The sequence below is a fragment of the Taudactylus pleione genome, unplaced genomic scaffold (genome assembly GCF_031769625.1).
Source record: "Taudactylus pleione unplaced genomic scaffold, aTauple2 ptg000971l, whole genome shotgun sequence".
Classification (NCBI taxonomy): domain Eukaryota; kingdom Metazoa; phylum Chordata; class Amphibia; order Anura; family Myobatrachidae; genus Taudactylus; species Taudactylus pleione.
In genome coordinates, this window is record NW_028285372.1 from 1,082,788 (window position 1) to 1,154,876 (window position 72,089).

Genomic DNA, 72,089 nt, shown 5'->3' on the forward strand with positions numbered 1-72,089 from the left:
GAACTGAAGACATTTGCAGTAGAGGCCTGGCAGAGCATCACCAGGGATGAAACCCAGCGTCTGGTGATGTCTATGCGTTCCAGACTTCAGGCTGTAATTGCCTGCAAAGGATTTGCAACAAAGTATTAAAAAGTGAAAGTTAGATTTAGGATTGTTTAGTTTGTCCCATTACTTTTGGCCCCTTAAAAAGTGGGAGGCACATATAGAAACCATTGTAATTCCTACACCGTTCACCTGATTTGGATGTAATTACCCTCAAATTAAATCTGAAAGTCTGCAGGTAAATCACATCTTGTTTGTTTCATTTCAAAGCCATTGTGGTGGTGACTAGAGGCCAAAATATGAAAATTCTGTAAATGTCCCAATATTTATGCACCTGACTGTAAATGATAATAATAATATATATACTGCTGTAATATTCACACACACATAGAACCAAAATCAATCTATCTTCAAGGGAAGTGTATTAATTGGACGAAACGCGTTGGGGACTCCTGGTTCCACCTTCCATGAACTTACCTTTTTTATACACTCAGATAAGCCATTTTTTTTTATTCCTCTATTTTTCTATTCCTGCATTTTTTATGCTGTTTTTTTAACATCTCTTGGTGGCATATTTTATATTATTTATTGTATGTATATTGCTCTATATGCCTAGGGTATTTCTGTGTTCTAGTTAAATTCCCCTTTCTATATTCTCACAGTTTATGTATTAAGTTACTTATACTTATATTGTTACTGCTACTGAACTGCACGTATATGCACGGTCTGCCCTTTATATTGTATTTTGCACACATGCCCAGGTTCTGGAATAGTATATCTCTATTATTGTTTGTATTTTTTGCAATATTGCACTTATTAGCACATTGAGAGCTTTATTTCAGTTTCGTTATTCACACATTTTTATCAACAAATCTCCATTGTTATCCTATTACTGATGAGCTGACACCCAAACCAATGTGGAGTGCTTTGTATTAAATATTAACTTACTATACACTTAGATACCTTAGTAGTACGGGTTGTTCCAACTTTGAAGAAAGGGTTCTCATTACTCTCTGGCGCTATAATCTCCTATATACTTTATATATATATATAGATAGAATGATTTTGGTTTTATGTGTTTGTGAATATTACAACAGTTTTCAAACTGGTTTACGCACCAATTGATATCCCACCCCCCCACCCCCCACTTCTGCTCCATCCGTCCCGGGGGGGGGGAGGGGGCCAGGTCTTTTTTTGCCAGTACCGGGTCCCCATAATTTCTGATGGCAACCCTGCCCGGCTTACATGTGACCCTCTCGCTGTGTGTGTGACCTAGCTTACATGTGAACCCCCTCGCTGTGTGTGTGTGACCTGGCTTACATGTGACCCCCTCGCTGTGTGTGTGTGACCTGGCTTACATGTGACCCCCTGCTGTATGTCTGTGTGACCTGGCTTACATGTGACCCCCCTGCTGTGTGTGTGTGAGAGACCTGGCTTACATGTGACCCCCCTCGCTGTGTGTGTGACCTAGCTTACATGTGACCCCCCTGCTGTGTGTGTGTGAGAGATCTGGCTTACATGTGACCCCCCTCGCTGTGTGTGTGACCTAGCTTACATGTGACCCCCCTGCTGTGTGTGTGTGAGAGACCTGGCTTACATGTGACCCCCCTCGCTGTGTGTGTGACCTAGCTTACATGTGACCCCCTGCTGTGTATGTGTGTGAGACCTGGCTTACATGTGACCCCCCTCGCTGTGTGTGTGTGAGACCTGGCTTATATGTGACCCCCCTCTCTGTGTGTGTGACCTGGCTTACATGTGACCCCCTCGCTGTGTGTGTGTGTGATCTGGCTTACATGTGTCCCCCTCGCTGTGTGTGTGACCTGGCTTACATGTAACCACCCCGCTGTGTGTGTGTGACCTGGCTTACATGTGACCCCCTCGCTGTGTCTGTGTGACCTGGCTTACATGTGACCCCCTGCTGTATGTGTGTGTGTGACCTGGCTTACATGTGACCCCCCCTCGCTGTGTGTGTTTGTGTGTGTGTGTGACCTGGCTTACATGTGACCCTCTTGCTGTGTGTGTGTGACCTGGCTTACATGTGACCCCCCTCGCTGTGTGTGTTTGTGTGTGTGACCTGGCTTACATGTGACCCCCTGCTGTGTGTGTGTGACCTGGCTTACATGTGACCCCCCTCGCTGTGTGTGTGTGTGTGACCTGGCTTACATGTGACCCCCTCGCTGTGTATGTGGCCTGGCTTACATGTGCCCCCCACACTGTGTGTGTGTGTGACCTGGCATACATGTGACCCCCTCGCTGTGTGTGTGTGTGTGTGACCTGGCTTACATGTGACCCCCCTCGCTGTGTGTGTGACCTGGCTTACATGTGACCCCCCTGCTGTATGTGTGTGTGTGACCTGGCTTACATGTGACCCCCCTCGCTGTGTGTGTGTGAGACCTGGCTTATATGTGACCCCCCTCTCTGTGTGTGTGACCTGGCTTACATGTGACCCCCTCGCTGTGTGTGTGTGTGATCTGGCTTACATGTGTCCCCCTCGCTGTGTGTGTGACCTGGCTTACATGTGACCCCCTCGCTGTGTGTGTGTGATCTGGCTTACATGTAACCACCCCGCTGTGTGTGTGTGACCTGGCTTACATGTGACCCCCCTCGCCCTGTGTTTGTGACCTGGCTTACATGTGACCCCCTCGCTGTGTCTGTGTGACCTGGCTTACATGTGACCCCCTGCTGTATGTGTGTGTGACCTGGCTTACATGTGACCCCCCCTCGCTGTGTGTGTTTGTGTGTGTGTGTGACCTGGCTTACATGTGACCCTCTTGCTGTGTGTGTGTGACCTGGCTTACATGTGACCCCCCTCGCTGTGTGTGTTTGTGTGTGTGACCTGGCTTACATGTGACCCCCTGCTGTGTGTGTGTGACCTGGCTTACATGTGACCCCCTCGCTGTGTATGTGGCCTGGCTTACATGTGCCCCCCACACTGTGTGTGTGTGTGACCTGGCATACATGTGACCCCCTCGCTGTGTGTGTGTGTGACCTGGCTTACATGTGACCCCCCTCGCTGTGTGTGTGACCTGGCTTACATGTGACCCCCCTGCTGTATGTGTGTGTGTGACCTGGCTTACATGTGACCCCCTCGCTGTGTGCGTGTGACCCGGCTGACATGTGACCCCCTCGCTGTATCTGTGTGACCTGGCTTACATGTGACCCCCTGCTGTATGTGTGTGTGTGACCTGGCTTACATGTAAGCCCCCCTCGCTGTGTGTGTTTGTGTGTGTGTGTGACCTGGATTACATGTGACCCCCTGCTGTATGTGTGTGTGTGACCTGGCTTACATGTGACCCCCTGCTGTATGTGTGTGTGTGACCTGGCTTACATGTGAGCCCCCCTCGCTGTGTGTGTGACCTGGCTTACATGTGACAGCTATATGAATATTTGTAGATACTTTTTTGGACATTAGTCTATTTTCAGAATAATGACACGTTTTTTTTTATCTGATTTTATTACATGTTTAAACAGTGGCTCCATCTTCCAGTTACTGACTCCCAGATGCAGTGCGCCCCTAGCTGCCATCTCAGTTATTGCACGATGATGTCTGGCAGCAGGTGATAACTTTTCTGTTGTGCTCATATTGGACTTTGGAAGCTTTAGCTTTAGCGGATTCAGCTTCACACTTCTCCTTTGTGGTGCAGGAGCGTCCCCAGACTGCAGGAGAGAGAGGGAGAGTCAGAGGGTGAGGACCCCGCAGGTGCAGGAGGGAGAGTCAGAGGGTGAGGACCCCGCAGGTGCAGGAGGGAGAGTCAGAGGGTGAGGACCCCGCAGGTGCAGGAGAGAGAAGGAGAGTCAGAGGGTGAGGACCCCGCAGGTGCAGGAGAGAGAGGAAGAGTCAGAGGGTGAGGACCCCGCAGGTGCAGGAGAGAGAGTCAGAGGGTGAGGACCCCGCAGACGCAGGAGAGAGAGGGAGAGTCAGAGGATGAGGACCCCGCAGGTGCAGGAGAGAGAGGGAGAGTCAGAGGGTGAGGACTCCGCAGGTGCAGGAGAGAGAGGGAGAGTCAGAGGGTGAGGACCCCGCAGGTGCAGGAGAGAGAGGGAGAGTCAGAGGGTGAGGACCCCGCAGGTGCAGGAGAGAGAGGGAGAGTCAGAGGGTGAGGACCCCGCAGGTGCAGGAGAGAGAGGGAGAGTCAGAGGGTGAGGACCCTGCAGGTGCAGGAGAGAGAGGGAGAGAGGGTGAGGACCCCGCAGGTGAAGAGGGGGGGGGAGGGAGAGTCAGAGGGTGAGGACCCCGCAGGTGCAGAGAGGGAGAGTCAGAGGGTGAGGACCCCGCAGGTGCAGGAGGGAGAGTCAGAGGGTGAGGACCCCGCAGGTGCAGGAGAGAGAAGGAGAGTCAGAGGGTGAGGACCCCGCAGGTGCAGGAGAGAGAGGAAGAGTCAGAGGGTGAGGACCCCGCAGGTGCAGGAGAGAGAGTCAGAGGGTGAGGACCCCGCAGACGCAGGAGAGAGAGGGAGAGTCAGAGGATGAGGACCCCGCAGGTGCAGGAGAGAGAGGGAGAGTCAGAGGGTGAGGACTCCGCAGGTGCAGGAGAGAGAGGGAGAGTCAGAGGGTGAGGACCCCGCAGGTGCAGGAGAGAGAGGGAGAGTCAGAGGGTGAGGACCCCGCAGGTGCAGGAGAGAGAGGGAGAGTCAGAGGGTGAGGACCCCGCAGGTGCAGGAGAGAGAGGGAGAGTCAGAGGGTGAGGACCCTGCAGGTGCAGGAGAGAGAGGGAGAGAGGGTGAGGACCCCGCAGGTGAAGAGGGGGGGGGAGGGAGAGTCAGAGGGTGAGGACCCCGCAGGTGCAGAGAGGGAGAGTCAGAGGGTGAGGACCCCGCAGGTGCAGGAGGGAGAGTCAGAGGGTGAGGACCCCGCAGGTGCAGGAGAGAGAAGGAGAGTCAGAGGGTGAGGACCCCGCAGGTGCAGGAGAGAGAGGAAGAGTCAGAGGGTGAGGACCCCGCAGGTGCAGGAGAGAGAGTCAGAGGGTGAGGACCCCGCAGACGCAGGAGAGAGAGGGAGAGTCAGAGGATGAGGACCCCGCAGGTGCAGGAGAGAGAGGGAGAGTCAGAGGGTGAGGACCCCGCAGGTGCAGGAGAGAGAGGGAGAGTCAGAGGGTGAGGACCCCGCAGGTGCAGGAGAGAGAGGGAGAGTCAGAGGGTGAGGACCCCGCAGGTGCAGGAGAGAGAGGGAGAGTCAGAGGGTGAGGACCCCGCAGGTGCAGGAGAGAGAGGGAGAGTCAGAGGGTGAGGACCCTGCAGGTGCAGGAGAGAGAGGGAGAGAGGGTGAGGACCCCGCAGGTGAAGAGGGGGGGGGAGGGAGAGTCAGAGGGTGAGGACCCCGCAGGTGCAGAGAGGGAGAGTCAGAGGGTGAGGACCCCGCAGGTGCAGGAGGGAGAGTCAGAGGGTGAGGACCCCGCAGGTGCAGGAGAGAGAAGGAGAGTCAGAGGGTGAGGACCCCGCAGGTGCAGGAGAGAGAGGAAGAGTCAGAGGGTGAGGACCCCGCAGGTGCAGGAGAGAGAGTCAGAGGGTGAGGACCCCGCAGACGCAGGAGAGAGAGGGAGAGTCAGAGGATGAGGACCCCGCAGGTGCAGGAGAGAGAGGGAGAGTCAGAGGGTGAGGACCCCGCAGGTGCAGGAGAGAGAGGGAGAGTCAGAGGGTGAGGACCCCGCAGGTGCAGGAGAGAGAGGGAGAGTCAGAGGGTGAGGACCCCGCAGGTGCAGGAGAGAGAGGGAGAGTCAGAGGGTGAGGACCCCGCAGGTGCAGGAGAGAGAGGGAGAGTCAGAGGGTGAGGACCCTGCAGGTGCAGGAGAGAGAGGGAGAGAGGGTGAGGACCCCGCAGGTGAAGAGGGGGGGGGAGGGAGAGTCAGAGGGTGAGGACCCCGCAGGTGCAGAGAGGGAGAGTCAGAGGGTGAGGACCCCGCAGGTGCAGGAGAGAGAGGGAGAGTCAGAGGGTGAGGACCCCGCAGGTGCAGAGAGGGAGAGTCAGAGGGTGAGGACCCCGCAGGTGCAGGAGAGAGAGAGGGAGAGTCAGAGGGTGAGGACCCCGCAGGTGCAGAGGGGGGGGGAGGGAGAGTCAGAGGGTGAGGATCCCGCAGGTGCAGAGAGGGAGAGTCAGAGGGTGACGACCCCGCAGGTGCAGGAGAGAGAGAGGGAGAGTCAGAGGGTGAGGACCCCGCAGGTGCAGAGGGGGGGGAGGCTTTTCTCAGTGCTTAGTGCAGCAATGCAGGAAGCTTTATGCTAAGATGTATGACATAGAGTTGCTGGAGAGGTGATGTAATAACTCATCCCTCCGCTCATCTCCAGTGCTGCTGTGATATGGAACTGGAGCAATTACGGGACTGCTGCATAACACATAGCGCCATCCTGAGGACAAACGCTGAAGAGCTCATCTTCTCATCACTTAGCAAGTGTCCCATAATGCTTCACAACTATCGCTGGCTGTGACAGCAACAATACTAACACACACCACCGCGCTGCTGGGGAAATCTCTGTGTCCCCCATGGTCAGCCATCTTAGTAATAAGTAGTAATAATAACCCTTTATCGGGGGAAAGGCAGGACAAAAGTTGATATTACCATTTGATACATGTACCCCTATATGTGGTACAAGAAGACAGGGGTACAATGTGGATACTCACCCATAATCTGATCGGGGGTGTCACCATCATATGTTGCGGTGTGAACTTTCAAGCAGGTGTCAAAGTTTGGGTCACAGACTGTCGCCTCCTTGAGTGTTCTACATTCAATTGGGTTACTGCAGACGTGGCATTTTATCCCTGTGGGTACAGGAGAGATAGGGGGTATATAACAGGAGAGATCGGGGGTATATATAACAGGAGAGATAGGGGGTATATATAACAGGAGAGATGGGGGGGTATATATAACAGGAGAGTTAGGGGGTATATAACAGGAGAGATAGGGGGTATATAACAGGAGAGATAGGGGGTATATAACAGGAGAGATATGGGGTATATAACAGGAGAGATATGGGGTATATAACAGGAGAGATAGGGGGTATATATAACAGGAGAGATAGGGGGTATATATAACAGGAGAGATGGGGGGGTATATATAACAGGAGAGTTAGGGGGTATATAACAGGAGAGATAGGGGGTATATAACAGGAGAGATAGGGGGTATATAACAGGAGAGATATGGGGTATATAACAGGAGAGATATGGGGTATATAACAGGAGAGATAGGGGGTATATAACAGGAGAGATATGGGGTATATAACAGGAGAGATAGGGGGGTATATAACAGGAGAGATAGGGGGGTATATAACAGGAGAGATAGGGGGGTATATAACAGGAGAGATAGGGGGGTATATAACAGGAGAGATATGGGGTATATAACAGGAGAGATAGAGGGTATATAACAGGAGAGATAGGGGGTATATATAACAGGAGAGATAGGGGGGTATATAACAGGAGAGATAGGGGGTATATATAACAGGAGAGATAGGGGGTATATAACAGGAGAGATGGGGTATATAACAGGAGAGATAGGGGGTATATAACAGGAGAGATAGGGGGGTATATATAACAGGAGAGATAGGGGGTATATAACAGGAGAGATAGGGGGGTATATATAACAGGAGAGATAGGGGGTATATATAACAGGAGAGATAGGGGGTATATATAACAGGAGAGTTAGGGGGTATATAACTGGAGAGATAGGGGGTATATAACAGGAGAGATATGGGGTATATAACAGGAGAGATAGGGGGGTATATAACAGGAGAGATAGGGGGTATATAACAGGAGAGATGGGGGGTATATATAACAGCAGAGATAGGGGGTATATAACAGGAGATATAGGGGGTATATAACAGGAGAGATGGGGTATATAACAGGAGAGATAGGGGGTATATAACAGGAGAGATAGGGGGTATATATAACAGGAGAGATAGGGGGGTATATATAACAGGAGAGATAGGGGTATATATAACAGGAGAGATAGGGGGTATATAACAGGAGAGATAGGGGGGTATATATAACAGGAGAGATAGGGGGTATACAACAGGAGAGATGGGGGTATATATAACAGGAGAGATAGGGGGTATATAACAGGAGAGATAGGGGGTATATAACAGGAGAGATAGGGGGTATATAACAGGAGAGATGGGGTATATAACAGGAGAGATAGGGGGTATATAACAGGAGAGATAGGGGGTATATATAACAGGAGAGATAGGGGGTATATATAACAGGAGATATAGAGGGTATATAACAGGAGAGATAGGGGGTATATATAACAGGAGATATAGAGGGTATATAACAGGAGATAATGTGATATATGTACAGAAAGTAGAGATGTAAGAAAGACTAGTACTACCTATACACTAATATACCATTCCCTAACTGGCCTCTGTGTATTCTGTCACTGGGACACATGATATAGATATAGGAAGGGGGTATATAACAGGAGAGATAGGGGGTATATATAACAGGAGAGATAGGGGGTATATATAACAGGAGAGATAGGGGGTATATATAACAGGAGAGGTAGGGGGTATATATAACAGGAGAGATAGAGGGTATATAAAACAGGAGAGATAGGGGGTATATAACAGGAGAGATAGGGGGTATATAACAGGAGAGATAGGGGGTATATATAACAGGAGAGATAGGGGGTATATAACAGGAGAGATAGGGGGTATATATAACAGGAGATATAGAGGGTATATAACAGGAGATAATGTGATATATGTACAGAAAGTAGAGATGTAAGAAAGACTAGTACTACCTATACACTAATATACCATTCCCTAACTGGCCTCTGTGTATTCTGTCACTGGGACACATGATATAGATATAGGAAGGGGGTATATAACAGGAGAGATAGGGGGTATATATAACAGGAGAGATAGGGGGTATATATAACAGGAGAGATAGGGGGTATATATAACAGGAGAGGTAGGGGGTATATATAACAGGAGAGATAGAGGGTATATAAAACAGGAGAGATAGGGGGTATATAACAGGAGAGATAGGGGGTATATAACAGGAGAGATAGGGGGTATATATAACAGGAGAGATAGGGGGTATATAACAGGAGAGATAGGGGGTATATATAACAGGAGATATAGAGGGTATATAACAGGAGATAATGTGATATATGTACAGAAAGTAGAGATGTAAGAAAGACTAGTACTACCTATACACTAATATACCATTCCCTAACTGGCCTCTGTGTATTCTGTCACTGGGACACATGATATAGATATAGGAAGGGGGTATATAACAGGAGAGATAGGGGGTATATATAACAGGAGAGATAGGGGGTATATATAACAGGAGAGATAGGGGGTATATATAACAGGAGAGGTAGGGGGTATATATAACAGGAGAGATAGAGGGTATATAAAACAGGAGAGATAGGGGGTATATAACAGGAGAGATAGGGGGTATATAACAGGAGAGATAGGGGGTATATATAACAGGAGAGATAGGGGGTATATAACAGGAGAGATAGGGGGTATATATAACAGGAGATATAGAGGGTATATAACAGGAGATAATGTGATATATGTACAGAAAGTAGAGATGTAAGAAAGACTAGTACTACCTATACACTAATATACCATTCCCTAACTGGCCTCTGTGTATTCTGTCACTGGGACACATGATATAGATACAGGATAATGATAGAGGGATGTCATCTAGTCTATCGCTTATTACTGATATAATCAATAGTTTCAACACTTTCTGCCTCAGATGTAGACATTATACTATAAGATGAATGAACAGCCTGATGGGGAACTCTATATGCCATGTGATGTCAATGCAATGCGTGCACACAGACACAGAATATGTACTCACAGAACACAGAATAGATACACACAGACACAGAATATGTATACACAGAACACAGAATAGATACACACAGACACAGAATATGTATACACAGACACAGAATAGATACACACAGACACAGAATATGTATACACAGAACACAGAATAGATACACACAGACACGGAATAGATACACACAGACACAGAATATGTATACACAGAACACAGAATAGATACACACAGACACAGAATATGTATACACAGAACACAGAATAGATACACACAGACACAGAATATGTATACACAGAACACAGAATAGATACACACAGACACAGAATATGTATACACAGAACACAGAATAGATACACACAGACACAGAATAGATACACACAGACACAGAATATGTACACACAGACACAGAATAGATACACACAGACACAGAATAGATACACACAGACACAGAATAGATACACACAGACACAGAATATGTACACACAGACACAGAATAGATACACACAGACACAGAATATGTACACACAGACACAGAATAGATACACACAGACACAGAATATGTATACACAGACACAGAATATGTACACACAGACACAGAATATGTACACACAGAACACAGAATAGATAAACACAGAACACAGAATATGTACTCACAGAACACAGAATAGATAAACACAGACACAGAATATGTACTCACAGAACACAGAATAGATAAACACAGACACAGAATATGTACTCACAGAACACAGAATAGATACACACAGACACAGAATATGTACACACAGACACAGAATATGTACACACAGACACAGAATAGATACACACAGACAGAATATGTACACACAGACACAGAATACGTACACACAGACACAGAATAGATACACACAGACACAGAATATGTACACACAGACACAGAATAGATAAACACAGACACAGAATATGTACTCACAGAACACAGAATAGATACACACAGACACAGAATATGTACACACAGACACAGAATATGTACACACAGACACAGAATAGATACACACAGACACAGAATATGTACACACAGACACAGAATATGTACACACAGACACAGAATAGATACACACAGACACAGAATATGTACACACAGAACACAGAATAGATAAACACAGAACACAGAATATGTACTCACAGAACACAGAATAGATAAACACAGACACAGAATATGTACTCACAGAACACAGAATAGATACACACAGACACAGAATATGTACTCACAGAACACAGAATAGATAAACACAGAACACAGAATATGTACTCACAGAACACAGAATAGATAAACACAGACACAGAATATGTACACACAGACACAGAATAGATACACACAGACACAGAATATGTACACACAGACACAGAATATGTACACACAGATACAGAATATGTACACACAGAACACAGAATAGATAAACACAGAACACAGAATATGTACTCACAGAACACAGAATAGATAAACACAGACACAGAATATGTACTCACAGAACACAGAATAGATACACACAGACACAGAATAGATACACACAGAACACAGAATAGATACACACAGACACAGAATAGATACACACAGACACAGAATATGTACACACAGACACAGAATATGTACTCACAGAACACAGAATAGATACACACAGACACAGAATAGATACACACAGACACAGAATATGTACACACAGACACAGAATAGATACACACAGACACAGAATAGATACACACAGACACAGAATAGATACACACAGACACAGAATATGTACACACAGACACAGAATATGTACACACAGAACACAGAATAGATACACACAGACACAGAATATGTACACACAGACACAGAGCCGAAACTAGGATATCTGTCACCCGGTGCAAGGTAGCAATTTTGCGCCACCTTCCTTCCCGTACCTGGATTTTGTCCTTGCTCCTCCATTAGGCAGTGCACTAGTCAGACGTCCCTGGTATAGTGACTTACATTATTCCACACACCATAATGCCCATTACACATTATGCCACACAATGTAATGCCTATTACCAAAGTGCCACTTACATATTTGCCCGACACCATTGTATGCCCCACAGGAAGGCTTCTAATTACTTTAAAATTACCTGCTCTTTGCCAGGGGGTTTCATGCTCGTTGCCAGGGGGTTACATGCTCATTGCCAGGGGGTTACATGCTCATTGCCAGGGGGTTTCACGGGAGAAGATGCAGCTTTCAGCATCTTCTCCCGGCACTTGCGCTGGCCTAACAGACACTAGAGGTCCAGTAAGGATCTCTAGCATCTGTCTAGCATTTTTGGATGGCCGTTTTTTGACTCTCCAGCCCCCAAGCCACCGTGCGTCATCCCTTTTCACCCACTGCATTCCGGCACCCGGTGCACATGCACCTCTAGCCCCCCCTAGTTGCGGCCCTGCACAGACACAGAATATGTACACACAGACACAGAATATGTACACACAGACACAGAATATGTACACACAGACACAGAATATGTACACACAGATGCAGAATATGTATACTCAGGACACAGAATATGTACACACAGAACACAGAATAGATACACACAGAACACAGAATATGTAGACACAGAACTCAGAATATGTATACTCAGAACACAGAATACGTATACACAGAACACAGAATAGATACACACAGACACAGAATATGTATACTCAGAACACAGAATATGTACTCACAGAACACAGAATAGATACACACAGACACAGAATATGTATACTCAGAACACAGAATATGTATACACAGAACACAGAATAGATACACACAGACACAGAATATGTATACTCAGAACACAGAATACGTATACACAGAACACAGAATAGATACACACAGACACAGAACAGGTACACATAGAACACAGAATAGGTACACACAACAGGTACACACAGACACAGAATACTTACACACAGAACACATAATAGGTACACACAACAGTTACACACAGACAAAGAATAGGTATACACAGAACACAGAATTGGTACACACTGAACACAGATTAGGTATACAAAGAACACAGAATAGGCACACACAAAAGGTACACAAAGAACAGGTACACACAGAACACCGAATAGGTATACTCCAAACACAGAATAGGTATACACAGAATATGTACACACAGAACACAGAACAGGTACACACAGAACACATAATAGGTACACACAGGACACAGAACAGATACACACAGGACACAGAATAGGTATACACAGACACAGAACAGGTACACACAGAACACAGAATAGGTACACAGAACAGGTACACACAGAACACAGAATAGGTATTCACAGAAAAGGTACACATAGACACAGAACAGGTACACACAGACACAGAACAGGTACACACATGACACAGAATAGGTATACACAGAACATAGAATTGGTACACACAACAGGTACACACAGACACAGAATAGCTATACACAAAACATAGAATTGGTACACACAGAACAGGTATACACAGAACAGGTACACAAAGATACAGAACAGGTACACACAGAACACAGATTAGGTATACAAAGAACACAGAATAGGCACACACAAAAGGTAAACAAAGAACAGGTACACACAGAACACAGAATTGGTATACTCAGAACAAAGAAAAGGTATGCACAGAATATGTACACACAACAGCTACACACAGACACAGAATATGTATACTCAGAACACAGAATATGTACACACAACACAGAATAGATACACACAGACACAGAATATGTATACTCAGAACACAGAATAGGTACACACAGAACACAGAATAGTTATACACAGAACACAGAATATGTATACTCAGAACACAGAATATGTACACAGAACACAGAATAGATAAACACAGACACAGAATATGTATACTCAGAACACAGAATATGTACTCACAGAACACAGAATAGGTATACTCAGGACACAGAATATGTATACTCAGAACACAGAATATGTAGACACAGAACACAGAATATGTATACTCAGAACACAGAATACGTATACACAGAACACAGAATAGATATACACAGACACAGAATATGTATACTCAGAACACAGAATACGTATACACAGAACACAGAATAGATACACACAGACACAGAATATGTATACTCAGAACACAGAATACGTATACACAGAACACAGAATAGATACACACAGACACAGAATATGTATACTCAGAACACAGAATACGTATACACAGAACACATAATAGATACACTCAGACACAGAACAGGTACACATAGAACACAGAATAGGTATACACAAAATAGGTACACACAGAACACAGAAAAGGTACACACAGACACAGAATACGTACACACAGAACACATAATAGGTACGCACAACAGTTACACACAGACAAAGAATAGGTATACACAGAACACATAATTGGTACACACAGAACACAGATTAGGTATACAAAGAACACAGAATAGGCACACACAAAAGGTACACAAAGAACAGGTACACACAGAACACCGAATAGGTATACTCTGAACACAGAATAGGTATACACAGAATATGTACACACAGAACACAGAATAGATATACACAGAACACAGAACAGGTACACACAGGACACAGAACAGATACACACAGGACACAGAATAGGTATACACAGACACAGAACAGGTACACACAGAACACAGAATAGGTACACAGAACAGGTACACACTGAAAACAGAATAGGTATACACAGAAAAGGTACACATAGACACAGAACAGGTACACACAGACACAGAATAGGTACATACAGACACAGAACAGGTATGCACAGAACACATAATAGGTACACTCAACAGTTACACACAGACACAGAATAGCTATACACAAAACATAGAATTGGTACACACAGAACAGGTATACACAGAACAGGTGCACAAAGATACAGAACAGGTACACACAGAACACAGATTAGGTATAAACAAAAGGTAAACAAAGAACAGGTACACACAGAACACAGAATTGGTATACTCAGAATATGTACACACAACAGGTACACACAGAGCAGGTATACACAGAACAAGTACACACAGATACAGAATAGGTATACTCAGAACACAGAATATGTAAACACAGAACACAAAATAGATATACACAGAATAGGTACACACAGACATAGAACAGGTACACACATGACACAGAATAGGTATACACAGAACACAGAATTGGTACACACAACAGGTACACACAGACACAGAATAGGTACACACAGACACAGAACAGGTACACACAGAACACAGAATAGGTACACAGAATAGGTACACACAGAACAGAATAGGAATACACATAAAAGGTACACATAGACACAGAACAGGTACACACATTTATTTATTTATTTATTAACAGTTTCCTATATAGCGCAGCATATTCCATTGCGCTTTACAATTGGAAACATTGATAGAACAAAACAGGGTAATAACAGACAGACATAGAGGTAAGAGGGCCCTGCTTGCAAGCTTACAATCTATAGGGAAACAGGCATTGATACACAAGGATAGGTGCTATATATATTGCAATTTGGTCTGGCCAGAATGCAGAGTTTCTTGGTGGCTGCATGATCCAGTCCCATAGGAATGTCGGCAAAATGTCAGGAGTATGTGAAAGAAAGACAATATGTGAGGTTATGTGTGGACTGTGAGAGGGGATGTGATAAGACATGGAAGCTATGAAGGTTATGTGGTCGGTTCTGGAATCTGATAAGCTTGTCTGAAGAGGTGAGTTTTCAGGGAACGCTTGAAGGATTGAAGAGTAGAGGTAAGTCTTATTGTGTGTGGTAAGGCATTCCATAGAGTGGGTGCAGCCCGAAGAAAGTCCTGTAACCGTAAATGGGAGCAAGTAATGCGTGGGGATGAGAGACGCAGTTCTTGTGCTGAGCGGAGAGGTCGGGTTGGGAGATATTTTGAGATGATTGAAGAGATGTATGTTGGTGTAATTCTGTTAATGGCCTTATGTGTAAGTAACAGTATTTTGTATTGAATACGGTAGAAAACTGGCAACCAATGGAGGGACTGACAGAGCGGGGCAGCAGACGATGAACATGACACAGAATAGGTATACACAGAACACAGAATTGGTACACACAACAGGTGCACACAGACACAGAATAGGTACACACAGACACAGAACAGGTACACACAAAACACATAATAGGTACACTCAACAGTTACACACAGACACAGAATAGCTATACACAAAACATAGAATTGGTACACACAGAATAGGAATACACAGAACAGGTACACACAGACACAGAACAGGTACACACAGACACAGAACAGGTACACACAGAACACAGATTAGGCATACAAAGAACACAGAATAGGCACACACAAAAGGTACACACAGAACAGGTACACACAGAACACAGAATAGGTTTACTCAGAACACAAAATAGGTATACACAGAATAGGTACACACAACAGGTACACACAGAACAGGTTTACACAGAACAGGTACACACAGACACAGAATAGGTATACTCAGAACACAGAATATGTACACACAGAACACAGAACAGGTACACACAGAACACATAATAGGTATACACAGGACAGGTATACACAGTACACAGAACAGGTACACACAGAACAGGTATACACAGACACAGGACAGGTACACACAGACACAGAATAGGTACACACAGACACAGAACAGGTATACACAGGACACAGAACAGGTACACACAGGACACAGAACAGGTACACACAGACACAGAACAGGTACACTCAGACACAGAACAGGTACACTCAGACACAGAACAGGTACACTCAGACACAGAATAGGTATACACAGACACAGAACAGGTACACACAGAACACAGAATAGGTATACACAGACACAGAACAGGTACACACAGGACAAAGGACAGGTACACTCAGACACAGAACAAGTACACACAGGACAAAGGACAGGTACACTCAGACACAGAACAGGTATACACAGACACAGAACAGGTACACACAGACACAGAACAGGTACACACAGGATACAGGACAGGTACACTCAGACACAGAACAGGTACACTCAGACACAGAACAGGTATACACAGACACAGAACAGGTACACACAGACACAGAACAGGTACACACAGACACAGAATAGGTACACACAGACACAGAATAGGTACACACAGACACAGGACAGGTACACACAGACACAGAACAGGTACACACAGAAACAGGACAGGTACACACAGACACAGAACAGGTATACACAGACACAGAATAGGTACACACAGACACAGAACACAGAACAGGTATACACAGACACAGAACAGGTATACACAGACTCAGGACAGGTACACAGACACAGAACAGGGATACAAAGACACAGAACAGGTATACACAGAACAGGTATACACAGACACAGAACAGGTATACACAGACACAGGACAGGTATACACAGACACAGGACAGGTAGACACAGAACAGGTATACACAGACACAGAACAGGTACACACAGAACACAGAACATGTAAACACGTACACACAGACAGAGAACACAGAACAGGTACACACAGACACAGAACAGGTACACACAGACACAGAACAGGTACACACAGACACAGAATAGGTATACACAGAACATGTTTACACAGACACAGAACAAGTACACAGACACAGAACAGGTATACACAGAACACAGAACAGGTAAACACATACACACAGACTCAGAACACAGAACAGGTACACACAGACACAGAACAGGTACACACAGACACAGGTATACACAAAACACAGAATAGGTACACACAGACAGGACAGGTACACAGACACAGAACAGGTATACACAGAACAAGTATACACAGACACAGAACAGGTATACACAGACACAGAACAAGTTCACAGACACAGAACAGGTACACACAGAACACAGAACAGGTAAACACATACACACAGACTCAGAACACAGAACAGGTACACACAGACACAGAACAGGTACACACAGACACAGAACAGGTACACACAGACACAGAACAGGTGTACACAAAACACAGAATAGGTATACACAAAACAGGAACACACAGACATAAAACAGGTACACTCAGACACAGAACAGGTATACACAGACACAACAGGTATACACAAATAACAGAATAGGTATACACAGACACAGAACAGGTATACACAAATCACAGAATAGGTACACACAGACACAGAATAGGTATACACAAAACACAGAGGTATACACAGAGCACAGAATAGGTATACACAGAACAGGTACACACAGACACAGAATATGTATACACAGTACAGGTAAACATAGACATAAAACAGGTACACACAGACACAGAACAGGTATACTCAGAACACAGAATAGGTATACACAGAACAGATACACACAGACATAAAACAAGTACACACAGACACGGAATAGGTATACACAGAACACAGAATAGGTATACACAGAACAGGTACACACAGACATAAAACATGCATACACAGAACACAGAATAGGTATACACAGAACAGGTACACACAGACATAAAACATGTACACACAGACACAGAACAGGTATACACAGAACACAGAATAGGTATACACAGAACAGGTACACACATATATAAAACAGGTACACACAGACACAGAATAGGCATACACAGTACACAGAATAGGTATACACAGAACACAGAATAGGTATACTCAGAACACAGAATAGGTATACACAGAACACAGAATAGGTATACTCAGAACACAGAATAGGTATACACAGAACAGATACACACAGACATAAAACAGGTACACACAGACACGGAATAGGTATACACAGAATAGGTATACACAGAACAGGTACACACAGACATAAAACATGTATACACAGAACACAGAATAGGTATACACAGAACAGGTACACACAGACATAAAACATGTACACACAGACACAGAACAAGTATACACAGAACACAGAATAGGTATACACAGAACAGGTACACACATATATAAAACATGTACACACAGACACAGAACAGGTATACAAAGAACACAGAATATGTATACACAGAATATGTGCACACAACAGGTTGACACAGAATACAAAAGGTACACTCATACACAGAACAGCTACACTCATTATCTTGTAGGTACATTTGCTGCACAAGTGTTGTCACTTTCAACAACTGTGATTGAATTATGTTGTTAAATCACTGTCACATGGAAACATTAATCCCTTATTGTGTTAACATTGTTTCTAACTTTGACAACTGAACATGTATATTTGGGCATTTAATCCCAATACCTACACAATGTTGCTGTCATAAATAAGGGGACTAGATAAAAACAGAGGGCCTGATTCAGAGCCGCTCGCTGCTGTTTTTTTTTTAACCAGGCCGCTCGCAAAGCTGTGGGTGGTCACCCACAGCTTGTGCGAGCGGCCTGGAGCCCGTTGTGATTATCACGGCTTGCGATGAGACCCTGTGGTAGGGTCTCGGCTCCCGCAAGCCCGAGTGGACTTCCTGCTCTAATAGAGCATGAAGTCCACTACTGACATCACTAGTGATGTCAGTAGGGCTGCCCACAAACGCCAGGCGTTCCTAAGGGAACGCCTGCATTTGTGCAGCCACCCCGCCTACAAAACGGGGCGAGCTGTCACTCACCATCGACAGCCGCTCCGTCTTGTAGCGAGCCCCGAGGCGACTGAACTTCAGTCGCACGCTGGGGTTTGCACACGCCGGAGGCAGCGCATGCGCAGTGGGGGAACATCGACCCGCTTGCGAGAGCTGTGCGCTTGCAGGCTGGTCTGAATCAGCCTCAGAGCATTATATCTGAGTCTCTCCTAGAATCCCTCTGCCCTAGGGAAGGTTCCCTAATAATCCTATGTACCTCTGTGCTCCCCCTCTATAGGGAATGTGTAATTAGATATACTGTACATACATTAGCCCTTTATGATATTTTCCTACAGTTACAGGTTTTGTTTTTCCTTTTATGTTTCTGCCCATAGTGACTCATAGAATCCACGTTATTTACTAATAGTTACATTTTACTACATCATAAACTTCAGCTCTACAAGTGCAGCACTTTTATACTGGCTCCAGGGATCACCAGCAGCCACAAAGTATTATTTGGGATTTATATATATATAATAAACTTTTACTATTTGTAGGTTTTCTACATTATAAGAGCAGAGTGTTATCTCCACTAGGGGCTAATTTATCCTAGGACCCTGGTATAACTCACCATACTTCTGCGGAGACACCGATGCGGCATCTGGGTGTAGAAATAAATAAATAGAGGTTAGTTAGTAACATTATCCTGTTCCCTCCCCAAATTATCTCCCATCACACCTGTATAATATTATCCTGTGCTCCTCCCCCACCTGTCTCCTATTACACCTGTATAATATTATCCTGTGCTCCTCCCCCACCTGTCTCCTATCACACCTGTATAATATTATCCTGTGCTCCTCCCCCACCTGTCTCCTATCACACCTGTATAATATTATCCTGTGCTCCTCCCCCACCTGTCTCCTATCACACCTGTATAATATTATCCTGTGCTCCTCCCCCACCTGTCTCCCATCACACCTGTATAATATTATCCTGTGCTCCTCCCCCACCTGTCTCCCATCACACCTGTATAATATTATCCTGTGCTCCTCCCCCACCTGTCTCCTATCACACCTGTATAATATTATCCTGTGCTCCTCCCCCACCTGTCTCCCATCACACCTGTATATTATCCTGTGCTCCTCCCCCACCTGTCTCCTATCACACCTGTATAATATTATCCTGTGCTCCTCCCCACCTGTCTCCTATCACACCTGTATAATATTATCCTGTACTCCTCTCCCACCTGTCTCCTATCACACCTGTATAATATTATCCTGTGCTCCTCCCCCACCTGTCTCCCATCACACCTGTATAATATTATCCTGTGCTCCTCCCCCACCTGTCTCCCATCACACCTGTATAATATTATCCTGTGCTCCTCTCCCACCTGTCTCCTATCACACCTGTATAATATTATCCTGTGCTCCTCCCTCACCTGTCTCCTATCACACCTGTATAATATTATCCTGTGCTCCTCCCCCACCTGTCTCCTATCACACCTGTATAATATTATCCTGTGCTCCTCCCCCACCTGTCTCCTATTACACCTGTATAATATTATCCTGTGCTCCTCCCCCACCTGTCTCCTATCACACCTGTATAATATTATCCTGTGCTCCTCCCTCACCTGTCTCCTATTACACCTGTATAATATTATCCTGTGCTCCTCTCCCACCTGTCTCCTATTACACCTGTATAATATTATCCTGTGCTCCTCTCACACCTGTCTCCTATTACACCTGTATAATATTATCCTGTGCTCCTCCCCCACCTGTCTCCTATCACACCTGTATAATATTATCCTGTGCTCCTCCCCCACCTGTCTCCCATCACACCTGTATATTATCCTGTGCTCCTCCCCCACCTGTCTCCTATCACACCTGTATAATATTATCCTGTGCTCCTCCCCCACCTGTCTCCTATCACACCTGTATAATATTATCCTGTGCTCCTCCCCCACCTGTCTCCTATCACACCTGTATAATATTATCCTGTGCTCCTCCCCCACCTGTCTCCTATCACACCTGTATAATATTATCCTGTGCTCCTCCCCCACCTGTCTCCTATCACACCTGTATAATATTATCCTGTGCTCCTCCCCCACCTGTCTCCTATCACACCTGTATAATATTATCCTGTGCTCCTCCCCCACCTGTCTCCTATCACACCTGTATAATATTATCCTGTGCTCCTCCCCCACCTGTCTCCCATCACACCTGTATATTATCCTGTGCTCCTCCCCCACCTGTCTCCTATCACACCTGTATAATATTATCCTGTGCTCCTCCCCACCTGTCTCCTATCACACCTGTATAATATTATCCTGTACTCCTCTCCCACCTGTCTCCTATCACACCTGTATAATATTATCCTGTGCTCCTCCCCCACCTGTCTCCCATCACACCTGTATAATATTATCCTGTGCTCCTCCCCCACCTGTCTCCCATCACACCTGTATAATATTATCCTGTGCTCCTCTCCCACCTGTCTCCTATCACACCTGTATAATATTATCCTGTGCTCCTCCCTCACCTGTCTCCTATCACACCTGTATAATATTATCCTGTGCTCCTCCCCCACCTGTCTCCTATCACACCTGTATAATATTATCCTGTGCTCCTCCCCCACCTGTCTCCTATTACACCTGTATAATATTATCCTGTGCTCCTCCCCCACCTGTCTCCTATCACACCTGTATAATATTATCCTGTGCTCCTCCCTCACCTGTCTCCTATTACACCTGTATAATATTATCCTGTGCTCCTCTCCCACCTGTCTCCTATTACACCTGTATAATATTATCCTGTGCTCCTCTCCCACCTGTCTCCTATTACACCTGTATAATATTATCCTGTGCTCCTCCCCCACCTGTCTCCTATCACACCTGTATAATACTATCCTGTGCTCCTCCCCCACCTGTCTCCCATCACACCTGTATATTATCCTGTGCTCCTCCCCCACCTGTCTCCTATCACACCTGTATAATATTATCCTGTGCTCCTCCCCCACCTGTCTCCTATTACACCTGTATAATATTATCCTGTGCTCCTCCCCCACCTGTCTCCTATCACACCTGTATAATATTATCCTGTGCTCCTCCCCCACCTGTCTCCCATCACACCTGTATAATATTATCCTGTGCTCCTCCCCCACCTGTCTCCCATCACACCTGTATAATATTATCCTGTGCTCCTCCCCCACCTGTCTCCTATCACACCTGTATAATATTATCCTGTGCTCCTCCCCCACCTGTCTCCTATCACACCTGTATAATATTATCCTGTGCTCCTCCCCCACCTGTCTCCTATCACACCTGTATAATATTATCCTGTGCTCCTCCCCCACCTGTCTCCTATCACACCTGTATAATATTATCCTGTGCTCCTCCCCCACCTGTCTCCTATCACACCTGTATAATATTATCCTGTGCTCCTCCCCCACCTGTCTCCTATCACACCTGTATAATATTATCCTGTGCTCCTCCCCCACCTGTCTCCCATCACACCTGTATATTATCCTGTGCTCCTCCCCCACCTGTCTCCTATCACACCTGTATAATATTATCCTGTGCTCCTCCCCACCTGTCTCCTATCACACCTGTATAATATTATCCTGTACTCCTCTCCCACCTGTCTCCTATCACACCTGTATAATATTATCCTGTGCTCCTCCCCCACCTGTCTCCCATCACACCTGTATAATATTATCCTGTGCTCCTCCCCCACCTGTCTCCCATCACACCTGTATAATATTATCCTGTGCTCCTCTCCCACCTGTCTCCTATCACACCTGTATAATATTATCCTGTGCTCCTCCCTCACCTGTCTCCTATCACACCTGTATAATATTATCCTGTGCTCCTCCCCCACCTGTCTCCTATCACACCTGTATAATATTATCCTGTGCTCCTCCCCCACCTGTCTCCTATTACACCTGTATAATATTATCCTGTGCTCCTCCCCCACCTGTCTCCTATCACACCTGTATAATATTATCCTGTGCTCCTCCATCACCTGTCTCCTATTACACCTGTATAATATTATCCTGTGCTCCTCTCCCACCTGTCTCCTATTACACCTGTATAATATTATCCTGTGCTCCTCTCCCACCTGTCTCCTATTACACCTGTATAATATTATCCTGTGCTCCTCCCCCACCTGTCTCCTATCACACCTGTATAATATTATCCTGTGCTCCTCCCCCACCTGTCTCCCATCACACCTGTATATTATCCTGTGCTCCTCCCCCACCTGTCTCCTATCACACCTGTATAATATTATCCTGTGCTCCTCCCCCACCTGTCTCCTATCACACCTGTATAATATTATCCTGTGCTCCTCCCCCACCTGTCTCCTATCACACCTGTATAATATTATCCTGTGCTCCTCCCCCACCTGTCTCCTATCACACCTGTATAATATTATCCTGTGCTCCTCCCCCACCTGTCTCCTATCACACCTGTATAATATTATCCTGTGCTCCTCCCCCACCTGTCTCCTATCACACCTGTATAATATTATCCTGTGCTCCTCCCCCACCTGTCTCCTATCACACCTGTATAATATTATCCTGTGCTCCTCCCCCACCTGTCTCCCATCACACCTGTATATTATCCTGTGCTCCTCCCCCACCTGTCTCCTATCACACCTGTATAATATTATCCTGTGCTCCTCCCCACCTGTCTCCTATCACACCTGTATAATATTATCCTGTACTCCTCTCCCACCTGTCTCCTATCACACCTGTATAATATTATCCTGTGCTCCTCCCCCACCTGTCTCCCATCACACCTGTATAATATTATCCTGTGCTCCTCCCCCACCTGTCTCCCATCACACCTGTATAATATTATCCTGTGCTCCTCTCCCACCTGTCTCCTATCACACCTGTATAATATTATCCTGTGCTCCTCCCTCACCTGTCTCCTATCACACCTGTATAATATTATCCTGTGCTCCTCCCCCACCTGTCTCCTATCACACCTGTATAATATTATCCTGTGCTCCTCCCCCACCTGTCTCCTATTACACCTGTATAATATTATCCTGTGCTCCTCCCCCACCTGTCTCCTATCACACCTGTATAATATTATCCTGTGCTCCTCCCTCACCTGTCTCCTATTACACCTGTATAATATTATCCTGTGCTCCTCTCCCACCTGTCTCCTATTACACCTGTATAATATTATCCTGTGCTCCTCTCCCACCTGTCTCCTATTACACCTGTATAATATTATCCTGTGCTCCTCCCCCACCTGTCTCCTATCACACCTGTATAATATTATCCTGTGCTCCTCCCCCACCTGTCTCCCATCACACCTGTATATTATCCTGTGCTCCTCCCCCACCTGTCTCCTATCACACCTGTATAATATTATCCTGTGCTCCTCCCCCACCTGTCTCCTATCACACCTGTATAATATTATCCTGTGCTCCTCCCCCACCTGTCTCCTATCACACCTGTATAATATTATCCTGTGCTCCTCCCCCACCTGTCTCCTATCACACCTGTATAATATTATCCTGTGCTCCTCCCCCACCTGTCTCCTATCACACCTGTATAATATTATCCTGTGCTCCTCCCCCACCTGTCTCCTATCACACCTGTATAATATTATCCTGTGCTCCTCCCCCACCTGTCTCCTATCACACCTGTATAATATTATCCTGTGCTCCTCCCCCACCTGTCTCCCATCACACCTGTATATTATCCTGTGCTCCTCCCCCACCTGTCTCCTATCACACCTGTATAATATTATCCTGTGCTCCTCCCCACCTGTCTCCTATCACACCTGTATAATATTATCCTGTGCTCCTCTCCCACCTGTCTCCTATCACACCTGTATAATATTATCCTCTGCTCCTCCCCCACCTGTCTCCCATCACACCTGTATAATATTATCCTGTGCTCCTCGCCCACCTGTCTCCCATCACACCTGTATAATATTATCCTGTGCTCCTCTCCCACCTGTCTCCTATCACACCTGTATAATATTATCCTGTGCTCCTCCCTCACCTGTCTCCTATCACACCTGTATAATATTATCCTGTGCTCCTCCCCCACCTGTCTCCTATCACACCTGTATAATATTATCCTGTGCTCCTCCCCCACCTGTCTCCTATTACACCTGTATAATATTATCCTGTGCTCCTCCCCCACCTGTCTCCTATCACACCTGTATAATATTATCCTGTGCTCCTCCCTCACCTGTCTCCTATTACACCTGTATAATATTATCCTGTGCTCCTCTCCCACCTGTCTCCTATTACACCTGTATAATATTATCCTGTGCTCCTCTCCCACCTGTCTCCTATTACACCTGTATAATATTATCCTGTGCTCCTCCCCCACCTGTCTCCTATCACACCTGTATAATATTATCCTGTGCTCCTCCCCCACCTGTCTCCCATCACACCTGTATATTATCCTGTGCTCCTCACCCACCTGTCTCCTATCACACCTGTATAATATTATCCTGTGCTCCTCTCCCACCTGTCTCCTATCACACCTGTATAATATTATCCTGTGCTCCTCCCCCACCTGTCTCCCATTACACCTGTATAATATTATCCTGTGCTCCTCCCCCACCTGTCTCCCATCACACCTGTATGATATTATCCTGTGCTCCTCCCCCACCTGTCTCCTATTACACCTGTATAATATTATCCTGTGCTCCTCCCCCACCTGTCTCCTATCACACCTGTATAATATTATCCTGTGCTCCTCCCTCACCTGTCTCCTATTACACCTGTATAATAATATCCTGTGCTCCTCCCCCACCTGTCTCCTATCACACCTGTATAATATTATCCTGTGCTCCTCCCCCACCTGTCTCCCATCACACCTGTATAATATTATCCTGTGCTCCTCCCCAAATTATCTCCCATCACACCTGTATAATATTATCCTGAGCTCCTCTCCCACCTGTCTCCTATCACACCTGTATAATATTATCCTGTGCTCCTCCCCACCTGTCTCCTATCACACCTGTATAATATTATCCTGTGCTCCTCCCCCACCTGTCTCCTATCACACCTGTATAATATTATCCTGTGCTCCTCCCCACCTGTCTCCTATCACACCTGTATAATATTATCCTGTGCTCCTCCCCCACCTGTCTCCTATCACACCTGTATAATATCCTGTGCTCCTCCCCACCTGTCTCCCATCACACCTGTATAATATTATCCTGTGCTCCTCCCCACCTGTCTCCTATCACACCTGTATAATATTATCCTGTGCTCCTCCCCACCTGTCTCCTATCACACCTTTATAATATTATCCTGTGCTCCTCCCCACCTGTCTCCTATCACACCTGTATAATATCCTGTGCTCCTCCCCCACCTGTCTCCTATCACAGCTGTATAATATTATCCTGTGCTCCTCCCCACCTGTCTCCTATCACACCTGTATAATATTATCCTGTGCTCCTCCCCCACCTGTCTCCTATCACAGCTGTATAATATTATCCTGTGCTCCTCTCCCCCACCTGTCTCCTATCACACCTGTATAATATTATCCTGTGCTCCTCCCCACCTGTCTCCTATCTCACCTGTATAATATTATCCTGTGCTCCTCCCCCACCTGTCTCCTATCACAGCTGTATAATATTATCCTGTGCTCCTCTCCCACCTGTCTCCTATCACACCTGTATAATATTATCCTGTGCTCCTCTCCCACCTGTCTCCTATCACAGCTGTATAATATTATCCTGTGCTCCTCTCCCCCACCTGTCTCCTATCACACCTGTATAATATTATCCTGTGCTCCTCCCCCACCTGTCTCCTATCTCACCTGTATAATATTATCCTGTGCTCCTCTCCCACCTGTCTCCCATCACACCTGTATAATATTATCCTGTGCTCCTCCCCCACCTGTCTCCTATCACAGCTGTATAATATTATGCTGCGCTCCTTCCCCACCTGTCTCCTATCACACCTGTATAATATTATCCTGTGCTCCTCTCCCACCTGTCTCCTATCACAGCTGTATAATATTACCCTGTGCTCCTCTCCCACCTGTCTCCCATCACACCTGTATAATATTATCATGTGCTCCTCCCCCACCTGTCTCCCATCACAGCTGTATAATATTATCCTGTGCTCCACCCCCACCTGTCTCCCATCACACCTGTATAAAATTATCATGTGCTCCTCCCCCACCTGTCTCCCATCACACCTATATAATATTATCCTGTGCTCCTCCCCCACCTGTCTCCTATCAGACCTGTATATTATTATCCTGTGCTCCTCCCCCACCTGTCTCCTATTACACCTGTATAATATTATCCTGTGCTCCTCCCCCACCTGTCTCCTATCACACCTGTATAATATTATCCTGTGCTCCTCCCTCACCTGTCTCCTATTACACCTGTATAATATTATCCTGTGCTCCTCCCCCACCTGTCTCCCATCACACCTGTATAATATTATCCTGTGCTCCTCTCCCACCTGTCTCCTATCACACCTGTATAATATTATCCTGTGCTCCTCCCTCACCTGTCTCCTATCACACCTGTATAATATTATCCTGTGCTCCTCCCCCACCTGTCTCCTATCACACCTGTATAATATTATCCTGTGCTCCTCCCCCACCTGTCTCCTATTACACCTGTATAATATTATCCTGTGCTCCTCCCCCACCTGTCTCCTATCACACCTGTATAATATTATCCTGTGCTCCTCCCTCACCTGTCTCCTATTACACCTGTATAATATTATCCTGTGCTCCTCTCCCACCTGTCTCCTATTACACCTGTATAATATTATCCTGTGCTCCTCTCCCACCTGTCTCCTATTACACCTGTATAATATTATCCTGTGCTCCTCCCCCACCTGTCTCCTATCACACCTGTATAATACTATCCTGTGCTCCTCCCCCACCTGTCTCCCATCACACCTGTATATTATCCTGTGCTCCTCCCCCACCTGTCTCCTATCACACCTGTATAATATTATCCTGTGCTCCTCCCCCACCTGTCTCCTATTACACCTGTATAATATTATCCTGTGCTCCTCCCCCACCTGTCTCCTATCACACCTGTATAATATTATCCTGTGCTCCTCCCCCACCTGTCTCCCATCACACCTGTATAATATTATCCTGTGCTCCTCCCCCACCTGTCTCCCATCACACCTGTATAATATTATCCTGTGCTCCTCCCCCACCTGTCTCCTATCACACCTGTATAATATTATCCTGTGCTCCTCCCCCACCTGTCTCCTATCACACCTGTATAATATTATCCTGTGCTCCTCCCCCACCTGTCTCCTATCACACCTGTATAATATTATCCTGTGCTCCTCCCCCACCTGTCTCCTATCACACCTGTATAATATTATCCTGTGCTCCTCCCCCACCTGTCTCCTATCACACCTGTATAATATTATCCTGTGCTCCTCCCCCACCTGTCTCCTATCACACCTGTATAATATTATCCTGTGCTCCTCCCCCACCTGTCTCCCATCACACCTGTATATTATCCTGTGCTCCTCCCCCACCTGTCTCCTATCACACCTGTATAATATTATCCTGTGCTCCTCCCCACCTGTCTCCTATCACACCTGTATAATATTATCCTGTACTCCTCTCCCACCTGTCTCCTATCACACCTGTATAATATTATCCTGTGCTCCTCCCCCACCTGTCTCCCATCACACCTGTATAATATTATCCTGTGCTCCTCCCCCACCTGTCTCCCATCACACCTGTATAATATTATCCTGTGCTCCTCTCCCACCTGTCTCCTATCACACCTGTATAATATTATCCTGTGCTCCTCCCTCACCTGTCTCCTATCACACCTGTATAATATTATCCTGTGCTCCTCCCCCACCTGTCTCCTATCACACCTGTATAATATTATCCTGTGCTCCTCCCCCACCTGTCTCCTATTACACCTGTATAATATTATCCTGTGCTCCTCCCCCACCTGTCTCCTATCACACCTGTATAATATTATCCTGTGCTCCTCCATCACCTGTCTCCTATTACACCTGTATAATATTATCCTGTGCTCCTCTCCCACCTGTCTCCTATTACACCTGTATAATATTATCCTGTGCTCCTCTCCCACCTGTCTCCTATTACACCTGTATAATATTATCCTGTGCTCCTCCCCCACCTGTCTCCTATCACACCTGTATAATATTATCCTGTGCTCCTCCCCCACCTGTCTCCCATCACACCTGTATATTATCCTGTGCTCCTCCCCCACCTGTCTCCTATCACACCTGTATAATATTATCCTGTGCTCCTCCCCCACCTGTCTCCTATCACACCTGTATAATATTATCCTGTGCTCCTCCCCCACCTGTCTCCTATCACACCTGTATAATATTATCCTGTGCTCCTCCCCCACCTGTCTCCTATCACACCTGTATAATATTATCCTGTGCTCCTCCCCCACCTGTCTCCTATCACACCTGTATAATATTATCCTGTGCTCCTCCCCCACCTGTCTCCTATCACACCTGTATAATATTATCCGGTGCTCCTCCCCCACCTGTCTCCTATCACACCTGTATAATATTATCCTGTGCTCCTCCCCCACCTGTCTCCCATCACACCTGTATATTATCCTGTGCTCCTCCCCCACCTGTCTCCTATCACACCTGTATAATATTATCCTGTGCTCCTCCCCACCTGTCTCCTATCACACCTGTATAATATTATCCTGTACTCCTCTCCCACCTGTCTCCTATCACACCTGTATAATATTATCCTGTGCTCCTCCCCCACCTGTCTCCCATCACACCTGTATAATATTATCCTGTGCTCCTCCCCCACCTGTCTCCCATCACACCTGTATAATATTATCCTGTGCTCCTCTCCCACCTGTCTCCTATCACACCTGTATAATATTATCCTGTGCTCCTCCCTCACCTGTCTCCTATCACACCTGTATAATATTATCCTGTGCTCCTCCCCCACCTGTCTCCTATCACACCTGTATAATATTATCCTGTGCTCCTCCCCCACCTGTCTCCTATTACACCTGTATAATATTATCCTGTGCTCCTACCCCACCTGTCTCCTATCACACCTGTATAATATTATCCTGTGCTCCTCCCTCACCTGTCTCCTATTACACCTGTATAATATTATCCTGTGCTCCTCTCCCACCTGTCTCCTATTACACCTGTATAATATTATCCTGTGCTCCTCTCCCACCTGTCTCCTATTACACCTGTATAATATTATCCTGTGCTCCTCCCCCACCTGTCTCCTATCACACCTGTATAATATTATCCTGTGCTCCTCCCCCACCTGTCTCCCATCACACCTGTATATTATCCTGTGCTCCTCCCCCATCTGTCTCCTATCACACCTGTATAATATTATCCTGTGCTCCTCCCCCACCTGTCTCCTATCACACCTGTATAATATTATCCTGTGCTCCTCCCCCACCTGTCTCCTATCACACCTGTATAATATTATCCTGTGCTCCTCCCCCACCTGTCTCCTATCACACCTGTATAATATTATCCTGTGCTCCTCCCCCACCTGTCTCCTATCACACCTGTATAATATTATCCTGTGCTCCTCCCCCACCTGTCTCCTATCACACCTGTATAATATTATCCTGTGCTCCTCCCCCACCTGTCTCCTATCACACCTGTATAATATTATCCTGTGCTCCTCCCCCACCTGTCTCCCATCACACCTGTATATTATCCTGTGCTCCTCCCCCACCTGTCTCCTATCACACCTGTATAATATTATCCTGTGCTCCTCCCCACCTGTCTCCTATCACACCTGTATAATATTATCCTGTACTCCTCTCCCACCTGTCTCCTATCACACCTGTATAATATTATCCTCTGCTCCTCCCCCACCTGTCTCCCATCACACCTGTATAATATTATCCTGTGCTCCTCGCCCACCTGTCTCCCATCACACCTGTATAATATTATCCTGTGCTCCTCTCCCACCTGTCTCCTATCACACCTGTATAATATTATCCTGTGCTCCTCCCTCACCTGTCTCCTATCACACCTGTATAATATTATCCTGTGCTCCTCCCCCACCTGTCTCCTATCACACCTGTATAATATTATCCTGTGCTCCTCCCCCACCTGTCTCCTAGTACACCTGTATAATATTATCCTGTGCTCCTCCCCCACCTGTCTCCTATCACACCTGTATAATATTATCCTGTGCTCCTCCCTCACCTGTCTCCTATTACACCTGTATAATATTATCCTGTGCTCCTCTCCCACCTGTCTCCTATTACACCTGTATAATATTATCCTGTGCTCCTCTCCCACCTGTCTCCTATTACACCTGTATAATATTATCCTGTGCTCCTCCCCCACCTGTCTCCTATCACACCTGTATAATATTATCCTGTGCTCCTCCCCCACCTGTCTCCCATCACACCTGTATATTATCCTGTGCTCCTCCCCCACCTGTCTCCTATCACACCTGTATAATATTATCCTGTGCTCCTCCCCACCTGTCTCCTATCACACCTGTATAATATTATCCTGTGCTCCTCTCCCACCTGTCTCCTATCACACCTGTATAATATTATCCTGTGCTCCTCCCCCACCTGTCTCCCATTACACCTGTATAATATTATCCTGTGCTCCTCCCCCACCTGTCTCCCATCACACCTGTATGATATTATCCTGTGCTCCTCCCCCACCTGTCTCCTATTACACCTGTATAATATTATCCTGTGCTCCTCCCCCACCTGTCTCCTATCACACCTGTATAATATTATCCTGTGCTCCTCCCTCACCTGTCTCCTATTACACCTGTATAATAATATCCTGTGCTCCTCCCCCACCTGTCTCCTATCACACCTGTATAATATTATCCTGTGCTCCTCCCCAAATTATCTCCCATCACACCTGTATAATATTATCCTGAGCTCCTCTCCCACCTGTCTCCTATCACACCTGTATAATATTATCCTGTGCTCCTCCCCACCTGTCTCCTATCACACCTGTATAATATTATCCTGTGCTCCTCCCCCACCTGTCTCCTATCACACCTGTATAATATTATCCTGTGCTCCTCCCCACCTGTCTCCTATCACACCTGTATAATATTATCCTGTGCTCCTCCCCCACCTGTCTCCTATCACACCTGTATAATATCCTGTGCTCCTCCCCACCTGTCTCCCATCACACCTGTATAATATTATCCTGTGCTCCTCCCCACCTGTCTCCTATCACACCTGTATAATATTATCCTGTGCTCCTCCCCACCTGTCTCCTATCACACCTTTATAATATTATCCTGTGCTCCTCCCCACCTGTCTCCTATCACACCTGTATAATATCCTGTGCTCCTCCCCCACCTGTCTCCTATCACAGCTGTATAATATTATCCTGTGCTCCTCCCCACCTGTCTCCTATCACACCTGTATAATATTATCCTGTGCTCCTCCCCCACCTGTCTCCTATCACAGCTGTATAATATTATCCTGTGCTCCTCTCCCCCACCTGTCTCCTATCACACCTGTATAATATTATCCTGTGCTCCTCCCCACCTGTCTCCTATCTCACCTGTATAATATTATCCTGTGCTCCTCCCCCACCTGTCTCCTATCACAGCTGTATAATATTATCCTGTGCTCCTCTCCCACCTGTCTCCTATCACACCTGTATAATATTATCCTGTGCTCCTCTCCCACCTGTCTCCTATCACAGCTGTATAATATTATCCTGTGCTCCTCTCCCCCACCTGTCTCCTATCACACCTGTATAATATTATCCTGTGCTCCTCCCCCACCTGTCTCCTATCTCACCTGTATAATATTATCCTGTGCTCCTCTCCCACCTGTCTCCCATCACACCTGTATAATATTATCCTGTGCTCCTCCCCCACCTGTCTCCTATCACAGCTGTATAATATTATGCTGCGCTCCTTCCCCACCTGTCTCCTATCACACCTGTATAATATTATCCTGTGCTCCTCTCCCACCTGTCTCCTATCACAGCTGTATAATATTACCCTGTGCTCCTCTCCCACCTGTCTCCCATCACACCTGTATAATATTATCATGTGCTCCTCCCCCACCTGTCTCCCATCACAGCTGTATAATATTATCCTGTGCTCCACCCCCACCTGTCTCCCATCACACCTGTATAAAATTATCATGTGCTCCTCCCCCACCTGTCTCCCATCACACCTATATAATATTATCCTGTGCTCCTCCCCCACCTGTCTCCTATCAGACCTGTATATTATTATCCTGTGCTCCTCTCCCACCTGTCTCCTATCACACCTGTATATTATTATCCTATGCTCCTCCTCCACCTGTCTCCTATCACACCTGTATAATATTATGCTGTGCTCCTTCCCCACCTGTCTCCTATCACACCTGTATAATATTATCCTGTGCTCCTACCCCACCTGTCTCCCATCACACCTGTATAATATTATCCTGTGCTACTCCCCACCTGTCTCCTATCACACCTGTATAATATTATCCTGAGCTCCTCTCCCACCTGTCTCCTATCAAACCTGTATTATATTATCCTGTGCTCCTCCCCCACCTGTCTCCCATCACACCTGTATAATATTATCCTGTGCTCCTCCCCACCTGTCTCCTATCACAGCTGTATAATATTATCCTGTGCTCCACCCCCACCTGTCTCCCATCACACCTGTATAATATTATCCTGTGCTCCTCCCCCACCTGTCTCCTATCACAGCTGTATAATATTATCCTGGCTCCTCTCCCACCTGTCTCCTATCACACCTGTATAATATTATCCTGTGCTCCTCTCCCACCTGTCTCCTATCACAGCTGTATAATATTATCCTGTGCTCCTCTCCCCCACCTGTCTCCTATCACACCTGTATAATATTATCCTGTGCTCCTCCCCCACCTGTCTCCTATCTCACCTGTATAATATTATCCTGTGCTCCTCTCCCACCTGTCTCCCATCACACCTGTATAATATTATCCTGTGCTCCTCCCCCACCTGTCTCCTATCACAGCTGTATAATATTATGCTGCGCTCCTTCCCCACCTGTCTCCTATCACACCTGTATAATATTATCCTGTGCTCCTCTCCCACCTGTCTCCTATCACAGCTGTATAATATTACCCTGTGCTCCTCTCCCACCTGTCTCCCATCACACCTGTATAATATTATCATGTGCTCCTCCCCCACCTGTCTCCCATCACAGCTGTATAATATTATCCTGTGCTCCACCCCCACCTGTCTCCCATCACACCTGTATAAAATTATCATGTGCTCCTCCCCCACCTGTCTCCCATCACACCTATATAATATTATCCTGTGCTCCTCCCCCACCTGTCTCCTATCAGACCTGTATATTATTATCCTCTGCTCCTCTCCCACCTGTCTCCTATCACACCTGTATATTATTATCCTATGCTCCTCCTCCACCTGTCTCCTATCACACCTGTATAATATTATGCTGTGCTCCTTCCCCACCTGTCTCCTATCACACCTGTATAATATTATCCTGTGCTCCTACCCCACCTGTCTCCCATCACACCTGTATAATATTATCCTGTGCTACTCCCCACCTGTCTCCTATCACACCTGTATAATATTATCCTGAGCTCCTCTCCCATCTGTCTCCTATCAAACCTGTATTATATTATCCTGTGCTCCTCCCCCACCTGTCTCCCATCACACGTGTATAATATTATCCTGTGCTCCTCCCCACCTGTCTCCTATCACACCTGTATAATATTGTCCTGTGCTCCTCTCCCCCACCTGTCTCCTATCACACCTGTATAAAATTATATTGTGCTCCTCCCCCACCTGTCTCCCATCACACCTGTATATTATCCTGTGCTCCTCTCCCCCACCTTTCTCCTATCACACCTGTATAATATTATCCTGTGCTCCTCTCCCACCTGTCTCCTATCACACCAGTATAATATTATCCTGTGCTCCTCTCCCCCACCTGTCTCCTATCACACCTGTATAATATTATCCTGTGCTCCTCCCCCACCTGTCTACCATCACACCTGTATAATATTATCCTGTGCTCCTCTCCCCCACCTGTCTCCTATCACACCTGTATAATATTATCCTGTGCTCCTCCCCCACCTGTCAACCATCACACCTGTATAATATTATCCTGTGCTCCTCTCCCACCTGTCTCCTATCTCACCTGTATAATATTATCCTGTGCTCCTCTCCCCCACCTGTCTCCTATCACACCTGTATAATATTATCCTGTGCTCCTCTCCCACCTGTCTCCTATCACACCTGTATAATATTATCCTGTGCTCCTCCCCCACCTGTCTCCTATGACACCTGAATAATATTATCCTTTGCTCCTCCCCCACCTGTCTACCATCACACCTATATAATATTATCCTGTGCTCCACCCCAACCTGTCTCCCATCACACCTGTATAATATTATCCTGTGCTCCTCCCTCACCTGTCTCCCATCACACCTGTATAATATTATCCTGTGCTCCTCTCCCACCTGTCTCCTATCACACCTGTATAATATTATCCTGTGCTCCTCCCTCACCTGTCTCCCATCACATCTGTATATTATCCTGTGCTCCTCCCCCACCTGTCTCCCATCACACCTGTATATTATCCTGTCCACATTCCCCACCTGTCTCCCATCACACCTGTATAATATTATCCTGTCCACATCCCCCACCTGTCTCCCATCACATCTGTATAATATTATCCTGTGCTCCTTCCCCACCTGTCTCCTATCATACCTGTATAATATTATCCTGTGCTCCTCCCCCATCTGTCTCCTATCACACCTGTATAATATTATCTTGTGCTCCTCCCCACCTGTCTCCCATCACACCTGTATAATATTATCCTGTGCTCCTCCCCCACCTGTCTCCTATCAAACCTGTATTATATTATCCTGTGCTCCTCCCCCACCTGTCTCCTATCACAGCTGTATAATATTATCCTGTGCTCCTCCCCAACCTGTGTCCCATCACACCTGTATAATATTATCCTGTGCTCCTCCCCACCTGTCTCCTATCACACCTGTATAATATTATCCTGTGCTCCTCTCCCCCACCTGTCTCCTATCACACCTGTATAAAATTATATTGTGCTCCTCCCCACCTGTCTCCTATCACACCTGTATAATATTATCCTGTGCTCCTCTCCCACCTGTCTCCTATCACAGCTATATAATATTATCCTGTGCTCCTCCCCACCTGTCTCCCATCACACCTGTATATTATCCTGTGCTCCTCCCCCACCTGTCTCCTATCACACCTGTATAATATTATCCTGTGCTCCTCCACCAACTGTCTCCCATCACACCTGTATAATATTATCCTGTGCTCCTCCCTCACCTGTCTCCTATCACACCTGTATATTATTATCCTATGCTCCTCCTCCACCTGTCTCCCATCACACCTGTATAATATTATCATGTGCTCCTCCCTCACCTGTCTCCCATCACACCTGTATAATATTATCCTGTGCTCCTCTCCCACCTGTCTCCTATCACACCTGTATAATATTATCCTGTGCTCTTCCTCCACCTGTCTCCTATCACACATGTATAATATAATTAGAATATCTCACAGGACGTCCCCAGTGTCACCATGTTGGTGCATTTCTATATTTGTAGAGTAATTCTGCATTATCTGAGAAACACGTACAGTATCAGGCTCATCCCTCAGTGCAGCAGGTATTAGCTATGATCCATTTTACACCTCCTGTGTCTGTGTGTTCTTTTATGTAATATTACCCTCTGTCAGTGTCATCTCCAGTCCCTCTTACCCCCCATTCCTCATACCCCCCCATCCCGATACCTCTATCCATAATATCCCATCCCTCTTACCCCCCATCCCCTATACCTCTATCCCTAATATCCCATCCCTCTTGACCCCCCATCCCTCTTACCCCCCCATCCCTCTTACCCCCCAAATCCTCCTTACCCCCCCATCCCTCTTACCCCCATCCCTCTTACCCCCCCATCCCTCTTACCCCCCATCCCTCTTACCTTGCAGCAGAATAGCCACCACCACACACAGAATAATCACTTTCATCTTCTCCTCTCTCTGTGTACAGGACTCTGTGTCTCTCCTGCTTATATAGCAGCCAGTCCCTCCCCCCTGTGTCACTCCCTACCACTCCCAGCCCCTGGTTATATCTACACAGGTACATAATACCTGATATACACAGCACATAATCACTGGTCTAGTGTATAATGTACAGTCCTATATACACTGGTACATAATACCTGATATACACAGTACATAATCACAGGTCTAGTGTATAATGTACAGTCCTATATACACTGGTACATAATACCTAATATACACAGCACATAATCACAGGTCTAGTGTATAATGTACAGTCCTATATACACTGGTACATAATATCTAATATACACAGCACATAATCACAGGTCTAGTATATAATGTACAGTCCTATATACACTGGTACATAATACCTAATATACACAGCACATAATCACAGGTCTAGTGTATAATGTATAGTCCTATATACACTGGTACATAATATCTAATATACACAGCACATAATCACAGGTCTAGTATATAATGTACAGTCCTATATACACAGGTACATAATACCTGATATACACAGCACATAATCACAGGTCTAGTATATAATGTACAGTCCTATATACACTGGTACATAATACCTAATATACACAGCACATAATCACAGGTCTAGTGTATAATGTACAGTCCTATATACACTGGTACATAATACCTGATATACACAGCACATAATCACCGGTCTAGTATATAATGTACAGTCCTATATACACACTGGTATATAATACCCCATATACACAGCACATAATCACTGGTGTAGTATATAATGTACAGTCCTATATACACTGGTACATAATACCTGATATACACGGCACATAATCACAGGTCTAGTGTATAATGTACAGTCCTATATACACTGGTACATAATACCTGATATACACAGCACATAATCACTGGTCTAGTATATAATGTACAGTCCTATATACACAGGTACATAATACCTGATATACACAGTACATAATCACAGGTCTAGTATATAATGTACAGTCCTATATACACTGGTACATAATACCTGATATACACAGCACATAATCACCGGTCTAGTATATAATGTACAGTCCTATATACACACTGGTATATAATACCCCATATACACAGCACATAATCACTGGTGTAGTATATAATGTACAGTCCTATATACACTGGTACATAATACCTGATATACACGGCACATAATCACAGGTCTAGTGTATAATGTACAGTCCTATATACACTGGTGCATAATATCTGATATACACAGCACATAATCACTGGTGTAGTATATAATGTACAGTCCTATATACACTGGTACATAATACCTGATATACACGGCACATAATCACAGGTCTAGTATATAATGTACAGTCCTATATACACTGGTACATAATACCTGATATACACAGCACATAATCATTGATCTAGTATATAATGTACAGTCCTATATACACTGGTACATAATACCTGATATACACACCACATAATCATTGATCTAGTATATAATGTACAGCAACTAGGGATGTGCAGGCTAAACGTCATCTTACATGGACGAACATCATCATTCCTGGACTTTTGTCCAGGAATGATGATGTTCGTCCATGTAAGATGACGTTTAGCCTCTTTCTGAGTTCCGTTTTTTTGGAGGGAAAATTCCGAACTCAACGTGCAAACTCGAACCTATCCGAGCCTGCACATCCCTAACAGCAACCCAAATAATCTAATTCACATTTCTCCCACAAACACTGTCCCTCTATCCTGTGCCCTCTGGAATGCCAGATCAGTATGTAACAAACTCGTACCCACCCATGACCTTTTCATCTCTAAAAACTTGCATCTCCTAGCCATTACTGAAACCTGGATTTCACCCTCTGACACCACTTCCCCTGCTGCTATCTCCTCTGGGGGTCTCATCTTCTCTCATACCCCTCGGCCTGGGGATCGCCATGGTGGTGGGGTAGGGGTCCTTCTATCCCCCGGTTACTCCTACCAACTCCTACCCTCTGAACCATCTCTTACTTTCTCTACATTTGAGGTTCATGCTATACGCCTCTTCCAACCAGTTCACCTTAGAGCAGCTGTTATTTACCGCCCCCTGGCCCTCCTTCCAAATTCATTGACAACTTCGCTTCCTGGCTTCCTTACTTTCTCTCCTCTGACCTTCCCTCTATTATCCTAGGTGACTTCAATATTCCTATTGATATCCCCACAGAAGCCTCTGCCTCCAAACTCCTCACCCTCATGTCTTCATTTGGTCTCTCCCAATGGACCTCCTCACCCTCCCATGTGAGTGGGCATTCGCTTGACCTGGTCTTTACACACCGTTGTGATATTTCTGATTACTCCAATTCTCCATTCCCCCTCTCAGACCATCACCTTCTCTCTTTTAACCTATCCCTCTCTCCTTCCCTTCCTCTACCTCCTTTGGCCAATATCACTAAGCGTAACATTGATGCTATTGACACCCGTTCTTTTTCTTCCCAGCTTGACTCACTTCTCTCCGCTATCCTCTCTCTCTCTTGCCCTGAACAAGCCATTTCTCTATACAATACCTCCCTTACATCTGCTCTGGACTCTGTTGCTTCGGCGATCACTATTCACCCCCGCAGATTTACACCTCAACCCTGGCATTCCAAATGCACCAGATACCTGCAAAAGTGTTTTCGAACTGCCGAGCGACAGTGGAGAAGATCACGCTCTAAGGCTGATTTTCTCCATTTCAAATTTATGCTCTCATCCTACAGTGCTGGCCTTTCCCTTTCTAAACAGTCATACTTCAAGAACCTCATCTCCTCTCAGTCCTTAAATCCCCAACGTCTCTTCACCACCTTCAACTCCCTCCTCCGCCCACCCCCTCCTCGCCTACCCTCCTTGCTCTCTGCCCTTGATTTTGCTACCTACTTTACATCTAAAATTGACTCCATACGTCAGGACATCATATCCCACCAGTCCCCCTGCCATCCACCTCCTCTCTTCCCAGATCACCCCTCTCCTTCAATTTTACCGACTAACTTTCTTCTTCCCTGTATCTGGAGAGGAAGTCATGTCCCTCATCCAGTCCTCCCCCCTTCCACCTACCCCCTTGACCCTATCCCTTCATGTCTCCTCCGCTACCTCTCTCCTTCTGCCTGCTCCCATCTTGCCCACCTCCTTAATCTCTCCCTATCATCAGGCACTGTCCCGTCTGCATTTAAACATGCCCTTGTCTCCCCCATACTAAAAAACCAACCCTTGATTCCAACACTCTCTCCAACTACCGTCCCATCTCTCTCCTCCCTTTTGCTTCCAAGCTCCTTGAGCGTGCTGTTTTCAAGCGCCTTACCACCTTTCTTTCCTCTCATTCCCTCCTTGATCCTTTTTAGTCTGGCTTCCGTTCTCTCCACTCCACTGAAACTGCCCTCACAAAAGTCAGCAATGACCTCCTTGCTGCTAAATCCAAGGGCCACAACTCTCTGCTCATTCTCCTTGACCTTTCTGCTGCTTTTGACACTGTGGACCACCCTCTCCTTCTGCAAATCCTTCACTCCCTTGGTCTGCATGACACTGCCCTCTCCTGGCTATCCTCCTACCTCTCTGACCGATCCTTCTCTGTCTCCTCTCATGACTCCTCTTCTCCCCCACAGCCTCTTACAGTGGGTGTTCCCCAAGGTACTGTTCTTGGACCTCTCCTTTTCTCACTCTATACATCCTCACTAGGTGAACTCATCAGCTCTTTTGACCTCAAATATCATCTCTATACTGATGATACTCAGATCTACCTTTCCTCCCCTGATCTCTCTCCCTCTCTCCTCACTCGAGTCTCCAACTGTCTCTCTGCCATTTCTTCCTGGATGTCCCAGCGATTTCTTAAAATTAATATGTCTAAGACTGAGCTAATCATCTTCCCTCCCTCCCTCCCTCCTACATAACCACACTTCCCACCATTTCTTTATCAACTGATGGCACAACTATCTCCTCTAGCCCCAAAGTGCGCTGTCTTGGAGTTATCCTGGACTCCTCCCTCTCCTTCAAACCACATATCCAGAATCTCTCACAGTCCTGTCGCTTTCATCTTAAAAATATTTCCAAGATTAGACCCTTTCTCACCCAGGATGCCACTAAAACCCTCATACACTCATTGGTCATCTCCAGATTGGACTAGTGTAATCTTCTCCTATCTGACCTCCCCAAATCCCATCTCTCTCCTCTCCAGTCTATCCTTAATGCTGCTGCTCGGCTCATCTTCCTCTCAAAATGCTCTACATCTGCCTCCCCTCTCCTACAAGCCCTCCACTGGCTCCCCTTCCCCTTTAGAACCCAATTTAAGGTTCCCATTTACATCTCTGATCTCATCTCCCTTCACTCTCCTGTCCACCCTCTTCGTTCAGCAAATACACGCCGCCTTTCATGCCAGCTGATTACTTCCTCCCACTCCCACCTCCAAGATTTTGCCCGTGCTGCTCCCCACCTTTGGAACTCTCTATCGCTTCCCATCAGACTCTCCAACTCTCTACAATCCTTCAAACGGGCTCTCAAGACCCACTATTTCATCAAAGCCTTCCAGCTCTCATCTTAACTTGCTGCTACATACTCCTCTCTCCCTGCCTACCCCATCTGTGTCATCCCTGTTTGTCTGTCCCTCCCCCTTAGAATGTAAGCTCCTATGAGCAGGGCCCTCTACCCTCTTGTGCTTCTCCTTACTGTACTTTCATCTACTTCTTACTCTCTACCAGAGCACCTAACACTTGGTTGCTTTGCATTGTTGCTTATCTGGGTGTTATGGTCGTGAATGTAGCAATGTATATTATCCATGTCCTGTAATGTATTGTACTGTAAGTCACTGTAAATCAGTCTATTTGTTTATGTACTTTGTAAGGCGCTGCGGAAAACTTGTGGCGCCATATAAATAAATGATAATAATAATAATAATAATAATAATAATAATAATATACACTGGTACATAATACCTGATATACACAGCACATAATCACCGGTCTAGTATATAATGTACAGTCCTATATACACTGGTACATAATACCTGATATACACAGCACATAATCACCGGTCTAGTATATAATGTACAGTCCTATATACACTGGTACATAATACATGATATACACAGCACATAATCACCGGTCTAGTATATAATGTACAGTCCTATATACACTGGTACATAATACCTGATATACACAGCACATAATCACTGGTCTAGTATATAATGTACAGTCCTATATACACTGGTACATAATATCTAATATACACGGCACATAATCACTGGTCTAGTATATAATGTACAGTCCTATATACACTGGTACATAATACCTGATATACACGGCACATAATCACTGGTCTAGTATATAATGTACAGTCCTATATACACTGGTACATAATACCTGATATACACAGCACATAATCATTGGCCTAGTATATAATGTACAGTCCTATATACACAGGTATATAATACCTGATATACACAGCACATAATCACTGGTCTAGTATATAATGTACAGTCCTATATACACTGGTACATAATACCCCATATACACAGCACATAATCACTGGTCTAGTATATAATGTACAGTCCTATCTACACTAGTACATAATACCTGATATACACAGCACATAATCACTGGTCTAGTATATAATGTACAGTCCTATATACACTGGTACATAATACCTGATATACACGGCACATAATCAACGGTCTAGTATATAATGTACAGTCCTATATTCACTGGTACATAATACCTGATATACACGGCACATAATCACTGGTCTAGTATATAATGTACAGTCCTATATACACTGGTACATAATACCTGATATACACAGCACATAATCACTGGTCTAGTATATAATGTACAGTCCTATATACACTGGTACATAATACCCCATATACACAGCACATAATCACTGGTCTAGTATATAATGTACAGTCCTATATATACACTGGTACATAATACCTGATATACACAGCACATAATCACTGGTCTAGTATATAATGTACAGTCCTATATACACTGGTACATAATACCTGATATACACAGCACATAATCACTGGACTAGTATATAATGTACAGTCCCTCCCCCTTGTCTCACTCCCTACCACTCCCAACCCCTGGTTATAATCTACACTGGTACATAATAACTGATATATACAGCACATAATCACTGGTCTAGTATATAATGTACAGTACTATATACACTGGTACATAATACTTGATATACACAGCACATAATCACCGGTCTAGTATATAATGTACAGTCCTATATACACTGGTGAAAGAGGGAAAGGAGCATTAGTGACACTGAGGGTGATGTAATGGAGGAGAGCGTGCAGGGGATAAGGGTGATGTGAGAGAGGGAAAGGAGCGTTAGTGACACTGAGGGTGATGTAATGGAGGAGAGCGTGCAGGGGATAAGGGTGATGTGAGAGAGGGAAAGGAGCGTTAGTGACACTGAGGGTGATGTAATGGAGGAGAGCGTGCAGGGGATAAGGGTGATGTGAGAGAGGGAAAGGAGCGTTAGTGACACTGAGGGTGATGTAATGGAGGAGAGCGTGCAGGGGATAAGGGTGTGATGTGAGAGAGGGAAAGGAGCATTAGTGACACTGAGGGTGATGTAATGGAGGAGAGCGTGCAGGGGATAAGGGTGTGATGTGAGAGAGGGAAAGGAGCGTTAGTGACACTGAGGGTGATGTAATGGAGGAGAGCGTGCAGGGGATAAGGGTGTGATGTGAGAGAGGGAAAGGAGCGTTAGTGACACTGAGGGTGATGTAATGGAGGAGAGCGTGCAGGGGATAAGGGTGTGATGTGAGAGGGAAAGGAGCGTTAGTGACACTGAGGGTGATGTAATGGAGGAGAGAGTGCAGGTGATAAGGGTGTGATGGGAGAGAGGGAAAGGAGCATTAGTGACACTGAGGGTGATGTAATGGAAGACAGCGTGCAGGTGATAAGGGTGTGATGTGAGAGAGGGAAAGGAGCGTTAGTGACACTGAGCGTGATGTAATGGAGGAGAGCGTGCAGGGGATAAGGCTGTGATGTGAGAGAGGGAAAGGAGCGTTAGTGACACTGAGGGTGATGTAATGGAGGAGAGCGTGCCGGGGATAAGGGTGTGATGTGAGAGAGGGAAAGGAACGTTAGTGACACTGAGGGTGATGTAATGGAGGATAGCGTGCAGGGGATAAGGGTGTGATGTGAGAGAGGGAAAGGAGCGTTAGGGACACTGAGGGTGATGTAATGGAGTAGAGCGTGCAGGGGATAAGGGTGTGATGTGAGAGAGGGAAAGGAGCGTTAGTGACACTGAGGGTGATGTAATGGAGGAGAGCGTGCAGGTGATCAGGGTGTGATGTGAGAGAGGGAAAGGAGCGTTAGTGACACTGAGGGTGATGTAATGGAGGAGAGCGTGCAGGGGATAAGGGTGATGTGAGAGAGGGAAAGGAGCGTTAGTGACACTGAGGGTGATGTAATGGAGGAGGGCGTGCAGGGGATAAGGGTGATGTGAGAGAGGGAAAGGAGCTTTAGTCACACTGAGGGTGATGTAATGGAGGAGAGCGTGCAGGGGATAAGGATGTGATGTGTGAGAGGGAAAGGAGCGTTAGTGACACTGAGGGTGATGTAATGGAGGAGAGCGTGCAGGGGATAAGGGTGTGATGTGAGAGAGGGAAAGGAACGTTAGTGACACTGAGGGTGATGTAATGGAGGAGAGCGTGCAGGGGATAAGGGTGTGATGTGAGAGAGGGAAAGGAGCATTAGTGACACTGAGGGTGATGTAATGGAGGAGAGCGTGCAGGGGATAAGGGTGTGATGTGAGAGAGGGAAAGGAGCATTAGTGACACTGAGGGTGATGTAATGGAGGAGAGCGTGCAGGGGATAAGGGTGATGTGAGCGAGGGAAAGGAGCATTAGTGACACTGAGGGTGATGTAATGGAGGACAGCGTGCAGGTGATAAGGGTGTGATGTGAGAGAGGGAAAGGAGCGTTAGTGACACTGAGGGTGATGTAATGGAGGAGAGCGTGCAGGGGATAAGGGTGAGATGTGAGAGGGAAAGGAGCGTTAGTGACACTGAGGGTGATGTAATGGAGGAGAGCGTGCAGGGGATAAGGGTGTGATGTGAGAGAGGGAAAGGAACGTTAGTGACACTGAGTGTGATGTAATGGAGGAGAGCGTGCAGGGGATAAGGGTGTGATGTGAGAGAGGGAAAGGAACGTTAGTGACACTGAGTGTGATGTAATGGAGGAGAGCGTGCAGGGGATAAGGGTGTGATGTGAGAGAGGGAAAGGAACGTTAGTGTCACTGAGGGTGATGTAATGGAGGAGAGTGCAGGGGATAAGGGTGTGATGTGTGAGAGGGAAAGGAGCGTTAGTGATACTGAGCGTGATGTAATGGAGGAGAGCGTGCAGGGGATAAGGGTGATGTGAGAGAGGGAAAGGAGCATTAGTGACACTGAGGGTGATGTAATGGAGGACAGCGTGCAGGTGATAAGGGTGTGATGTGAGAGAGGGAAAGGAGCGTTAGTGACACTGAGGGTGATGTAATGGAGGAGAGCGTGCAGGGGATAAGGGTGATGTGAGAGAGGGAAAGGAGCGTTAGTGACACTGAGGGTGATGTAATGGAGGAGGGCGTGCAGGGGATAAGGGTGATGTGAGAGAGGGAAAGGAGCTTTAGTCACACTGAGGGTGATGTAATGGAGGAGAGCGTGCAGGGGATAAGGATGTGATGTGTGAGAGGGAAAGGAGCGTTAGTGACACTGAGGGTGATGTAATGGAGGAGAGCATGCAGGGGATAAGGGTGTGATGTGAGAGAGGGAAAGGAACGTTAGTGACACTGAGGGTGATGTAATGGAGGAGAGCGTGCAGGGGATAAGGGTGTGATGTGAGAGAGGGAAAGGAGCATTAGTGACACTGAGGGTGATGTAATGGAGGAGAGCGTGCAGGGGATAAGGGTGTGATGTGAGAGAGGGAAAGGAGCATTAGTGACACTGAGGGTGATGTAATGGAGGAGAGCGTGCAGGGGATAAGGGTGATGTGAGCGAGGGAAAGGAGCATTAGTGACACTGAGGGTGATGTAATGGAGGACAGCGTGCAGGTGATAAGGGTGTGATGTGAGAGAGGGAAAGGAGCGTTAGTGACACTGAGGGTGATGTAATGGAGGAGAGCGTGCAGGGGATAAGGGTGAGATGTGAGAGGGAAAGGAGCGTTAGTGACACTGAGGGTGATGTAATGGAGGAGAGCGTGCAGGGGATAAGGGTGTGATGTGAGAGAGGGAAAGGAACGTTAGTGACACTGAGTGTGATGTAATGGAGGAGAGCGTGCAGGGGATAAGGGTGTGATGTGAGAGAGGGAAAGGAACGTTAGTGACACTGAGTGTGATGTAATGGAGGAGAGCGTGCAGGGGATAAGGGTGTGATGTGAGAGAGGGAAAGGAACGTTAGTGTCACTGAGGGTGATGTAATGGAGGAGAGTGCAGGGGATAAGGGTGTGATGTGTGAGAGGGAAAGGAGCGTTAGTGATACTGAGCGTGATGTAATGGAGGAGAGCGTGCAGGGGATAAGGGTGATGTGAGAGAGGGAAAGGAGCATTAGTGACACTGAGGGTGATGTAATGGAGGACAGCGTGCAGGTGATAAGGGTGTGATGTGAGAGAGGGAAAGGAACGTTAGTGACACTGAGTGTGATGTAATGGAGGAGAGCGTGCAGGGGATAAGGGTGTGATGTGAGAGAGGGAAAGGAACGTTAGTGACACTGAGTGTGAAGTAATGGAGGAGAGCGTGCAGGGGATAAGGGTGTGATGTGAGAGAGGGAAAGGAACGTTAGTGACACTGAGGGTGATGTAATGGAGGAGAGTGCAGGGGATAAGGGTGATGTGAGAGAGGGAAAGGAGCATTAGTGACACTGAGGGTGATGTAATGGAGGACAGCGTGCAGGTGATAAGGGTGTGATTTGGGAGAGGGAAAGTAGCGTTAGTGACACTGAGGGTGATGTAATTGTGGAGAGCGTGCAGGGGATAATGGTGTGATGTGAGAGGGAAAGGAGCGGTAGGGACACTGAGGGTGATGTAATGGAGGAGAGCGTGCAGGGGATAAGGGTGTAATGTGAGAGAGGGAAAGGAGCATTAGTGACATTGAGGGTGAAGTAATGGAGGAGAGCGTGCAGGGGATAAGGGTGTGATGGGAGAGCGGGAAAGGAGCGTTAGTGACACTGAGGGAGATGTAATGGAGGAGAGCGTGCAGGGGATAAGGGTGTAATGTGAGAGAGGGAAAGGAACGTTAGTGACACTGAGGGTGATGTAATGGAGGAGAGCGTGCAGGGGATAAGGGTGTGATGTGAGAGAGGGAAAGGAACGTTAGTGACACTGAGGGTGATGTAATGGAGGAGAGCGTGCAGGGGATAAGGGTGTGATGTGAGAGAGGGAAAGGAGCGTTAGTGACACTGAGGGTGATGTAATGGAGGAGAGCGTGCAGGGGATAAGGGTGTGATGGGAGAGAGGGAAAGGAGCATTAGTGACACTGAGGGTGATGTAATGGAGGAGAGCGTGCAGGGGATAAGGGTGATGTGAGAGAGGGAAAGGAGCGTTAGTGACACTGAGGGTGATGTAATGGAGGAGGGCGTGCAGGGGATAAGGGTGATGTGAGAGAGGGAAAGGAGCTTTAGTGACACTGAGGGTGATGTAATGGAGGAGAGCGTGCAGGGGATAAGGATGTGATGTGTGAGAGGGAAAGGAGCGTTAGTGACACTGAGGGTGATGTAATGGAGGAGAGCGTGCAGGGGATAAGGGTGTGATGTGAGAGAGGGAAAGGAACGTTACTGACACTGAGGGTGATGTAATGGAGGAGAGCGTGCAGGGGATAAGGGTGTGATGTGAGAGAGGGAAAGGAGCATTAGTGACACTGAGGGTGATGTAATGGAGGAGAGCATGCAGGGGATAAGGGTGTGATGTGAGAGAGGGAAAGGAGCATTAGTGACACTGAGGGTGATGTAATGGAGGAGAGCGTGCAGGGGATAAGGGTGATGTGAGCGAGGGAAAGGAGCATTAGTGACACTGAGGGTGATGTAATGGAGGACAGCGTGCAGGTGATAAGGGTGTGATGTGAGAGAGGGAAAGGAGCATTAGTGACACTGAGGGTGATGTAATGGAGGAGAGCGTGCAGGGGATAAGGGTGAGATGTGAGAGGGAAAGGAGCGTTAGTGACACTGAGGGTGATGTAATGGAGGAGAGCGTGCAGGGGATAAGGGTGTGATGTGAGAGAGGGAAAGGAACGTTAGTGACACTGAGTGTGATGTAATGGAGGAGAGCGTGCAGGGGATAAGGGTGTGATGTGAGAGAGGGAAAGGAACGTTAGTGACACTGAGTGTGATGTAATGGAGGAGAGCGTGCAGGGGATAAGGGTGTGATGTGAGAGAGGGAAAGGAACGTTAGTGTCACTGAGGGTGATGTAATGGAGGAGAGTGCAGGGGATAAGGGTGTGATGTGTGAGAGGGAAAGGAGCGTTAGTGATACTGAGCGTGATGTAATGGAGGAGAGCGTGCAGGGGATAAGGGTGATGTGAGAGAGGGAAAGGAGCATTAGTGACACTGAGGGTGATGTAATGGAGGACAGCGTGCAGGTGATAAGGGTGTGATGTGAGAGAGGGAAAGGAACATTAGTGACACTGAGTGTGATGTAATGGAGGAGAGCGTGCAGGGGATAAGGGTGTGATGTGAGAGAGGGAAAGGAACGTTAGTGACACTGAGTGTGATGTAATGGAGGAGAGCGTGCAGGGGATAAGGGTGTGATGTGAGAGAGGGAAAGGAACGTTAGTGACACTGAGTGTGAAGTAATGGAGGAGAGCGTGCAGGGGATAAGGGTGTGATGTGAGAGAGGGAAAGGAACGTTAGTGACACTGAGGGTGATGTAATGGAGGAGAGTGCAGGGGATAAGGGTGTGATGTGTGAGAGGGAAAGGAGCGTTAGTGACACTGAGGGTGATGTAATGGAGGAGAGCGTGCAGGGGATAAGGGTGTGATGGGAGAGAGGGAAAGGAGCATTAGTGACACTGAGGGTGATGTAATGGAGGAGAGCGTGCAGGGGATAAGGGTGATGTGAGAGAGGGAAAGGAGCGTTAGTGACACTGAGGGTGATGTAATGGAGGAGGGCGTGCAGGGGATAAGGGTGATGTGAGAGAGGGAAAGGAGCTTTAGTGACACTGAGGGTGATGTAATGGAGGAGAGCGTGCAGGGGATAAGGATGTGATGTGTGAGAGGGAAAGGAGCGTTAGTGACACTGAGGGTGATGTAATGGAGGAGAGCGTGCAGGGGATAAGGGTGTGATGTGAGAGAGGGAAAGGAACGTTAGTGACACTGAGGGTGATGTAATGGAGGAGAGCGTGCAGGGGATAAGGGTGTGATGTGAGAGAGGGAAAGGAGCATTAGTGACACTGAGGGTGATGTAATGGAGGAGAGCGTGCAGGGGATAAGGGTGTGATGTGAGAGAGGGAAAGGAGCATTAGTGACACTGAGGGTGATGTAATGGAGGAGAGCGTGCAGGGGATAAGGGTGATGTGAGCGAGGGAAAGGAGCATTAGTGACACTGAGGGTGATGTAATGGAGGACAGCGTGCAGGTGATAAGGGTGTGATGTGAGAGAGGGAAAGGAGCGTTAGTGACACTGAGGGTGATGTAATGGAGGAGAGCGTGCAGGGGATAAGGGTGAGATGTGAGAGGGAAAGGAGCGTTAGTGACACTGAGGGTGATGTAATGGAGGAGAGCGTGCAGGGGATAAGGGTGTGATGTGAGAGAGGGAAAGGAACGTTAGTGACACTGAGTGTGATGTAATGGAGGAGAGCGTGCAGGGGATAAGGGTGTGATGTGAGAGAGGGAAAGGAACGTTAGTGACACTGAGTGTGATGTAATGGAGGAGAGCGTGCAGGGGATAAGGGTGTGATGTGAGAGAGGGAAAGGAACGTTAGTGTCACTGAGGGTGATGTAATGGAGGAGAGTGCAGGGGATAAGGGTGTGATGTGTGAGAGGGAAAGGAGCGTTAGTGATACTGAGCGTGATGTAATGGAGGAGAGCGTGCAGGGGATAAGGGTGATGTGAGAGAGGGAAAGGAGCATTAGTGACACTGAGGGTGATGTAATGGAGGACAGCGTGCAGGTGATAAGGGTGTGATGTGAGAGAGGGAAAGGAACGTTAGTGACACTGAGTGTGATGTAATGGAGGAGAGCGTGCAGGGGATAAGGGTGTGATGTGAGAGAGGGAAAGGAACGTTAGTGACACTGAGTGTGATGTAATGGAGGAGAGCGTGCAGGGGATAAGGGTGTGATGTGAGAGAGGGAAAGGAACGTTAGTGACACTGAGTGTGAAGTAATGGAGGAGAGCGTGCAGGGGATAAGGGTGTGATGTGAGAGAGGGAAAGGAACGTTAGTGACACTGAGGGTGATGTAATGGAGGAGAGTGCAGGGGATAAGGGTGTGATGTGTGAGAGGGAAAGGAGCGTTAGTGATACTGAGCGTGATGTAATGGAGAAGAGCGTGCAGGGGATAAGGGTGATGTGAGAGAGGGAAAGGAGCATTAGTGACACTGAGGGTGATGTAATGGAGGACAGCGTGCAGGTGATAAGGGTGTGATTTGGGAGAGGGAAAGTAGCGTTAGTGACACTGAGGGTGATGTAATTGTGGAGAGCGTGCAGGGGATAATGGTGTGATGTGAGAGGGAAAGGAGCGGTAGGGACACTGAGGGTGATGTAATGGAGGAGAGCGTGCAGGGGATAAGGGTGTAATGTGAGAGAGGGAAAGGAGCATTAGTGACATTGAGGGTGAAGTAATGGAGGAGAGCGTGCAGGGGATAAGGGTGTGATGGGAGAGCGGGAAAGGAGCGTTAGTGACACTGAGGGAGATGTAATGGAGGAGAGCGTGCAGGGGATAAGGGTGTAATGTGAGAGAGGGAAAGGAGCGTTAGTGACACTGAGGGTGATGTAATGGAGGAGAGCGTGCAGGGGATAAGGGTGTGATGTGAGAGAGGGAAAGGAACGTTAGTGACACTGAGGGTGATGTAATGGAGGAGAGCGTGCAGGGGATAAGGGTGTGATGTGAGAGAGGGAAAGGAGCGTTAGTGACACTGAGGGTGATGTAATGGAGGAGAGCGTGCAGGGGATAAGGGTGTGATGGGAGAGAGGGAACGGAGCATTAGTAACACTGAGGGTGATGTAATGGAGGAGAGCGTGCAGGGGATAAGGGTGATGTGAGAGAGGGAAAGGAGCATTAGTGACACTGAGGGTGATGTAATGGAGGACAGCATGCAGGGGATAAGGTTGTGATGTGAGAGAGGGAAAGGAGCGTTAGTGACACTGAGGGTGATGTAATGGAGGAGAGCGTGCAGGAGATTAGGGTGTGATGTGAGAGGGAAAGAAGCGTTAGTGACACTGAGGGTGACTTAATGGAGGAGAGCGTGCAGGGGATAAGGGTGTGATGTGAGAGAGGGAAAGGAGCATTAGTGACACTGAGGGTGATGTAATGGAGGAGAGCGTGCAGGGGATAAGGGTGTGATGTGAGAGAGGGAAAGGAACGTTAGTGACACTGAGGGTGATGTAATGGAGGAGAGCGTGCAGGGATAAGGGTGTGATGTGAGAGAGGGAAAGGAGCATTAGTGACACTGAGGTTGATGTAATGGAGGAGAGTGTGCAGGGGATAAGGGTGTGATGTGAGAGAGGGAAAGGAGCATTAGTGACACTGAGGGTGATGTAATGGAGGAGAGCGTGCAGGGGATAAGGGTGATGTGAGCGAGGGAAAGGAGCATTAGTGACACTGAGGGTGATGTAATGGAGGACAGCGTGCAGGTGATAAGGGTGTGATGTGAGAGAGAGGGAAAGGAGCATTAGTGACACTGAGGGTGATGTAATGGAGGAGAGCGTGCAGGGGATAAGGGTGAGATGTGAGAGGGAAAGGAGCGTTAGTGACACTGAGGGTGATGTAATGGAGGAGAGCGTGCAGGGGATAAGGGTGTGATGTGAGAGAGGGAAAGGAACGTTAGTGACACTGAGTGTGATGTAATGGAGGAGAGCGTGCAGGGGATAAGGGTGTGATGTGAGAGAGGGAAAGGAACGTTAGTGACACTGAGTGTGATGTAATGGAGGAGAGCGTGCAGGGGATAAGGGTGTGATGTGAGAGAGGGAAAGGAACGTTAGTGACACTGAGTGTGATGTAATGGAGGAGAGCGTGCAGGGGATAAGGGTGTGATGTGAGAGAGGGAAAGGAACGTTAGTGACACTGAGGGTGATGTAATGGAGGAGAGTGCAGGGGATAAGGGTGTGATGTGTGAGAGGGAAAGGAGCGTTAGTGATACTGAGCGTGATGTAATGGAGGAGAGCGTGCAGGGGATAAGGGTGATGTGAGAGAGGGAAAGGAGCATTAGTGAAACTGAGGGTGATGTAATGGAGGACAGCGTGCAGGTGATAAGGGTGTGATTTGGGAGAGGGAAAGGAGCGTTAGTGACACTGAGGGTGATGTAATTGTGGAGAGCGTGCAGGGGATAATGGTGTGATGTGAGAGGGAAAGGAGCGGTAGGGACACTGAGGGTGATGTAATGGAGGAGAGCGTGCAGGGGATAAGGGTGTAATGTGAGAGAGGGAAAGGAGCATTAGTGACATTGAGGGTGAAGTAATGGAGGAGAGCGTGCAGGGGATAAGGGTGTGATGGGAGAGCGGGAAAGGAGCGTTAGTGACACTGAGGGAGATGTAATGGAGGAGAGCGTGCAGGGGATAAGGGTGTAATGTGAGAGAGGGAAAGGAGCGTTAGTGACACTGAGGGTGATGTAATGGAGGAGAGTGTGCAGGGGATAAGGGTGTGATGTGAGAGAGGGAAAGGAACGTTAGTGACACTGAGGGTGATGTAATGGAGGAGAGCGTGCAGGGGATAAGGGTGTGATGTGAGAGAGGGAAAGGAGCGTTAGTGACACTGAGGGTGATGTAATGGAGGAGAGCGTGCAGGGGATAAGGGTGTGATGGGAGAGAGGGAAAGGAGCATTAGTGACACTGAGGGTGATGTAATGGAGGAGAGCGTGCAGGGGATAAGGGTGATGTGAGAGAGGGAAAGGAGCATTAGTGACACTAAGGGTGATGTAATGGAGGACAGCATGCAGGGGATAAAGTTGTGATGTGAGAGAGGGAAAGGAGCGTTAGTGACACTGAGGGTGATGTAATGGAGGAGAGCGTGCAGGAGATTAGGGTGTGATGTGAGAGGGAAAGAAGCGTTAGTGACACTGAGGGTGACGTAATGGAGGAGAGCGTGCAGGGGATAAGGGTGTGATGTGAGAGAGGGAAAGGAGCATTAGTGACACTGAGGGTGATGTAATGGAGGAGAGCGTGCAGGGGATAAGGGTGTGATGTGAGAGGGGGAAAGGAGCATTAGTGACACTGAGTGTGATGTAATGGAGGAGAGCCTGCAGGGGATAAGGGTGTGATGTGAGAGAGGGAAAGTAGCATTAGTGACACTGAGGGTGATGTAATGGAGGAGAGCGTGCAGGGGATAAGGGTGTGATGTGAGAGGGAAAGGAGCGTTAGTGACAATGAGGGTGTTGTAATGGAGGAGAGCGTGCAGGGGATAAGGGTGTGATGTGAGAGAGGGAAAGGAGCGTTAGTGACACTGAGGGTGATGTTAAGGAGGAGAGCGTGCAGAGGATAAGGGTGTGATGTGAGAGAGGGAAAGGAGCGTTAGTGACACTGAGGGTGATGTAATGGAGGACAGCGTGCAGGTGATAAGGTTGTGATGTGAGAGAGGGAAAGGAGCATTAGTGACACTGAGGGTGATGTAATGGAGGAGAGCGTGCAGGGGATAAGGGTGTGATCTGAGAGAGGGAAAGGAGCATTAGTGACACTGAGGGTGATGTAATGGAGGAGAGAGTGCAGGTGATAAGGGTGTGATGTGAGAGAGGGAAAGGAGCATTAGTGACACTGAGGGTGATGTAATGGAGGAGAGCGTGCAGGGGATAAGGGTGTGATGTGAGAGAGGGAAAGGACCGTTAGTGACACTGAGGGTGATGTAATGGAGGAGAGCGTGCAGGTGATAAGGGTGTGATGTGAGAGAGGGAAAGGAGCGTTAGTGATACTGAGGGTGAAGTAATGGAGGAGAGCGTGCAGGGGATAAGGGTGTGATGTGAGAGGGAAAGGAGCGTTAGTGACACTGAGGCTGATGTAATGGAGGAGAGCGTGCAGGGGATAAGGGTGGGATGTGAGAGAGGGAAAGGAGCGTTTGTGACATTGAGGGTGATGTAATGGAGGAGAGCGTGCAGGGGATAAGGGTGTGATGGGAGAGAGGGAAAGGAGCGTTAGTGACACTGAGGGTGATGTAATGGAGGAGAGCGTGCAGGGGATAAGGGTGTAATGTGAGAGAGGGAAATGAGCTTTAGTGACACTGAGGGTGATGTAATGGAGGAGAGCGTGCAGGGGATAAGGGTGTGATGTGAGAGAGGGAAAGGAACGTTAGTGACACTGAGGGTGATGTAATGGAGGAGAGCGTGCAGGGGATAAGGGTGTGATGTGAGAGAGGGAAAGTAGCGTTAGTGACACTGAGGGTGATGTAATGGAGGAGAACGTGCAGGGGATAAGGGTGTGATGTGAGAGAGGGAAAGGAGCATTAGTGACACTGAGGGTGATGTAATGGAGGAGAGCGTGCAGGGGATAAGGGTGATGTGAGAGAGGGAAAGGAGCATTAGTGACACTGAGGGTGATGTAATAGAGGACAGCATGCAGGGGATAAGGTTGTGATGTGAGAAAGGGAAAGGAGCATTAGTGACACTGAGGGTGATGTAATGGAGGAGAGCGTGCAGGGGATTAGGGTGTGATGTGAGAGGGAAAGGAGCGTTAGTGACACTGAGGGTGATGTAATGGAGGAGAGCGTGCAGGTGATAAGGGTGTGATGTGAGAGAGGGAAAGGAGCATTAGTGACACTGAGGGTGATGTTAAGGAGGAGAGCGTGCAGGGGATAAGGGTGTGATGTGAGAGAGGGAAAGGAACGTTAGTGACACTGAGGGTGATGTAATGGAGGAGAGCGTGCAGGGGATTAGGGTGTGATGTGAGAGAGGGAAAGGAGCGTTAGTGACACTTAGTGTGATGTAATGGAGGAGAGCGTGCAGGGGATAAGGGTGTGATATAAGAGAGGGAAAGGAACATTAGTGACACTGAGGGTGATGTAATGGAGAAGAGTGCAGAGGATAAGGGTGTGATGTGTGAGAGGGAAAGGAGCGTTAGTGATACTGAGGGTGATGTAATGGAGGAGAGCGTGCAGGGGATAAGGGTGATGTGAGAGAGGGAAAGGAGCATTAGTGACACTGAGGGTGATGTAATGGAGGATAGCGTACAGGTGATAAGGGTGTGATGTGAGAGAGGGAAAGGAGCGTTAGTGACACTGAGGGTGATGTAATGGAGGAGAGCGTGCAGGGGATAAGGGTGTGATGTGAGAGGGAAAGGAGCGTTAATGACACTGAGGGTGATGTAATGGAGGAGAGCGTGCAGGGGATAAGGGTGTGATGTGAGAGGGAAAGGAGCGTTAGTGACACTGAGGGTGATGTTAAGGAGGAGAGCGTGCAGGGGATAAGGGTGTGATGTGAGAGAGGGAAAGGAGCATTAGTGACACTGAGGGTGATGTAATGGAGGAGAGCGTGCAGGGGATTAGGGTGTGATGTGAGAGGGAAAGGAGCGTTAGTGACACTGAGGGTGATGTAATGGAGGAGAGCGTGCAGGTGATAAGGGTGTGATGTGAGAGAGGGAAAGGAGCATTAGTGACACTGAGGGTGATGTTAAGGAGGAGAGCGTGCAGGGGATAAGGGTGTGATGTGAGAGAGGGAAAGGAACGTTAGTGACACTGAGGGTGATGTAATGGAGGAGAGCGTGCAGGGGATTAGGGTGTGATGTGAGAGAGGGAAAGGAGCGTTAGTGACACTGAGTGTGATGTAATGGAGGAGAGCGTGCAGGGGATAAGGGTGTGATATAAGAGAGGGAAAGGAACGTTAGTGACACTGAGGGTGATGTAATGGAGGAGAGTGCAGAGGATAAGGGTGTGATGTGTGAGAGGGAAAGGAGCGTTAGTGATACTGAGGGTGATGTAATGGAGGAGAGCGTGCAGGGGATAAGGGTGATGTGAGAGAGGGAAAGGAGCGTTAGTGACACTGAGGGTGATGTAATGGAGGAGAGCGTGCAGGGGATAAGGGTGTGATGTGAGAGGGAAAGGAGCGTTAATGACACTGAGGGTGATGTAATGGAGGAGAGCGTGCAGGGGATAAGGGTGTGATGTGAGAGGGAAAGGAGCGTTAGTGACACTGAGGGTGATGTTAAGGAGGAGAGCGTGCAGGGGATAAGGGTGTGATGTGAGAGAGGGAAAGGAGCATTAGTGACACTGAGGGTGATGTAATGGAGGAGAGCGTGCAGGGGATAAGGGTGTGATGTGAGAGAGGGAAAGGAGCATTAGTGACACTGAGGGTGATGTAGCGGAGGAGAGCGTGCAGGGGATAAGGGTGTGATGTGAGAGAGGGAAAGGAGCATTAGTGACACTGAGGGTGATGTAATCGAGGAGAGCGTGCAGGGGATAAGGGTGATGTGAGAGAGGGAAAGGAGCGTTAGTGACACTGAGGGTGATGTAATGGAGGAGAGCGTGCAGGGGATAAGGGTGTGATGTGAGAGGGAAAGGAGCGTTAGTGACACTGAGGTTGATGTTAAGGAGGAGAGCGTGCAGGGGATAAGGGTGTGATGTGAGAGAGGGAAAGGAGCGTTAGTGACACTGAGGGTGATGTTAAGGAGGAGAGCGTGCAGGGGATAAGGGTGTGATGTGAGAGGGAAAGGAGCGTTAGTGACACTGAGGGTGATGTAATGGAGGAGAGCATGCAGGGGATAAGGGTGTGATGTGAGAGAGGGAAAGGAGCGTTAGTGACACTGAGGGTGATGTTAAGGAGGAGAGCGTGCAGAGGATAAGGGTGTGATGTGAGAGAGGGAAAGGAGCGTTAGTGACACTGAGGGTGATGTAATGGAGGACAGCGTGCAGGGGATAAGGGTGTGATGTGAGAGAGGGAAAGGAGCATTAGTGACCCTGAGGGTGATGTAATGGAGGACAGCGTGCAGGTGATAAGGTTGTGATGTGAGAGAGGGAAAGGAGCGTTAGAGACACTGAGGGTGATGTAATGGAGGACAGCGTGCAGGTGATAAGGTTGTGATGTGAGAGAGGGAAAGGAGCGTTAGAGACACTGAGGGTGATGTAATGGAGGACAGCGTGCAGGGGATAAGGGTGTGATCTGAGAGAGGGAAAGGAGCATTAGTGACACTGAGGGTGATGTAATGGAGGAGAGAGTGCAGGTGATAAGGGTGTGATGTGAGAGAGGGAAAGGAGCATTAGTGACACTGAGGGTGATGTAATGGAGGAGAGCGTGCAGGGGATAAGGGTGTGATGTGAGAGAGGGAAAGGAGCATTAGTGACACTGAGGGTGATGTAATGGAGGAGAGCGTGCAGGGGATAAGGGTGTGATGTGAGAGAGGGAAAGGAGCGTTAGTGACACTGAGGGTGATGTAATGGAGGAGAGCGTGCAGGGGATAAGGGTGTGATGTGAGAGAGGGAAAGGAGCGTTAGTGACACTGAGGCTGATGTAATGGAGGAGAGCGTGCAGGGGATAAGGGTGTGATGTGAGAGAGGGAAAGGAGCGTTAGTGACATTGAGGGTGATGTAATAGAGGAGAGCGTGCAGGGGATAAGGGTGTGATGGGAGAGAGGGAAAGGAGCGTTAGTGACACTGAGGGTGATGTAATGGAGGAGAGCGTGCAGGGGATAAGGGTGATGTGAGAGAGGGAAAGGAGCGTTAGTGACACTGAGGGTGATGTAATGGAGGAGGGCGTGCAGGGGATAAGGGTGATGTGAGAGAGGGAAAGGAGCGTTAGTGACACTGAGGGTGATGTAATGGAGGAGAGCGTGCAGGGGATAAGGATGTGATGTGTGAGAGGGAAAGGAGCGTTAGTGACACTGAGGGTGATGTAATGGAGGAGAGCGTGCAGGGGATAAGGGTGTGATGTGAGAGAGGGAAAGGAACGTTAGTGACACTGAGGGTGATGTAATGGAGGAGAGCGTGCAGGGGATAAGGGTGTGATGTGAGAGAGGGAAAGGAGCATTAGTGACACTGAGGGTGATGTAATGGAGGAGAGCGTGCAGGGGATAAGGGTGTGATGTGAGAGAGGGAAAGGAGCATTAGTGACACTGAGGGTGATGTAATGGAGGAGAGCGTGCAGGGGATAAGGGTGATGTGAGCGAGGGAAAGGAGCATTAGTGACACTGAGGGTGATGTAATGGAGGACAGCGTGCAGGTGATAAGGGTGTGATGTGAGAGAGGGAAAGGAGCGTTAGTGACACTGAGGGTGATGTAATGGAGGAGAGCGTGCAGGGGATAAGGGTGAGATGTGAGAGGGAAAGGAGCGTTAGTGACACTGAGGTTGATGTAATGGAGGAGAGCGTGCAGGGGATAAGGGTGTGATGTGAGAGAGGGAAAGGAGCGTTAGTGACACTGAGGGTGATGTTAAGGAGGAGAGCGTGCAGGGGATAAGGGTGATGTGAGAGAGGGAAAGGAGCATTAGTGACACTGAGGGTGATGTAATGGAGGACAGCATGCAGGGGATAAAGTTGTGATGTGAGAGAGGGAAAGGAGCGTTAGTGACACTGAGGGTGATGTAATGGAGGAGAGCGTGCAGGAGATTAGGGTGTGATGTGAGAGGGAAAGAAGCGTTAGTGACACTGAGGGTGACGTAATGGAGGAGAGCGTGCAGGGGATAAGGGTGTGATGTGAGAGAGGGAAAGGAGCATTAGTGACACTGAGGGTGATGTAATGGAGGAGAGCGTGCAGGGGATAAGGGTGTGATGTGAGAGGGGGAAAGGAGCATTAGTGACACTGAGTGTGATGTAATGGAGGAGAGCGTGCAGGGGATAAGGGTGTGATGTGAGAGAGGGAAAGGAGCGTTAGTGACACTGAGGGTGATGTTAAGGAGGAGAGCGTGCAGAGGATAAGGGTGTGATGTGAGAGAGGGAAAGGAGCGTTAGTGACACTGAGGGTGATGTAATGGAGGACAGCGTGCAGGTGATAAGGTTGTGATGTGAGAGAGGGAAAGGAGCGTTAGTGACACTGAGGGTGATGTAATGGAGGAGAGCGTGCAGGGGATAAGGGTGTGATCTGAGAGAGGGAAAGGAGCATTAGTGACACTGAGGGTGATGTAATGGAGGAGAGAGTGCAGGTGATAAGGGTGTGATGTGAGAGAGGGAAAGGAGCATTAGTGACACTGAGGGTGATGTAATGGAGGAGAGCGTGCAGGGGATAAGGGTGTGATGTGAGAGAGGGAATGGACCGTTAGTGACACTGAGGGTGATGTAATGGAGGAGAGCATGCAGGTGATAAGGGTGTGATGTGAGAGAGGGAAAGGAGCGTTAGTGATACTGAGGGTGAAGTAATGGAGGAGAGCGTGCAGGGGATAAGGGTGTGATGTGAGAGGGAAAGGAGCGTTAGTGACACTGAGGCTGATGTAATGGAGGAGAGCGTGCAGGGGATAAGGGTGGGATGTGAGAGAGGGAAAGGAGCGTTTGTGACATTGAGGGTGATGTAATGGAGGAGAGCGTGCAGGGGATAAGGGTGTGATGGGAGAGAGGGAAAGGAGCGTTAGTGACACTGAGGGTGATGTAATGGAGGAGAGCGTGCAGGGGATAAGGGTGTAATGTGAGAGAGGGAAATGAGCTTTAGTGACACTGAGGGTGATGTAATGGAGGAGAGCGTGCAGGGGATAAGGGTGTGATGTGAGAGAGGGAAAGGAACGTTAGTGACACTGAGGGTGATGTAATGGAGGAGAGCGTGCAGGGGATAAGGGTGTGATGTGAGAGAGGGAAAGGAGCGTTAGTGACACTGAGGGTGATGTAATGGAGGAGAGAGTGCAGGGGATAAGGGTGATGTGAGAGAGGGAAAGGAGCATTAGTGACACTGAGGGTGATGTAATAGAGGACAGCATGCAGGGGATAAGGTTGTGATGTGAGAAAGGGAAAGGAGCATTAGTGACACTGAGGGTGATGTTAAGGAGGAGAGCGTGCAGGGGATAAGGGTGTGATGTGAGAGAGGGAAAGGAACGTTAGTGACACTGAGGGTGATGTAATGGAGGAGAGCGTGCAGGGGATTAGGGTGTGATGTGAGAGAGGGAAAGGAGCGTTAGTGACACTGAGTGTGATGTAATGGAGGAGAGCGTGCAGGGGATAAGGGTGTGATATAAGAGAGGGAAAGGAACGTTAGTGACACTGAGGGTGATGTAATGGAGGAGAGTGCAGAGGATAAGGGTGTGATGTGTGAGAGGGAAAGGAGCGTTAGTGATACTGAGGGTGATGTAATGGAGGAGAGCGTGCAGGGGATAAGGGTGATGTGAGAGAGGGAAAGGAGCATTAGTGACACTGAGTGTGATGTAATGGAGGAGAGCGTACAGGTGATAAGGGTGTGATGTGAGAGAGGGAAAGGAGCGTTAGTGACACTGAGGGTGATGTAATGGAGGAGAGCGTGCAGGGGATAAGGGTTTGATGTGAGAGGGAAAGGAGCGTTAATGACACTGAGGGTGATGTAATGGAGGAGAGCGTGCAGGGGATAAGGGTGTGATGTGAGAGGGAAAGGAGCGTTAGTGACACTGAGGGTGATGTTAAGGAGGAGAGCGTGCAGGGGATAAGGGTGTGATGTGAGAGAGGGAAAGGAGCATTAGTGACACTGAGGGTGATGTAATGGAGGAGAGCGTGCAGGGGATTAGGGTGTGATGTGAGAGGGAAAGGAGCGTTAGTGACACTGAGGGTGATGTAATGGAGGAGAGCGTGCAGGTGATAAGGGTGTGATGTGAGAGAGGGAAAGGAGCATTAGTGACACTGAGGGTGATGTTAAGGAGGAGAGCGTGCAGGGGATAAGGGTGTGATGTGAGAGAGGGAAAGGAGCATTAGTGACACTGAGGGTGATGTAATGGAGGAGAGCGTGCAGGGGATAAGGGTGATGTGAGCGAGGGAAAGGAGCATTAGTGACACTGAGGGTGATGTAATGGAGGACAGCGTGCAGGTGATAAGGGTGTGATGTGAGAGAGGGAAAGGAGCGTTAGTGACACTGAGGGTGATGTAATGGAGGAGAGCGTGCAGGGGATAAGGGTGAGATGTGAGAGGGAAAGGAGCGTTAGTGACACTGAGGTTGATGTAATGGAGGAGAGCGTGCAGGGGATAAGGGTGTGATGTGAGAGAGGGAAAGGAGCGTTAGTGACACTGAGGGTGATGTTAAGGAGGAGAGCGTGCAGGGGATAAGGGTGATGTGAGAGAGGGAAAGGAGCATTAGTGACACTGAGGGTGATGTAATGGAGGACAGCATGCAGGGGATAAAGTTGTGATGTGAGAGAGGGAAAGGAGCGTTAGTGACACCGAGGGTGATGTAATGGAGGAGAGCGTGCAGGAGATTAGGGTGTGATGTGAGAGGGAAAGAAGCGTTAGTGACACTGAGGGTGACGTAATGGAGGAGAGCGTGCAGGGGATAAGGGTGTGATGTGAGAGAGGGAAAGGAGCATTAGTGACACTGAGGGTGATGTAATGGAGGAGAGCGTGCAGGGGATAAGGGTGTGATGTGAGAGGGGGAAAGGAGCATTAGTGACACTGAGTGTGATGTAATGGAGGAGAGCGTGCAGGGGATAAGGGTGTGATGTGAGAGAGGGAAAGGAGCGTTAGTGACACTGAGGGTGATGTTAAGGAGGAGAGCGTGCAGAGGATAAGGGTGTGATGTGAGAGAGGGAAAGGAGCGTTAGTGACACTGAGGGTGATGTAATGGAGGACAGCGTGCAGGTGATAAGGTTGTGATGTGAGAGAGGGAAAGGAGCGTTAGTGACACTGAGGGTGATGTAATGGAGGAGAGCGTGCAGGGGATAAGGGTGTGATCTGAGAGAGGGAAAGGAGCATTAGTGACACTGAGGGTGATGTAATGGATGAGAGAGTGCAGGTGATAAGGGTGTGATGTGAGAGAGGGAAAGGAGCATTAGTGACACTGAGGGTGATGTAATGGAGGAGAGCGTGCAGGGGATAAGGGTGTGATGTGAGAGAGGGAATGGACCGTTAGTGACACTGAGGGTGATGTAATGGAGGAGAGCGTGCAGGGGATAAGGGTGTGATGTGAGAGAGGGAAAGGAGCGTTAGTGATACTGAGGGTGAAGTAATGGAGGAGAGCGTGCAGGGGATAAGGGTGTGATGTGAGAGGGAAAGGAGCGTTAGTGACACTGAGGCTGATGTAATGGAGGAGAGCGTGCAGGGGATAAGGGTGGGATGTGAGAGAGGGAAAGGAGCGTTTGTGACATTGAGGGTGATGTAATGGAGGAGAGCGTGCAAGGGATAAGGGTGTGATGGGAGAGAGGGAAAGGAGCGTTAGTGACACTGAGGGTGATGTAATGGAGGAGAGCGTGCAGGGGATAAGGGTGTAATGTGAGAGAGGGAAATGAGCTTTAGTGACACTGAGGGTGATGTAATGGAGGAGAGCGTGCAGGGGATAAGGGTGTGATGTGAGAGAGGGAAAGGAACGTTAGTGACACTGAGGGTGATGTAATGGAGGAGAGCGTGCAGGGGATAAGGGTGTGATGTGAGAGAGGGAAAGGAGCGTTAGTGACACTGAGGGTGATGTAATGGAGGAGAGCGTGCAGGGGATAAGGGTGATGTGAGAGAGGGAAAGGAGCATTAGTGACACTGAGGGTGATGTTAAGGAGGAGAGCGTGCAGGGGATAAGGGTGTGATGTGAGAGAGGGAAAGGAACGTTAGTGACACTGAGGGTGATGTAATGGAGGAGAGCGTGCAGGGGATTAGGGTGTGATGTGAGAGAGGGAAAGGAGCGTTAGTGACACTGAGTGTGATGTAATGGAGGAGAGCGTGCAGGGGATAAGGGTGTGATATAAGAGAGGGAAAGGAACGTTAGTGACACTGAGGGTGATGTAATGGAGGAGAGTGCAGAGGATAAGGGTGTGATGTGTGAGAGGGAAAGGAGCGTTAGTGATACTGAGGGTGATGTAATGGAGGAGAGCGTGCAGGGGATAAGGGTGATGTGAGAGAGGGAAAGGAGCATTAGTGACACTGAGTGTGATGTAATGGAGGAGAGCGTACAGGTGATAAGGGTGTGATGTGAGAGAGGGAAAGGAGCGTTAGTGACACTGAGGGTGATGTAATGGAGGAGAGCGTGCAGGGGATAAGGGTTTGATGTGAGAGGGAAAGGAGCGTTAATGACACTGAGGGTGATGTAATGGAGGAGAGCGTGCAGGGGATAAGGGTGTGATGTGAGAGGGAAAGGAGCGTTAGTGACACTGAGGGTGATGTTAAGGAGGAGAGCGTGCAGGGGATAAGGGTGTGATGTGAGAGAGGGAAAGGAGCATTAGTGACACTGAGGGTGATGTAATGGAGGAGAGCGTGCAGGGGATTAGGGTGTGATGTGAGAGGGAAAGGAGCGTTAGTGACACTGAGGGTGATGTAATGGAGGAGAGCGTGCAGGTGATAAGGGTGTGATGTGAGAGAGGGAAAGGAGCATTAGTGACACTGAGGGTGATGTTAAGGAGGAGAGCGTGCAGGGGATAAGGGTGTGATGTGAGAGAGGGAAAGGAACGTTAGTGACACTGAGGGTGATGTAATGGAGGAGAGCGTGCAGGGGATTAGGGTGTGATGTGAGAGAGGGAAAGGAGCGTTAGTGACACTGAGTGTGATGTAATGGAGGAGAGCGTGCAGGGGATAAGGGTGTGATATAAGAGAGGGAAAGGAACGTTAGTGACACTGAGGGTGATGTAATGGAGGAGAGTGCAGAGGATAAGGGTGTGATGTGTGAGAGGGAAAGGAGTGTTAGTGATACTGAGGGTTATGTAATGGAGGAGAGCGTGCAGGGGATAAGGGTGATGTGAGAGAGGGAAAGGAGCGTTAGTGACACTGAGGGTGATGTAATGGAGGAGAGCGTGCAGGGGATAAGGGTGTGATGTGAGAGGGAAAGGAGCGTTAATGACACTGAGGGTGATGTAATGGAGGAGAGCGTGCAGGGGATAAGGGTGTGATGTGAGAGGGAAAGGAGCGTTAGTGACACTGAGGGTGATGTTAAGAAGGAGAGCGTGCAGGGGATAAGGGTGTGATGTGAGAGAGGGAAAGGAGCATTAGTGACACTGAGGGTGATGTAATGGAGGAGAGCGTGCAGGGGATAAGGGTGTGATGTGAGAGAGGGAAAGGAGCATTAGTGACACTGAGGGTGATGTAGCGGAGGAGAGCGTGCAGGGGATAAGGGTGTGATGTGAGAGAGGGAAAGGAGCATTAGTGACACTGAGGGTGATGTAATGGAGGATAGCGTGCAGGGGATAAGGGTGATGTGAGAGAGGGAAAGGAGCGTTAGTGACACTGAGGGTGATGTAATGGAGGAGAGCGTGCAGGGGATAAGGGTGTGATGTGAGAGAGGGAAAGAAGCATTAGTGACACTGAGGGTGATGTAATGGAGGAGAGCGTGCAGGGGATAAGGGTGTGATGTGAGAGGGAAAGGAGTGTTAGTGACACTGAGGTTGATGTAATGGAGGAGAGCGTGCAGGGGATAAGGGTGTGATGTGAGAGAGGGAAAGGAGCGTTAGTGACACTGAGGGTGATGTTAAGGAGGAGAGCGTGCAGGGGATAAGGGTGTGATGTGAGAGGGAAAGGAGCGTTAGTGACACTGAGGGTGATGTAATGGAGGAGAGCGTGCAGGGGATAAGGGTGTGATGTGAGAGAGGGAAAGGAGCGTTAGTGACACTGAGGGTGATGTTAAGGAGGAGAGCGTGCAGAGGATAAGGGTGTGATGTGAGAGAGGGAAAGGAGCGTTAGTGACACTGAGGGTGATGTAATGGAGGACAGCGTGCAGGTGATAAGGGTGTGATGTGAGAGAGGGAAAGGAGCGTTAGTGACACTGAGGGTGATGTAATGGAGGACAGCGTGCAGGTGATAAGGTTGTGATGTGAGAGAGGGAAAGGAGCGTTAGTGACACTGAGGGTGATGTAATGGAGGACAGCGTGCAGGGGATAAGGGTGTGATCTGAGAGAGGGAAAGGAGCATTAGTGACACTGAGGGTGATGTAATGGAGGAGAGAGTGCAGGTGATAAGGGTGTGATGTGAGAGAGGGAAAGGAGCATTAGTGACACTGAGGGTGATGTAATGGAGGAGAGCGTGCAGGGGATAAGGGTGTGATGTGAGAGAGGGAAAGGAGCATTAGTGACACTGAGGGTGATGTAATGGAGGAGAGCGTGCAGGGGATAAGGGTGTGATGTGAGAGAGGGAAAGGAGCGTTAGTGACACTGAGGGTGATGTAATGGAGGAGAGCGTGCAGGGGATAAGGGTGTGATGTGAGAGAGGGAAAGGAGCGTTAGTGACACTGAGGCTGATGTAATGGAGGAGAGCGTGCAGGGGATAAGGGTGTGATGTGAGAGAGGGAAAGGAGCGTTAGTGACATTGAGGGTGATGTAATAGAGGAGAGCGTGCAGGGGATAAGGGTGTGATGGGAGAGAGGGAAAGGAGCGTTAGTGACACTGAGGGTGATGTAATGGAGGAGAGCGTGCAGGGGATAAGGGTGATGTGAGAGAGGGAAAGGAGCGTTAGTGACACTGAGGGTGATGTAATGGAGGAGGGCGTGCAGGGGATAAGGGTGATGTGAGAGAGGGAAAGGAGCGTTAGTGACACTGAGGGTGATGTAATGGAGGAGAGCGTGCAGGGGATAAGGATGTGATGTGTGAGAGGGAAAGGAGCGTTAGTGACACTGAGGGTGATGTAATGGAGGAGAGCGTGCAGGGGATAAGGGTGTGATGTGAGAGAGGGAAAGGAACGTTAGTGACACTGAGGGTGATGTTAAGGAGGAGAGAGTGCAGGGGATAAGGGTGTGATGTGAGAGAGGGAAAGGAGCGTTAGTGACACTGAGGGTGATGTAATGGAGGAGAGCGTGCAGGGGATTAGGGTGTGATGTGAGAGAGGGAAAGGAGCGTTAGTGACACTGAGTGTGATGTAATGGAGGAGAGCGTGCAGGGGATAAGGGTGTGATATAAGAGAGGGAAAGGAACGTTAGTGACACTGAGATTGATGTAATGGAGGAGAGTGCAGAGGATAAGGGTGTGATGTGTGAGAGGGAAAGGAGCGTTAGTGATACTGAGGGTGATGTAATGGAGGAGAGCGTGCAGGGGATAAGGGTGATGTGAGAGAGGGAAAGGAGCATTAGTGACACTGAGGGTGATGTAATGGAGGATAGCGTACAGGTGATAAGGGTGTGATGTGAGAGAGGGAAAGGAGCGTTAGTGACACTGAGGGTGATGTAATGGAGGAGAGCGTGCAGGGGATAAGGGTGTGATGTGAGAGGGAAAGGAGCGTTAATGACACTGAGGGTGATGTAATGGAGGAGAGCGTGCAGGGGATAAGGGTGTGATGTGAGAGGGAAAGGAGCGTTAGTGACACTGAGGGTGATGTTAAGGAGGAGAGCGTGCAGGGGATAAGGGCGTGATGTGAGAGAGGGAAAGGAGCATTAGTGACACTGAGGGTGATGTAATGGAGGAGAGCGTGCAGGGGATTAGGGTGTGATGTGAGAGGGAAAGGAGCGTTAGTGACACTGAGGGTGATGTAATGGAGGAGAGCGTGCAGGTGATAAGGGTGTGATGTGAGAGAGGGAAAGGAGCATTAGTGACACTGAGGGTGATGTTAAGGAGGAGAGCGTGCAGGGGATAAGGGTGTGATGTGAGAGAGGGAAAGGAACGTTAGTGACACTGAGGGTGATGTAATGGAGGAGAGCGTGCAGGGGATTAGGTTGTGATGTGAGAGAGGGAAAGGAGCGTTAGTGACACTGAGTGTGATGTAATGGAGGAGAGCGTGCAGGGGATAAGGGTGTGATATAAGAGAGGGAAAGGAACGTTAGTGACACTGAGGGTGATGTAATGGAGGAGAGTGCAGAGGATAAGGGTGTGATGTGTGAGAGGGAAAGGAGCGTTAGTGATACTGAGGGTTATGTAATGGAGGAGAGCGTGCAGGGGATAAGGGTGATGTGAGAGAGGGAAAGGAGCGTTAGTGACACTGAGGGTGATGTAATGGAGGAGAGCGTGCAGGGGATAAGGGTGTGATGTGAGAGGGAAAGGAGCGTTAATGACACTGAGGGTGATGTAATGGAGGAGAGCGTGCAGGGGATAAGGGTGTGATGTGAGAGGGAAAGGAGCGTTAGTGACACTGAGGGTGATGTTAAGAAGGAGAGCGTGCAGGGGATAAGGGTGTGATGTGAGAGAGGGAAAGGAGCATTAGTGACACTGAGGGTGATGTAATGGAGGAGAGCGTGCAGGGGATAAGGGTGTGATGTGAGAGAGGGAAAGGAGCATTAGTGACACTGAGGGTGATGTAGCGGAGGAGAGCGTGCAGGGGATAAGGGTGTGATGTGAGAGAGGGAAAGGAGCATTAGTGACACTGAGGGTGATGTAATGGAGGAGAGCGTGCAGGGGATAAGGGTGATGTGAGAGAGGGAAAGGAGCGTTAGTGACACTGAGGGTGATGTAAAGGAGGAGAGCGTGCAGGGGATAAGGGTGTGATGTGAGAGGGAAAGGAGTGTTAGTGACACTGAGGTTGATGTAATGGAGGAGAGCGTGCAGGGGATAAGGGTGTGATGTGAGAGGGAAAGGAGTGTTAGTGACACTGAGGTTGATGTAATGGAGGAGAGCGTGCAGAGGATAAGGGTGTGATGTTAGAGAGGGAAAGGAGCATTAGTGACACTGAGGGTGATGTAATGGAGGAGAGCGTGCAGGGGATAAGGGTGTGATGTGAGAGAGGGAAAGGAGCGTTAGTGACACTGAGGGTGATGTTAAGGAGGAGAGCGTGCAGGGGATAAGGGTGTGATGTGAGAGGGAAAGGAGCATTAGTGACACTGAGGGTGATGTAATGGAGGAGAGCGTGCAGGGGATAAGGGTGTGATGTGAGAGAGGGAAAGGAGCGTTAGTGACACTGAGGGTGATGTTAAGGAGGAGAGCGTGCAGAGGATAAGGGTGTGATGTGAGAGAGGGAAAGGAGCGTTAGTGACACTGAGGGTGATGTAATGGAGGACAGCGTGCAGGTGATAAGGGTGTGATGTGAGAGAGGGAAAGGAGCGTTAGTGACACTGAGGGTGATGTAATGGAGGACAGCGTGCAGGTGATAAGGTTGTGATGTGAGAGAGGGAAAGGAGCGTTAGTGACACTGAGGGTGATGTAATGGAGGACAGCGTGCAGGGGATAAGGGTGTGATCTGAGAGAGGGAAAGGAGCATTAGTGACACTGAGGGTGATGTAATGGAGGAGAGAGTGCAGGTGATAAGGGTGTGATGTGAGAGAGGGAAAGGAGCATTAGTGACACTGAGGGTGATGTAATGGAGGAGAGCGTGCAGGGGATAAGGGTGTGATGTGAGAGAGGGAAAGGAGCATTAGTGACACTGAGGGTGATGTAAAGGAGGAGAGCGTGCAGGGGATAAGGGTGTGATGTGAGAGAGGGAAAGGAGCGTTAGTGACATTGAGGGTGATGTAATAGAGGAGAGCGTGCAGGGGATAAGGGTGTGATGGGAGAGAGGGAAAGGAGCGTTAGTGACACTGAGGGTGATGTAATGGAGGAGAGCGTGCAGGGGATAAGGGTGATGTGAGAGAGGGAAAGGAGCGTTAGTGACACTGAGGGTGATGTAATGGAGGAGGGCGTGCAGGGGATAAGGGTGATGTGAGAGAGGGAAAGGAGCGTTAGTGACACTGAGGGTGATGTAATGGAGGAGAGCGTGCAGGGGATAAGGATGTGATGTGTGAGAGGGAAAGGAGCGTTAGTGACACTGAGGGTGATGTAATGGAGGAGAGCGTGCAGGGGATAAGGGTGTGATGTGAGAGAGGGAAAGGAACGTTAGTGACACTGAGGGTGATGTAATGGAGGAGAGCGTGCAGGGGATAAGGGTGTGATGTGAGAGAGGGAAAGGAGCATTAGTGACACTGAGGGTGATGTAATGGAGGAGAGCGTGCAGGGGATAAGGGTGTGATGTGAGAGAGGGAAAGGAGCATTAGTGACACTGAGGGTGATGTAATGGAGGAGAGCGTGCAGGGGATAAGGGTGATGTGAGCGAGGGAAAGGAGCATTAGTGACACTGAGGGTGATGTAATGGAGGACAGCGTGCAGGTGATAAGGGTGTGATGTGAGAGAGGGAAAGGAGCGATAGTGACACTGAGGGTGATGTAATGGAGGAGAGCGTGCAGGGGATAAGGGTGTGATGTGAGAGGGAAAGGAGCGTTAGTGACACTGAGGTTGAAGTTAAGGAGGAGAGCGTGCAGGGGATAAGGGTGTGATGTGAGAGAGGGAAAGGAGCGTTAGTGACACTGAGGGTGATGTTAAGGAGGAGAGCGTGCAGGGGATAAGGGTGTGATGTGAGAGAGGGAAAGGAGCATTAGTGACACTGAGGGTGATGTAATGGAGGAGAGCGTGCAGGGGAAAAGGGTGATGTGAGAGAGGGAAAGGAGCGTTAGTGACACTGAGGGTGATGTAAAGGAGGAGAGCGTGCAGGGGATAAGGGTGTGATGTGAGAGGGAAAGGAGTGTTAGTGACACTGAGGTTGATGTAATGGAGGAGAGCGTGCAGGGGATAAGGGTGTGATGTGAGAGAGGGAACTGAGCGTTAGTGACACTGAGGTTGATGTAATGGAGGAGAGCGTGCAGGGGATAAGGGTGTGATGTGAGAGGGAAAGGAGCGTTAGTGACACTGAGGTTGATGTTAAGGAGGAGAGCGTGCAGGGGATAAGGGTGTGATGTGAGAGAGGGAAAGGAGCGTTAGTGACACTGAGGGTGATGTTAAGGAGGAGAGCGTGCAGGGGATAAGGGTGTGATGTGAGAGGGAAAGGAGCGTTAGTGACACTGAGGTTGATGTTAAGGAGGAGAGCGTGCAGGGGATAAGGGTGTGATGTGAGAGAGGGAAAGGAGCGTTAGTGACACTGAGGGTGATGTTAAGGAGGAGAGCGTGCAGGGGATAAGGGTGTGATGTGAGAGGTAAAGGAGCATTAGTGACACTGAGGGTGATGTAATGGAGGAGAGCGTGCAGGGGATAAGGGTGTGATGTGAGAGAGGGAAAGGAGCGTTAGTGACACTGAGGGTGATGTTAAGGAGGAGAGCGTGCAGGGGATAAGGGTGTGATGTGAGAGAGGGAAAGGAGCGTTAGTGACACTTAGGGTGATGTAATGGAGGAGAGCGTGCAGGGGATAAGGGTGTGATGGGAGAGAGGGAATGGAGCATTAGTGACACTGAGGGTGATGTAATGGAGGAGAGCGTGCAGAGGATAAGGGTGTGATGTGAGAGAGGGAAAGGAGCGTTAGTGACACTGAGGGTGATGTAATGGAGGACAGCGTGCAGGTGATAAGGGTGTGATGTGAGAGAGGGAAAGGAGCGTTAGTGACACTGAGGGTGATGTAATGGAGGACAGCGTGCAGGTGATAAGGGTGTGATGTGAGAGGGAAAGGAGTGTTAGTGACACTGAGGGTGATGTAATGGAGGAGAGCGTGCAGGGGATAAGGGTGTGATGTGAGAGGGAAAGGAGCATTAGTGACACTGAGGGTGATGTAATGGAGGAGAGCGTGCAGGGGATAAGGGTGTGATGTGAGAGAGGGAAAGGAGCGTTAGTGACACTGAGGGTGATGTTAAGGAGGAGAGCGTGCAGAGGATAAGGGTGTGATGTGAGAGAGGGAAAGGAGCGTTAGTGACACTGAGGGTGATGTAATGGAGGACAGCGTGCAGGTGATAAGGGTGTGATGTGAGAGAGGGAAAGGAGCGTTAGTGACACTGAGGGTGATGTAATGGAGGACAGCGTGCAGGTGATAAGGTTGTGATGTGAGAGAGGGAAAGGAGCGTTAGTGACACTGAGGGTGATGTAATGGAGGACAGCGTGCAGGGGATAAGGGTGTGATCTGAGAGAGGGAAAGGAGCATTAGTGACACTGAGGGTGATGTAATGGAGGAGAGAGTGCAGGTGATAAGGGTGTGATGTGAGAGAGGGAAAGGAGCATTAGTGACACTGAGGGTGATGTAATGGAGGAGAGCGTCCAGGGGATAAGGGTGTGATGTGAGAGAGGGAAAGGAGCATTAGTGACACTGAGGGTGATGTAAAGGAGGAGAGCGTGCAGGGGATAAGGGTGTGATGTGAGAGAGGGAAAGGAGCGTTAGTGACATTGAGGGTGATGTAATAGAGGAGAGCGTGCAGGGGATAAGGGTGTGATGGGAGAGAGGGAAAGGAGCGTTAGTGACACTGAGGGTGATGTAATGGAGGAGAGCGTGCAGGGGATAAGGGTGATGTGAGAGAGGGAAAGGAGCGTTAGTGACACTGAGGGTGATGTAATGGAGGAGGGCGTGCAGGGGATAAGGGTGATGTGAGAGAGGGAAAGGAGCGTTAGTGACACTGAGGGTGATGTAATGGAGGAGAGCGTGCAGGGGATAAGGATGTGATGTGTGAGAGGGAAAGGAGCGTTAGTGACACTGAGGGTGATGTAATGGAGGAGAGCGTGCAGGGGATAAGGGTGTGATGTGAGAGAGGGAAAGGAACGTTAGTGACACTGAGGGTGATGTAATGGAGGAGAGCGTGCAGGGGATAAGGGTGTGATGTGAGAGAGGGAAAGGAGCATTAGTGACACTGAGGGTGATGTAATGGAGGAGAGCGTGCAGGGGATAAGGGTGTGATGTGAGAGAGGGAAAGGAGCATTAGTGACACTGAGGGTGATGTA

At 48.1% G+C, this 72,089-nt stretch overlaps 1 protein-coding gene across 1 annotated transcript; it reads right to left on the minus strand.

The window, feature by feature from the left end:
- Positions 1 to 3,459: 3,459 nt before the first annotated feature.
- LOC148454632 (uncharacterized) lies at positions 3,460 to 37,386 on the minus strand. Its single transcript, XM_088460697.1, has 4 exons — positions 37,327 to 37,386; positions 20,011 to 20,040; positions 6,658 to 6,795; positions 3,460 to 3,699 (listed from the first exon to the last, which is right to left on the minus strand). Exons 1-4 carry the CDS (start codon positions 37,370 to 37,372, stop codon positions 3,569 to 3,571), a joined length of 345 nt encoding a protein of 114 aa, XP_088316823.1. The 5' UTR covers positions 37,373 to 37,386; the 3' UTR covers positions 3,460 to 3,568.
- Between the last annotated feature and the right edge of the window lie 34,703 nt (positions 37,387 to 72,089).

Coding starts and splice junctions, on each gene's coding strand:
- LOC148454632 (XM_088460697.1), bottom strand. CDS start 37,372: ATGAAAGTGATTATTCTGTGTGTGGTGGTGGCTATTCTGCTGCAAG. Junction 6,796..20,010: donor GGTGTCTCCGCAGAAGTATG/GTGAGTTATACC, acceptor CTGTACCCACAG/GGATAAAATGCCACGTCTGC. Junction 3,700..6,657: donor CACCCCCGATCAGATTATGG/GTGAGTATCCAC, acceptor TCTCTCCTGCAG/TCTGGGGACGCTCCTGCACC.